General features: G+C 44.6%; 4 protein-coding genes and 1 pseudogene across 4 annotated transcripts; 2 read left to right on the forward strand and 3 right to left on the reverse strand.

The window, feature by feature from the left end:
• The first annotated feature begins 20,927 nt into the window (after positions 1 to 20,927).
• On the forward strand, positions 20,928 to 21,607 carry LOC143957034 (histone H1B-like; annotated as a pseudogene).
• Positions 21,608 to 23,165: 1,558 nt separating this feature from the next.
• Positions 23,166 to 23,598, reverse strand: LOC143957035 (histone H3-like). The gene has a single exon (XM_077467177.1). It carries the CDS (start codon positions 23,596 to 23,598, stop codon positions 23,188 to 23,190), a length of 411 nt encoding a protein of 136 aa, XP_077323303.1. The 3' UTR covers positions 23,166 to 23,187.
• A 7,626-nt stretch (positions 23,599 to 31,224) lies between these two features.
• Positions 31,225 to 31,605, reverse strand: LOC143957189 (histone H2B 1.1-like). Its single transcript, XM_077467337.1, has one exon. The coding sequence runs from the start codon at positions 31,603 to 31,605 to the stop codon at positions 31,225 to 31,227; it is 381 nt and encodes a 126-aa protein (XP_077323463.1).
• Positions 31,606 to 31,923: 318 nt separating this feature from the next.
• LOC143957190 (histone H2A.J-like) lies at positions 31,924 to 32,319 on the forward strand. The gene has a single exon (XM_077467338.1). The coding sequence runs from the start codon at positions 31,924 to 31,926 to the stop codon at positions 32,317 to 32,319; it is 396 nt and encodes a 131-aa protein (XP_077323464.1).
• Positions 32,320 to 33,448: 1,129 nt separating this feature from the next.
• LOC143957073 (histone H4-like) lies at positions 33,449 to 35,044 on the reverse strand. Its single transcript, XM_077467210.1, has one exon. It carries the CDS (start codon positions 35,027 to 35,029, stop codon positions 34,718 to 34,720), a length of 312 nt encoding a protein of 103 aa, XP_077323336.1. The 5' UTR covers positions 35,030 to 35,044; the 3' UTR covers positions 33,449 to 34,717.
• Between the last annotated feature and the right edge of the window lie 37,045 nt (positions 35,045 to 72,089).

The following is a 72,089-nucleotide window of genomic DNA, read 5'->3' on the forward strand; positions in this document are numbered from 1 at the left end:
CTGGAGAGGTTTCAAGAGGGAGATTGTGTAAGTCTTATAGTACTGTGATGTAAAGCCATCAGGGCCAGGGCTCTTTCCTGTTTTTAAATCTGATATTGCGTCTGAGATTTCTGATATAGTTATAGGGTCATCCAGTCTGTGTGCGTCCTCACTTGCCAGGGAGGGTAGATTGCTATTTCCCAAAAAGTCTTTGATTGCTTCTTGTTTTGAGTGAGTTATGTGGGATGGTTTGTGTTGGGCCGGCAGATCATATAGTTTGGCATAATAATTGTGAAACAGGTCTGCCATTTCTTTAGACTTATATTTCAGAGTCCCCCCTTTGTCCCTTATGGCGTGTATATGACTTGATAGTGTTGTTTCTTTCAGGGCCTTAGCTAGTTGTTTCCCACTCTTGTCTCCTTGCTCGTAGAAAATATTTTTTTTGAAAAACAGGGATCTTTTAATTTTGAGATCTAGTATAAGGCGTAGTGCCTTTCTGCATTCGGTCAGTTGCTCTTCTACCCGGAGAGAGTGAGATTGTTTATGTTGCAATTCCAAGTTAGCAATTTGCTGGGATAGTTTTGTGATTTCTCCCTCTCTTTCCCTTTTCTTTTTGGCGCCCCACCTTATCAGTTCACCCCTCACCACTGATTTGTGGGCTTCCCAGTTGTTTAGCGGGTTTGTATCATTGTCAGTGTTGTTGTGGAAGTATGCACTAATCGTGTTGTGGATGTCGTCTTTCACTATTTGGTCAGTGAGGAGTGTAGGGTTGAGTCTCCAATTAAACGCAGGTTTGCTGTGTGCACCCAGTTCTATTGAGATAGCTGTGGGTGCATGGTCAGAGAGGGCAATAATGCCTATCTTGGCTGCAAGTAAATTGCCTAGGTCCCTTTGTGAAACGAAGATCATGTCAATTCTTGAGTACCGTTTGTGAGGTGCGGAAAAAAAGGTAAAGTCCTTCTCTGATGGATGGACGGATCTCCATGCATCAACCAGAGTCAGGGACTGCAATAGTGATTTCATTCGTTTGAGAAGCCTGTAACTGACGTGGGTGTGTCCAGTAGAGGTATCCCTGAGGGGGGAAAGAGGAATGTTAAAGTCCCCTCCCAGAAGAACACACCCCTCTGCAAACCATTTAAGTTCTTCAATTATTTTGCTACAGAATGGCACATGGGATGTATTCGGGAAGTACACGTTAGCAAGTGTTATAGGGGATCCCTCCCATGTGCCCTTCAGAAACAAATATCTTCCCTCAGGGTCAGTAAGTTGGTGCTTCAGGTCAAAGGGCGCATCTTTGTTCAAAAGGATGGACACTCCCTTTGTTTTAGCATGGGGGTTGGTAGAGTGGTAGACTTTTGTGTATACGTTGTCAGTGAGTTTAGGAATACTCTTATCTTTGAAGTGGGTCTCTTGTAGGAATACCACTAAGGGGCGTACTTTTTTAAGTTCTCTAAACAATTTAGACCGTTTTTCAGGAGTATTCAGACCATTTACATTGTGTGAGATAAGGGTCGGTGTTTTCCCTAAGAAATCATATGCCATCCTGTCTTTTAATCTAGGATGGGCAGGTTCTGGAGAAACTGCGTGTGTGAACGGTGTTCACAAGAGATGTTAGTGACACAGAGTGTGTTAGGATACGATGCTTTGGGTTTGAGAAGGAAATTGCGAGCGTGCGTGGGGGTAAGAGAGGGGGGGGGGGGTGGGAGTGGGGAGGAGGGGGCGTTAGGTTAGGGGGTAAGGAGGAAAAAAAAGACGTAAGTGGTTAGGGTATAAGAAGAGGAGTACCCACCAGCCACCAGTTGGTGGTGGGTCAGTTTGGGAAATAACTAACGTGCGTATGTGTTAGTACTTTCCCTTTGGGGGAGAGTGGGAGGTGATCAACAAACAGTCTAGCAACGACTGTTTCTTTGGACTGTGCTATGACAGTGATGAAGGTGACCAGTGGATGGGACCTGTACAGCTTTCGGTTCTAAGCCTCATCGAGAGGTTATCTGTAGGTAAGGTATCTGAGACCATCTATTATCAACTATTATAAGCTACAGTAGACTTGAGTAGTGGGGGGAGAGAGGGGAAGGGGATGTGCGAGTTACCATTAACCAGTTCACAGAAGAGATTAACATTATAAACACAGAATAAACCATTCAAAAGAAACTATGGCCTGGGCGCCAGGCTGTATAACAAATACTAGCTTAACAAAAACTTATAAACTTTTAACCCATATCCTGAGCATTTGACTTTCACCTTTCTGTATTGCATACTGAGTACTAGATGCCTCCGTGTACCCTGTGGGCATTTTTATCCCTATGCAAGGACAGTGAGTTTCCCAGCTCAAGTAGGAGAGCCACAAGATCATTGTTAGGTGTGTCTATTTCCACAGTAAGGCACAGTGTGGTGTCCTTCCCATATAAGGTCCAGCCCGTTCTCACAGTCCCAAAGCAAGGTAAGTCTAAGCAGGTTAGGGAGGAGGAACTTCGCTGATGGTTGCCTGGGTTATGCATGAAGAAGGTGCAGTCAAGATATATTAAAATAGTGCCCGTAGGGTCAACCAGTCGCTGCTCCCTGCCATAAGTCGCTAGGATATGCCTTCCCCCTTGTTATGTTGGGAGGGGGGTACATATAAAGTGGTGACTCGTGCAATGCTACTCACGGTTCTGCAGTCAAAAGAGAGACACCATCTCAGAGGACATGGGGGAAAGTCACACTTGCAAGTGGCGACATGTAAGACGCTTAACTCTTTTGCCGTTTTCAGAACCTAAATGTAAGATAAAAGTTAAAGCATAATAAGATAGAAGTGAACAGCGTTGTCGTAGGGTATTAAAGTCTCTCCGCTGAATGTGTAGATCAAGCAATGGTTAGGGAAGAGAAAAAAAAAAGGGGGGGGGAAAGGGGGCCCCAGATAGGCAGGTCATGTCATTTGCCGGTGTGAATTTCAGAGAGCAGCAGTGGCTTGTGAACTTTGAGCTCTTAGGGTTGTTGGCTCCCCTGTTGCGAAAAAATAGTCACAGCCGCCGGATGGGATAATGGGTGAGTCGCTCAAAAAATGGAACAAAACAAGGTGGGTTGCGCCATGTCAAAGTTCCATACCAGGAAACTGGATAGTAACTTGCTTCAAGCCAAGATGTGTATTGTGGAAATTGTAGCCACTTCAGTAGCCTCTTGGGTCCCTTGCCCTCGGGCTCCTGGCACTTTTAGAGGATGCTGGGGATTCAAAGTTGTGTCTGTCAGTGCTTCTGCGGTGCTTGCCTAGCTGATAAGGCGATTGCACGTGAGGAGGTCCCTCCGTGAATTGTGGATTGTTGATTGCCGGTGGTGTGAGGAATTCAGCATACCAGTCCGGGAGTTCCATCGGTGTAATTTGTAGCTCCTCACAGAATTTTTTGAGGTCATCAGGGACTTTTAGCATATGTTGTTTCCCCAGGAAGTTTGCTTGTAGTGCGAATGGGAATTTCCATCTGTAGTTGATTCCTTTTTGCTTCAGTACTTCTAAAAGTGGACGTAGAGCTCTTCTATTTTTAAGTGTGATGGGTGAAAGGTCTTGGAAAAGTTGAATCGTGGCTTCTTCATGCACTATCCTTTCCTTCATCCGTGCTTTTTGGAGAATGTCTTCTTTCAAGCTGAAGTTAGTTAGACAGCAGATGATGTCCCTTGGGGGGATTCCGTCCTGCGCTCTGGGTCTGAGAGCCCTGTGTGCCCTGTCAAATTCGATGGGGGATTGTTCCGGCCGTTCGATTAGAGTATTGAAGATAGCGGTTAGGGCTGGTCTAATTTGGTCTGGGGATACCGTTTCAGGCACTCCTCTGATCCTGATATTGTTCCGTCTACCACGGTTGTCCAGGTCTTCAATCTGCCTGTTCATATCGATCAAATGTTGGGAGTGCGAACTTGTGATATCGTCCAGTCTGACCAGTGCTCTGTCCCTCCTTTTCCCAGCTCTGTCTGAGATTGCCATTTGCTCAGTTAGTCTCATTAGCTCAGTTTTGATATCTGTGATTGCTGCAGCAAAAGAGCTTTTGATATCAGCGGCGATGTCCGCCATAGCTGCGTAAGTAAGAGGTTGGTCGTTTCTACCGCTCCCTGCGGCTGAGTCTTCAGATGCTGGTAGGGAGACTTCGTCATCTTCCATATCTTCGACAATACTGTTTCTCTGTGACAGTGCCATTTTGGAGCTTTTACTCCCTCCACAATATTTAAACTTGCTGAGGTTTGCTGGCGAGCTCTTTTTTTTCTTCTGGGGCGTTCCCAGAGAACGGAGAGTATGGCTGTGTGTGCTTCGCCTTGATTGCGTGGACATATTCGGCTATCAGGTCTGTTTTCAGTGCACAGGCCCCTCTGGTCACCAGGATTTTTCTACATTACAGGCATGTGTGTTGCTCACCAGGCCACTGCCCCTGTGATAGAGTTTGCCAGTTCTTGGGTAGGAGAACTGTATTACTAGTGGGGTATGCACCAGTGCTGGGGTTATGCTAGGGTAGGGTTAGGTGGTTATAGTCCAAACAGAGTTAGTGTTAGGTGGGGAGACTCAGGGTGTGCTTGGAGTAGCAAGATGGCCGTCGTCTCCAGTGAGTAGGCCGGAGCCTCAGGCTTTCCTTACTCTGGTGGCCATGTAGCTGTGTTCCGCTTGATTCAATTCCTATGCCCCCAGTATCTGTTCTCCCCAGAACAGTATAGATTATATGTGCCCACTAAGTCCGCCTCGAGGGGGGGGGGGGGCCGCGTTTATACTCACTGCGGCCTGGTGATGATGTAGGCCTGTTCCAGGGCCTGGATGGCTGCTCCGGGAGTCCGCTGGACGCTGTGCCCTGTCGTTCCGGCCGCAATGTCTCCGAGTGAGCGGCGGTGCTTGCTTGCCCGCCGAGCGCGCTCCCTCTTTACTATAGTGGCGCTGCGGCAGAGGCTGACGTGGGCCGGTGACCTCGTAGGCCGCAATATGGCGCCGGGTGCTCCGCGATGCGGCCTGTGTGGGTATGCCGTTACGGGTAGATATGTCCCGTCAGATGGCCTCCAGGGGACAGTTCCGTGGTCCCCGGGCTCAACACAAGTCCGGTGTCTTAGTATTCCCGATTTTAAGGGGTGGATGGCGGTGGATTGCGGTGGATTTCACCCGTCCCGTTCGGAGCTCGTTCACCACACGTCCTTCTCGCTCCTCGTCCGGACACGCCCCCCCCTTCAGTCTTTTTTTCATTTTTTTAGCGAAAATTAAAAATAAAATCGTGGGGATTAACCACAGCAATACCGGGCACTTTCGCCCCCTTCCTTCCCAGACCAATTTTCAGCTTTCAGCGTTCTCGCAAATTCAATGATAATTGCGCGTTCATGCTGCGCTGTACCCAAATTAAATTTTTATCATTTTGTTCACACAAATATAGCTTTCTTTTGGTGGTATTTATTCACAACTCTGTTTTTTTTTTTTTTTTTTTTTTTTTTCAATATAAGCGCAAAAAGAGTGGAAATTTGGACCAAAAAAATATATATTTTCTTCTTTCTATTTTAAAAGAAATCCAATAAAATCAAATTTTGTCATAAATTTAAGCCAAAATGTATTCTGCTACATGTCTTTGTTAAAAAAAAATCCCATTAAGTGTATAATAATTGGTATGTGTGATCACGGGCAGATGTTCGCAGATGATCATGGACATTTGTGTGCAGATAATCATTGAGACATGTGATTTTATTGCTACGTATGTGAGGACATGTGTTTTTACTGTGTAGGGACTAGTGATGGCCGAACGGTTCGCCCGGCGGTCGTTTCGCGGCGAATTTCCGACTTTCGCCGTCCGCGGGTTCGAACGCCTTTTTCCGTCGTTCGCCCCGGCGGACTTACGTGTTTAATGTATACAAGAACTTTAACCTTTCGTGACACGTTTATCATGTGTTACAGGACAACCAATTGAGACATGACAGCTCATGGACACTTGGACATTCCCCCTAACCTATAAATACACCCGATCCGGTGGCCATTTTACATTCTTTCTTCTGTCACTGTAGGGAAAGGATCCTGTGTGGAGTAGGGACAGAGAAAACGCTAGCTATTTGGTACACAAAAGTTCTTTTCAGGACTGGTATAGGTGTTAGGTCAGCAGCCTGAGTTTCTTTTGTCAGTTTAGATAAAGGGACAGAGCGCTGTATGCTGCTATTTTAGGGACAGCTCAGCCAGATTAGTCTTTCTTCATCATCATCATCATCATCATCATTAGCTGTTACTATCAGGTCCACAAAAGAGCTGTTCCAGCTAATCGTTCCAGCCTACTCTTTTTTGCCAATTTGTATAGGGACAGGCAGGAAGCAGTGTGTCAGGCAGTGAGGATAATTTTAAAGACTTGCTGTTACTATTAGTTCCACAAAGGTTCTTTTCAGGACTGGTATCAGTGGTACGGTAATAGGCTTGTACACGTATAATATTCTTTCTTCCAAATATAGAAAGAATATTATACTTGACTGCTGCCCTTCTGCTGCAGTCTGCTAATCATTCACAACTCACTTGTTCCACAAAAGTTCTTATAAGGACTGGTAACTTGGTCTGTCTAGGGTGCTACGGTACATAGGCTTGGGTGCGGTACAGTCTGCTGTTCTGTAAGGACCGCTATCGGTCCACAATAGATAGGGTTGCCGTGCACTACTGCTGACCGCTGCCCTATACTGCAGCAGTCCTTCAGCGGTATAGGGACTGACGCACAGTCTGCTAAACACTAATACACAACCTGCTTGGTCCACAAAAGTTCTTATAAGGACTGGTAACTTGGTATAGGGTGCTACGGTACATAGGCCTGAGTGCGTTACAGTCTGCTGTTCTGTAAGGACCGCTATCGGTCCACAATACATAGGGTTGACGTGCACTACTGCTGACCGCTGCCCTATACTGCAGCAGTCCTTCAGCGGTATAGGGACTGACGCACAGTCTGCTAAACACTAACACACAACCTGCTTGGTCCACAAAAGTTCTTATAAGGACTGGTAACTTGGTATAGGGTGCTACGGTACATAGGCCTGAGTGCAGTACAGTCTGCTGTTCTGTAAGGACTGCTATCGGTCCACAATACATAGGGTTGCCGTGCACTACTGCTGACCGCTGCCCTATACTGCAGCAGTCCTTCAGCGGTATAGGGACTGACGCATTGTCTGCTAAACACTAATACACAACCTGCTTGGTCCACAAAAGTTCTTATAAGGACTGGTAACTTGGTATAGGGTGCTACGGTACATAGGCCTGAGTGCGTTACAGTCTGCTGTTCTGTAAGGACCGCTATCGGTCCACAATACATAGGGTTGCCGTGCACTACTGCTGACCGCTGCCCTATACTGCAGCAGTCCTTCATTGGTATAGGGACTGACGTACAGTCTGCTAATCACTAACACACAACCTGCTTGGTCCACAAAAGTTCTTATAAGGACTGGTAACTTGGTATAGGGTGCTACGGTACATAGGCCTGAGTGCGTTACAGTCTGCTGTTCTGTAAGGACCGCTATCGGTCCACAATACATAGGGTTGCCGTGCACTACTGCTGACCGCTGCCCTATACTGCAGCAGTCCTTCATTGGTATAGGGACTGACGTACAGTCTGCTAATCACTAACACACAACCTGCTTGGTCCACAAAAGTTCTTATAAGGACTGGTAACTTGGTATAGGGTGCTACGGTACATAGGCCTGAGTGCGTTACAGTCTGCTGTTCTGTAAGGACCGCTATCGGTCCACAATACATAGGGTTGCCGTGCACTACTGCTGACCGCTGCCCTATACTGCAGCAGTCCTTCAGCGGTATAGGGACTGACGCACAGTCTGCTAAACACTAACACACAACCTGCTTGGTCCACAAAAGTTCTTATAAGGACTGGTAACTTGGTATAGGGTGCTACGGTACATAGGCCTGAGTGCAGTACAGTCTGCTGTTCTGTAAGGACCGCTATCGGTCCACAATACATAGGGTTGCCGTGCACTACTGCTGACCGCTGCCCTATACTGCAGCAGTCCTTCAGCGGTATAGGGACTGACGCACAGTCTGCTAAACACTAACACACAACCTGCTTGGTCCACAAAAGTTCTTATAAGGACTGGTAACTTGGTATAGGGTGCTACGGTACATAGGCCTGAGTGCGTTACAGTCTGCTGTTCTGTAAGGACCGCTATCGGTCCACAATACATAGGGTTGCCGTGCACTACTGCTGACCGCTGCCCTATACTGCAGCAGTCCTTCATTGGTATAGGGACTGACGTACAGTCTGCTAATCACTAACACACAACCTGCTTGGTCCACAAAAGTTCTTATAAGGACTGGTAACTTGGTATAGGGTGCTACGGTACATAGGCCTGAGTGCGTTACAGTCTGCTGTTCTGTAAGGACCGCTATCGGTCCACAATACATAGGGTTGCCGTGCACTACTGCTGACCGCTGCCCTATACTGCAGCAGTCCTTCATTGGTATAGGGACTGACGTACAGTCTGCTAATCACTAACACACAACCTGCTTGGTCCACAAAAGTTCTTATAAGGACTGGTAACTTGGTATAGGGTGCTACGGTACATAGGCCTGAGTGCGTTACAGTCTGCTGTTCTGTAAGGACCGCTATCGGTCCACAATACATAGGGTTGCCGTGCACTACTGCTGACCGCTGCCCTATACTGCAGCAGTCCTTCAGCGGTATAGGGACTGACGCACAGTCTGCTAAACACTAACACACAACCTGCTTGGTCCACAAAAGTTCTTATAAGGACTGGTAACTTGGTATAGGGTGCTACGGTACATAGGCCTGAGTGCAGTACAGTCTGCTGTTCTGTAAGGACCGCTATCGGTCCACAATACATAGGGTTGCCGTGCACTACTGCTGACCGCTGCCCTATACTGCAGCAGTCCTTCATTGGTATAGGGACTGACGTACAGTCTGCTAATCACTAACACACAACCTGCTTGGTCCACAAAAGTTCTTATAAGGACTGGTAACTTGGTATAGGGTGCTACGGTACATAGGCCTGAGTGCGTTACAGTCTGCTGTTCTGTAAGGACCGCTATCGGTCCACAATACATAGGGTTGCCGTGCACTACTGCTGACCGCTGCCCTATACTGCAGCAGTCCTTCATTGGTATAGGGACTGACGTACAGTCTGCTAATCACTAACACACAACCTGCTTGGTCCACAAAAGTTTTTATAAGGACTGGTAACTTGGTATAGGGTGCTACGGTACATAGGCCTGAGTGCAGTACAGTCTGCTGTTCTGTAAGGACCGCTATCGGTCCACAATACATAGGGTTGACGTGCACTACTGCTGACCGCTGCCCTATACTGCAGCAGTCCTTCATTGGTATAGGGACTGACGTACAGTCTGCTAATCACTAACACACAACCTGCTTGGTCCACAAAAGTTCTTATAAGGACTGGTAACTTGGTATAGGGTGCTACGGTACATAGGCCTGAGTGCAGTACAGTCTGCTGTTCTGTAAGGACCGCTATCGGTCCACAATACATAGGGTTGACGTGCACTACTGCTGACCGCTGCCCTATACTGCAGCAGTCCTTCAGCGGTATAGGGACTAAGAGTTTTGTCACAGGGTGATTTAAAAAATGACAGGCAGAGGAAGAGGCAGGCCCTTCCGCAGGGGTGGTAGGGGTAGGGCAGGAGCAACAGCCTTGAGCCAAAGTGGGAAGTTGCAGAAGGTGCGTTCAATTACTTTAAAGGACGCACCAGACTTGGTTGAGTGGCTCACTCAGCCTTATTCTTCTGCACCCTCCTCATCCTCTCGATCTGCACCCTCTTCTTCACTCTCTGCTATGTGCACCCCCAAAGACACTACCACCAACAACACCACCACCACCACATACCTTCCGCTTGAGTGCAAATGGGGGCCTTCATGCTCCAGTGTTTTAATAGGGACCCCCGTATAAAAAGCATGAGGGTCAAGGACCAGTACTGGGTGGCAACGTACTTAGATCCCCGGTACAAACACAAAATGGCGGAAATGTTACCGCCGTCGCAGAGGGCTGTCAGAATGCAGCACTTCCAGGCCTTGCTTCGAGAAATGCTGCATTCTGCTTTTGCGTGCGCTGGCAGAGGAGCAATTCCCACTCCCAGAGAAGGATTTGCGGGTACCAATCCAACAGCGCCTGCAAGAAGAGGCCGGTTTGAAGATGTGTTGGTGACTTCGGATATGAGGTCATTCTTTCAGCCGACCCATCGACAGGTGTCATCCGGATCCAGCATCAGGGAACGCCTAGACCGTCAGGTGTCCGACTACATTGGGTTAACGGCCGATGTGGACGCTCTGAGGAGTGATGAACCCCTAGACTACTGGGTGGGCAGGCTTGACCTCTGGCCAGAGCTTGCCCAATTTGCAATCGAACTGTTGGCTTGCCCCTCATCCAGTGTCCTGTCCGAAAGGACGTTCAGCGCAGCAGGGGGGATTGTGACCGATAAGCGTACTCGCCTAGCTCACGACAGTGTTAACTACCTCACATTTCTAAAAATGAATGAGGCATGGATCTCGGAGGAATTCAACACATGTGATCAGTAGACCATGTATATGTCTATAAACAATTTTTGGAATCAAGCACACAGACCTTCTTAATTCATTTGGCTCACTTCCCTGACCCAAAAAAGCACACCGTACTATATGCCCCTACCCTCCTCTTTGAAGAGGTTGAGCGGTGTCATATTTCTACTGGGGCTGCTTATTATGAGGGGTTCCCACCATCCCTGTGCTGTGCTGACTTCCTCCTGGGTGTTCTTATTATGAGGGGCTCCCACCATCCCTGTGCTGTGCTGACTTCCTCCTGGGGGTTCTTATTATGAGGGGCTCCCACCATCCCTGTGCTGTGCTGACTTCCTCCTGGGGGTTCTTATTATGAGGGGATCACACCATCCCTGTGCTGTGCTGACTTCCTCCTGGGGCTGCTTACGGTGCTGCTGTCAGCGCTGTATGTCACGGAGCTGCTGTCAGCGCTGTATGTCACGGAGCTGCTGTCAGCGCTGTATGTCACGGAGCTGCTGTCAGCGCTGTATGTCACGGAGCTGCTGTCAGCGCTGTATGTCACGGAGCTGCTGTCAGCGCTGTATGTCACGGAGCTGCTGTCAGCGCTGTATGTCACGGAGCTGCTGTCAGCGCTGTATGTCACGGTGCTGCTGTCAGCGCTGTATGTCACGGAGCTGCTGTCAGCGCTGTATGTCACGGAGCTGCTGTCAGTGCTGTATGTCACGGAGCTGCTGTCAGCGCTGTATGTCACGGAGCTGCTGTCAGCGCTGTATGTCACGGAGCTGCTGTCAGCGCTGTATGTCACGGTGCTGCTGTCAGCGCTGTATGTCACGGAGCTGCTGTCAGCGCTGTATGTCACGGAGCTGCTGTCAGTGCTGTATGTCACGGAGCTGCTGTCAGCGCTGTATGTCACGGAGCTGCTGTCAGCGCTGTATGTCACGGAGCTGCTGTCAGCGCTGTATGTCACGGTGCTGCTGTCAGCGCTGTATGTCACGGAGCTGCTGTCAGCGCTGTATGTCACGGAGCTGCTGTCAGTGCTGTATGTCACGGAGCTGCTGTCAGCGCTGTATGTCACGGAGCTGCTGTCAGCGCTGTATGTCACGGAGCTGCTGTCAGCGCTGTATGTCACGGTGCTGCTGTCAGCGCTGTATGTCACGGAGCTGCTGTCAGCGCTGTATGTCACGGAGCTGCTGTCAGCGCTGTATGTCACGGAGCTGCTGTCAGCGCTGTATGTCACGGAGCTGCTGTCAGCGCTGTATGTCACGGAGCTGCTGTCAGCGCTGTATGTCACGGTGCTGATGTCAGTGCTCTGTATTACGGTGCTGCTGTCAGTGCTCTGTATCTCCTGCACCCTCTTGTTTGCCTACCCTGGTCCCTGACCTTCCCTCTCCTCCATTGCCTTCATTAGCTCCATAGTCCTGAATTGTCAGAACAATTTCCCAAATAAAAAAAAAATGCTTGTAGTTATCGATCCCAAATTCACCTCATACATGTATTATGCTATTGTCCAGGTGGTGGGACTACGTGCTACCCCCTAATAATTACCCCGTGGCCGCAAATTCGACCTAAAGGTTTGCGAAATTCGCCTCCCATTGAAGTCAATGGAGCCCGCGGCGAACGGTCGTTTTCGCGAACGTTTGTGCCCGTTCGCGTTTCGCGTTCGCGAAACGTCCCGTCGGAAGTTCGTCCATCACTAGTAGGGACGTGTGTGGGGACACTATGTGTTTGCATTGTGTGGGGACACAAATTTGGGGACATTGTGTGGGCACTAGGGATGAGCAGAATACCCCCCGGTTCGGTTCGCATCAGAACGGACCGCAAATTCGTACAAACTTTAGAACCCCATTGAAGTCTATGGGACTCGAACGTTCGAACTAAAAAGTGCTAATTTTAATGGCTAATATGCAAGATACTGTCCTAAAAAGGGTTTGAGGACCTGGCTCCTGCCCCAGGTGACATGGGTCAATGCCTAAAATGTTTTTAAAATAGCCGTTTTGGCGGGAGCACTGATTTTAATGATGATTAAAGTGAAAAAACAAAAACAAAACCGAAAAATTCCTTTAAATGTCGTGCCTGGGGGTGTCTATAGCATGCCTGTGAAGTGCCACGTGTTTCCCGTGTTTAGAACAGTCCCTGCACAAAATGACATTTTAAGGAAAAAAAGTCATTTAAAACTGCTTGCGTTTTTAATGTAATATCTGGTTCCGGCAATATGGATGAAAATCATTGAGGAAATGGCATGGGTAGCCCCCCTGCCCATTACCACCCCCTTTGGGTCTTGTACGGATATTCAGGGGAACCCCGTACCCATATTAAAGATGTGGGGCCCCCAGGCCCTATATACTCAGAACAGCAGTATACAGGCGGTGCAAACAAGACAGGGACTGTGTAGGTTTGTTGTGTTAAGTGGAATCTGTATGTAATTTTGAACTGGTACATTTTTAAAGTGTAGCTCCAGTCAAAAAATCTATTTTTAAGCATTTTGGAAAACATAGGGAAGGGTTATCACCCCTGTATAATTTGTTTTGCCGTCCGTCTTTTTTCATCTCACTTCCTGTTGTCTCCTTCCGTTTGCAAGTAGGAGACGTTTGTAAGTTGGATGTTTGAAAGTAGGGGCCTGTCCTATATGCTCTGCAGAAATGGCGGAACAAGGTGTTGGTTTTGCCACAACATTGTAAGCCCTCAAAGTGACTCTTGGTGGACGCTGGAGCGCCCTGCTGTGAACGATTATATCAAGAATTGTAATTACATGCCATTGTTGAACAGTGGTAGAAAAATTGGGCCTTTGGTGGTTGTGGTGCTGGTGCCACAACACTACAAGTCCCCACAGTTACTCTCGGTGGGCACAGGAACGGGCCCTGCTGTGAAATATCATATCAAGAATTGTAATTACATGCCCCTGTTATACAGGGGCTGAAAAATTGGGCCTTAGGCACTGTTGCTGGTGCCACAACACTGCAACCTCTCCCATATACTCTAGTTGTAGTGCAGGAATGAGCCCTGCTGCAAAGCATTGCATCAAAAATTGTAAATAAACGCCCCTGTTAAACAGGGGCTGAAAAATTGGGCTGGTGGCATCACCCAGAACCAAAAAATGTTCTTCCAACATATCAGTGGAGGAGGAAGAGGACAATCAACATAAAAGGACAGTCACTCAGCATCATCATAGGCAGTCTTGAAGGGATGTGATATTTAAAAAAAATATATATATATTCGGTTACATCAGCTTCAGGTGCTTGGTAGCTGTGGGTGATCCAAGACTGATTCATCTTTATGAAGGTCAGTCGATCAACCGAGTCAGTGGACAGGCGCACCCTGTGATCGGTAACAAAACCACCAGCAGCACTGAAGGAGCGTTCCGAAAGAACGCTGTATGCAGGACAGGCCAGTAGCTCATTGCATACTGTGCAAGCTCTGGCCAGTGATCCATCCTCAAGACCCAGTAAGCCAGAGGATTTTCGGTGGGAAAGGTGTCCAAGTCTGACCTTGCCCCTAGGTATTCCAGCACCATGTAAATCAGACGCTGGCCATGGTTGCTGGAACCGATCATACCTTGGGGCTGCGGACTAAAAAATTGTCTGAATGCATCAGTCAGACGGCCACCTTCTCCACCGCTCCTTCTGACCGATGCCTCAGCAACACGTTGTCCAGGACCAGGAGTTTGTAACCTCCCAGTCTCTGGGAATGCGTTGCACAGACCTTTCTGCAAGGCCTCCCGGAGATGTCTCATCCTCTGCGACGGCAAGATAAGGTCGGCAACCTTACCCTTGTAGGGTGGATCAAGGAGAGTGGCCAGCCAGTAATGGTCCCTCTCCTTGATCCGAAGAATACGAGGATCCTTCTGCAGGCTTTGCAGGATCAGGGAGGCCATGCAGCGTAGGTTAGCTGAGACATTCAGTCCGGAATCCCCTGGGTCACTAAGGACAACATGATCCGCAGCTATGCCCCACTGGCGTGGTGAGAAAAAACCCAGCTCCCCTGACCCTGTCCTGGTGCCGTAGTAGCACAGGTACTCATCTGATGGCCCTCTGTTGCGTGTGCAGCTGCTACATCATGGCCAACGTTGAGTTCCACCTGGTGGGCATGTCAATATGCACCTTACCGCTGACCGCCCTGTCCAGCGAGGCAAGGACATTGCCTTCCACATGCCGGTAGAGAGCCAGAATCGCCTTCCGTGAGAAAAAGTGGCGCTTGGGGACCTGCCACTGAGGAACCGCACATTGTACAAACTCACGGAAGGGGGCCGAGTCTACCAACCGAAAAGGCAGCAGTTGAAGTGCTAGCAATTTAGCCAAGCTAACATTCAACTGCTGGGCATGTGGATGGCTGGGAGTGAACTTCTTTCGACAGTCCAGCAGCAGGGGCAGGGAAATTTGCCTGCTATAATTGGACGTTGGTGTACTGCTAGCAGAGTGCCTGCAAGCACTTGGCTGTGACACACCTAATTCTACACCTTCATTCCTCTCAGAGCAGGTTTCAGAGAGGAATGAAGGTCTAGTGGGGTTGAAGATCCCAGCTGATGAGGAGCAAGGAGAGGTCCGCTTTGTTTTTTGGTGTGGGTCTTTGAGGTACGCTTGCCAACGAGCTGCATGGCAGGTCAACATATGTCTGGTCAAGCATGTGGTGCCCAAGAGGCTGATGTTTTGGCCACGCGAGATACGCTTGAGACATATGTTGCAAATAGCAGCGGTGCGATCTGATGCACTCGTCTCAAAAAAGGCCCACACCAAAGAACTTTTAGAATAATGCGCAGCTCCCTGAACAGGCGGAGGTCTGCAGTGTGGGTGTGCTGCCCCTAAGCTGGCCCCCGGAGGGCATCCTGCCTCGTTGGACATGTGCCGCCTTCTCCTCCCTCCTACCAGGCACCCACATGGAGTCAGTGCCCTCATAACCCCCTCCCTCTTCATTGCTGGAGAAAACCTGGCAGTATGCTGCAGCTTGTGGAACATGACTGCCAGATTGCTGTCCTTCTTGAGCATCCCCTCTCTACTGCCTTCCTCTAGCTGAGTGTCATCATCAGAGCCTACAAAACACTGGGCATCCTCCTGGAGCATGTACCCAACACTGTGCTCAAAGAGTTCAGGGGACTCCTCAGGAGGACGTGGTGGGTCTAGGGAAGGAGTCACTGATGATGACATTGAGACGAGGGAAGACAATGCGTTGGCAGCTGCTTTGCTAGTACACTGAGCCTGGGTGACAGAGGATGAGGAGGGTGAAGAGGGCTGGGTCATCCACTCTACCAAGTCTTCGACATGATGCGGCTCAACAAGTCCAGCTGCCGAAAAGAAGGACAAGCATGTCCCATGGCCACATGCTGATGATGACGAAGCACCGCGTCCACGACCAGCACTGGTGTCTCTAGACACAGAGCCTGCTTGCCCTCTTTTATCGGCTCGCGCCTGTCTGCCTCTCCTTGTTGGCCTACCAGACATGGTAATGGCCTGAAGGGAGATGGGAAAACCAGCAATTGGGTAGTGTATATTGTGCTAGAGGCACACAACACCCACTAACTCCTGCAGATGGCTCAATTAGAGAAGAGGTATATAGGTGGATATAATGGTGTATACTGTGGTCATGGCACGCAGACAACACGCACAATCTCCTACAACTGACTGCAAGCTCTATTACAGAAGAGCATATTGCTAGCTATATAGGTGGATATAATGGTGTATACTGCGGTCAGGGCACGCAGACAACACCCACAAACTCCTGCAGATTGCTAACAGCTCAATTACACAAGAGCAAGAATGCAAAATTGGCCGATAACGAACGGTGTATACTGTGTTGAAGGCACACAGAGAACACCCACTAACTCCTACAGACGCCAACACACTACACAAGGCTGTCGCGCTGGCGGCCTTATATGGTGTGGGTCGTGAACTACACAGCCTGAGCTATGATTGGCCACTGGCATCCTGCCTGTGGCCAATCATGGCTCTCCTTGCTGCTGGCGCTGTGATTGGCCAAGCATGCGGGGTCATAGTGCATGCTTGCCCAATCATGAGCCAGCAAAGCACTGCGATGGCGCAGTGCATTGTGGGCAGTGAGTGCCACACGAATTTGGCGCGAATGGCCCATAACGTTCGGTATTCGCCGAACATGCAAACAACCGATGTTCGAGTCGAATGTCTGGAACTGGAGAAAGTGCAGAGAAGGGCAACCAAACTGATAAGAGGCATGGAGGAACTCAGCTATGAGGAGAGATTAGAGGAACTAAATTTATACACTCTTGAGAAGAGGAGATTAAGGGGGGATATGATCAACATGTTCAAATACATTAGGGGTCCATATAGTGAACTTGGTGTTGAGTTGTTCTCTGTACGGTCAACCCAGAGGACACGGGGGCACTCTTTACGTCTAGAGGAAAAGAGATTTCATCTTCAAGTACGGAAAGGTTTCTTCACAGTTAGAGCTGTGAAAATGTGGAATAGACTCCCGCCAGAGGTGGTTCTGGCCAGTTCAGTAGATTGCTTTAAGAAAGGCCTGGATACTTTCCTGATGGTACATAATATAACTAGGTAACTAACATAGGTAAAGTTGATCCAGGGAAAATCCAATCGCCTCTAGGGGGATCAGGAAGGAATTTTTTTCCCCTGCTGTAGCAAATTGGAGTATGCTCTGCTGGGTTTTTTTTTCGCCTTCCTCTGGATCAATTGTGGGCATAAAATTGGGTATCTGGATTGTACGATTATTTTTTATTTTATTTATTTGTTTTTAAGGTTGAACTGGATGGACTTGTGTCTTTTTTCAACCTGACTAACTATGTAACTATGTAACTATGAATGTATGTTCGACTCGAACATGAAGGTCATCCCTATCGATCACATCACACAAGGTTCTCATGGCACCGGCTGATGTTTTTGTTCCCGGCTCCTTCTACTCAGCTATAGATGAGCAGAGTTCTGTATTAGAGGGAAATGTTCCCTGATCTTCACTCATCTAATGTGAACACAATTGTAGTGGGAGATGTGAGAAGATTGTTTTCTGATGAGAATGTGTGTAGAAAAGCAGGTAGAAGGAAGAATGGGACACACACTCAGGAGGATGGATGTGTTTGCAGCCTTTGTGTGCAGCCTCCTGAGCAGATCATGAGAGCGGTAAGTGACAGATCGGTAAGTGACAGTCCAGTGAGCAGATCGGGTCCCCGATTAAGATTGGACATCCTTTTATTTCTTATTATAATAATTTTTCTGTCTGCCAGAGAAACACAACAAGCGAGAGAAGATTCCCCAACACTGGAGTGACAGTCAGTGGGCGTGTTTCTAACGTGTAACCAATAGCAGTGCAGAAAGCAAGTTCTATATCAACCAATAGAAGTGCAGAACGTCTCTATATAAGCCAGAGCACCACACATACACTGTGTTGTAGTGATGGGAAGTCCGGATTTTTAAAGAGGAGGGCCGGTTAAAAAAAAAAAAAGTCAGCAGCTGAAAACACTGCAGCTGCTGACTTAATAAACACACTTACCTGTCCAGGGCGCCCGCGATGTCGGCCGCCCGAGGCCGACCCGTCCCTCGGCTCTCGGGTCCCGGCGCCGCCATTCCCTCTAAGGGAAACAGGCAGCGGAGCCTTATGGCTTCACTGCCCGTTTCCTACTGCGCATGCGCGCGTCCCGCAGCGCTTTCTGAATGGGACGCGCTGTGTTCTGGAACACACAGTTCCCAGAATACAGCACGACCCATTACCCAAAAGACGCCGCGACGAAGAGAGAAGACAGAAGATCTCCACGGAGGAGGAAGATTAGGATAAAGTGCCTAGCAACAGGCATTTCTGGTAAGTAAAAAAAAAAAAAATTCATTTTTTTTTTTTTTTTTTGTAATTTTTTACATTTTTTGGTTTTCAGGGTGGCCCTCCACTTTAAAGTGAATCGGTTCATTTCGAACTGCTCACTGAAATGAACCGATTCAATGAATCGATTCTTCGGTTCTTCGGTTCACTTGCTGAGTCTACTGACAAGCAAGTGAACTGAAGCTCTGATTCAACCTTCCTAAATGATTAGAATCAGAAGACTGATTCACACAGAAGGTTGGCAGGTCCTGGGGATGTTTACTTTGATTTTGTTCATCGGCGCAGAGCACAATTGTTGTCAATTGACAATTGTTCTATTGTCAGATTAGCGCAGTGTCATGAATTTTGGTGATGCACAAACAGCTGTGTTAGGGTGGGTTCACACTTGTGCGATGCGGGAACCCTGCAATTCCACTACGGGTTCCTGCATCGCACCCGACTCGCACGACAGTTCACAACGACATATGCGAACTGCTGGGGAGTGTCATACAATGTTAATGACATCCCCATTTCAGCTCGCATGTTGCACTGCAAAGTGTCAGTTTGGACATGAATCGGATCACATGGGTGCTATGCGATCCGATTCTGGTGCGGACCAAAAAAAGGGTCCTGTTGCGAGTTTAGTCCGAATGCGATACGATTTCAGCCATACTATCTGTATGGATGAAATCGCATTGCACGGACATTGCATGCGATTTTGCACTATGCAGCAGTGTGAACTGGCCCTGAGCCTAGGTTTCTGCAAATTTGATGGATAGCAATGTTACCTGTGAAGTTGCCCCAGAATGCAGTTCACATGCACACAAACCCCCCTTTTCATGTAGGCTCTGTTTCCACGTGTGCAACTTGTCCTGCGACTTGGGACTGCATAGTTGCATGACAAGAAGTACCCGATTTCCAATGAGTACCATTCATATCTGTGCGACTTCAAGTCACAGCGACTTCAAAGTAGTCCCTGCACTACTTTGGTCCCATTTTAATGTGACTTGAGGTCCATAAACCTCCAGAATACACAGGCATGGCTTCAAGTCGTGGCAGAATCGTGCAACTTTCAGGCTTTTCAGGCTAACGCAGCCTGAAAGTTGCACAATTCTGCTGCAATTTTGATGCAACTTTAAAGCAATGCCTGTGTATTCCGGAGGTCTATGGATCTCAAATTGCATCAAAGTGGGACCAAAGTAGTGCAGGGACTACTTTTAAGTCGCACAGATACGAATAATACTCATTGGAAATCATAGAGTACAAAGTCGCAGGCCAAGTTGCACAAGTGGAAATGGAGCCTAAATGAAAAGCGGGTTTTTGTGCATGTGAACTGCATTCTGATGGGCCAACTTCACAGGTAACATTGCTAGCCATCATATTTTCCCATAGTCTTTACAGCGCATGCGCAGGAATGATGATCAGATTTTACTACCACTACCATGGGCGAAGTACCCCTGGTAGTAAAATTCAATCGTTATGGCTATTTTCACACTTGTGCGACTTGAAAGTCAAGTGCTTTTGCCATGATTTTTGCCACGACTTGAAGCAATGTCTGTGTAATCTGGAGGTCTCTGCCACAAGTCGCATCAAAGTCGGACAAAAGTAGTACAAAAACTACTTTGAAGTCACACAGATATGAACTGAACTCATTGGAAATCACGGGTTATGACTTGTCATGTGACTTTGCAGTCTCAAGTCGCAGGACAAGTCGCACGAGTGTGAAAGGGACTTAGGCTTTCCGTACCACCTGATCACTGCTGCTACCTCATTGGTTTAGTGTATTGTTTTACTGGTGGTGACTTGTGGTTCTTTCAGTGTACTGGGTTCTAAAAACTGATCTGATTCTTTAACTCGGTAACTTGTACGATTCTTTAACTCGGTAACTTGTACGATTCTTTAAAGCGGAGGTCCACCCTAAAATGGACCTCCGCTCATCTGATCCCTCCCCCCCTCCGGCGCCACAATCGGCACCTTTCAGGGGGGAGGGGGGTGCAGTTACCTGGATAATCCAGGTAACTGCACCCACTTCCGGGCTAGCTGCCTGCGGAACGAGCGTAGGTTACGCCCCCGTTCCGCAAGCGCCCGCCCCCTTCAGGAAGTGCCCCGCTGCCTGCTGGGAAACACACAGCTCCCAGAGGCAGCGGGGACCGTCCGGATTGCGCCGCGCGGCTCGCGCATGCGCAGTAGGGAACCGAGAAATGAAGCCGAAAGGCTCCATTTCCTGATTCCCATACCCAAGATGGCGGCGGGACCCGGCCGCCGAGCGAGCGATCGGCTTCGGGTGCCGACATCGCGGGCGCGCTGGACAGGTAAGTGTCACTATTTAAAAGTCAGCAGCTGCAGTATTTGTAGCTGCTGGCTTTTAAAAAAAAAAAAAAAAAACGCGGAGTCCCGGTGGACTCCCGCTTTAACTCGGTAACTTGTACGATTCTTTAACTCGGTGTACTGTGTACTCCTTGCTCTTGTTTTAAGTTTGTATCCAGTTCCTGAGTGTCACTGTGCTTGGAGTCAGCTGATTGGTTGCAGGGAGGGGCGGATTACCACTGCCAGCTCTGCTATGTACTGAGTGCAGAGTGAACTGTTTCAAACGAATCAGTTCACTGAAAAGAATCGATTCATCCAGTTCACTAAAAAGAACCGATTCATAAGAACGATTCGTTCATGAACTGGACATCACTACTGTGTTGATCTATTTTCAAAACCTCATCATTGAGAATCATGACTGAGACTGAGACTGCCCCAGCCGCCGCTCCTCCAGCGGAGCCCGCCACCAAGAAGAAGGCGACTAAGAAGGCGGCAGCCGGAGGAGCCAAGAAAGGCAGCAAGAAGCCGCCCGGTCCCAGCGTGTCCGACCTCATCGTCACAGCCGTGGCCGCTTCCAAGGAGCGCAGCGGGGTCTCCCTGGCCGCCCTCAAGTAGCTCCTGGCCACCGGAGGATACGATGTGGACAAGAACAACAGCCGCCTGAAGATCGCCATCAGGGCGCTGGTGACTAAGGGGAGCCTCGTCCAGGTCAAAGGACATGGAGCCTCCGGATCCTTCAAGATCAACAAGAAGCAGCAAGAGGGCGACAAGGCCAAGAAAGTCACCATCAAGAAGAAGCCATCGGCTGCGGCCAAGCCCAAGAAACCTGCAGCCGCCAAGAAGCCAGCCAAGTCCCCCAAGAAGAAAGTCCCCAGCAAAGCCGCCAAGAGCCCCAAGAAGGCCACCAAGAAACCGGCAAAGGCTGCAGCTGCTCCCGCCAAGAAGGCGACAAAGAGCCCCAAGAAGCCCAAAGCTGCAGCCAAGCCGAAAAAAGCCGCCAAGAGTCCGGCTAAGAAGGCGGCTAAAGCCAAGACAGCAGCCAAGCCCAAGAAGGCCGCTCCGAAGAAGAAATAAGAATACCTCCCTCATCTCCACCCCCTCAAAGGCTCTTCTCAGAGCCATCCACCTCCTCCTAACAGAGCTATACCTACCTACACCCACCTCCTCCTAACCGAGCCACAGCTACCTACCAACACCCACCTCCTCCTAACAGAGCCACACCTACCTACCAACACCCACCTCCTTCTAACAGAGCCACACCTACCTACCTACACCCACCTCCTCCTAACAGAGCTACACCTACCTACCTACAGCCACCTCCTCCTAACAGAGCCACACCTGACTACCTACAGCCACCTCCTCCTAACAGAGCCACACCTGCCTACCTACAGCCACCAGGGGCCGCATAGCTTTTACACACGTGAGATGTTCCCATCACACATTGTACATTTGTCCCTTGCAGGGAATCCCCGATTACATTTTATGATAAATCCCACAAATGATCACTAGAGATCCTGTAGATCGGAAATCCCTCCTGCTATAAAGGATCGTTTCAGGGGCCCCATCCCACCCACATCTGTCATGTGAAGATAGGAGACCTGGAGGTTTTCCCGCACACTGGCTGTGGGGTCTCCCCGGGGGAGAGACATTCACACTACAATATGTCATCTGATCGGTAGAAGGGAAATCATTGTACTGATCGGGAATGTTAGAATGATCAGCAACAAGAACATTGTGTTATGCGGAGAATGGACTCTCCACTGTCATAGAATTCCATATTTTTTACCCAAATTATGAAGAGGATTAGCAGCCCCGATGTCACATTCAGGTTAGAAATTTTATCTCCCGGCTCCACTTTTAGAAAGTTCCCCGTATGATGATAATAGTCTTATTGGCTGATCGGAATATATGTAATTTGTCGCAACAGATAGTGGAGGGTGTTTCGCACACACTATCTGCTGATTGGCTGACATAAAATAATTTGACGCTTGCAATGAGAAATGTACAAATCTCTGCAGGGTGCCAATAATTGTCTTCTGTAGATAATGAATGAGAATAAAGAAGAGAGTGTAAGATGTGCTGATGGGAAGGTGTAACAATGTGATCGGTGTGTGTGTGGGGGGAAGAGATTGGAGAAAGTTGTAGAATAGCAGAGGAGAGGTTCCTGATAGATCGGGGAGAGGAAATGTCTTCTTCCTACAGAAGAATGAATAGTGAGTGAGATTTCTTACTAGTCATTTGTATGATTTATACACCGGAGCGGAGAAAGAGGTGATCCCGGGATCTGTGTACAGGAGGGAGGAGGTGACTTCTTATTTATCTTGAACACATTTCCTTTCCCCGATCTGGTAATGAGATAAGTATAGAGAATCTTTCTAGGAACTTGTCTTCCTCTCCTATATATTATTACATTGTATTATGGTGGGAAAAGATCGGCAGGAGAAAAGCTCTTCTTCCTAGAGAAGTGAGAATTGTTACTTTGTAATTGTCTTAGAAATGTTAGAGATCAGCGTGCAGAGAAGAGTGAGAAGAATGAAGAGATGTGGTGGGAAGGATTTGTATGATGTAGTGGCGATGAGATAGTATGGAGCTCTCTGAGGAGGATGTGGTGGCTCTGAGAAGAGCCTTTGTTGTGTGGGGTGGGGTGGCGATGAGGAGGTCGGTGGGGGGTGTATTAGGCCCTCTCTCCGCGGATGCGGCGTGCCAGCTGGATGTCTTTGGACATGATGGTGACCCTCTTGGCATGGATGGCGCAGAGGTTGGTGTCCTCGAAGAGTCCTACGAGATAAGCCTCAGAGGCTTCCTGCAGAGCCATGACGGCGGAGCTCTGGAAGCGCAGGTCGGTCTTGAAGTCCTGGGCGATCTCTCGGACGAGGCGCTGGAAGGGCAGCTTGCGGATGAGCAGCTCGGTGGATTTCTGGTAGCGGCGGATCTCTCGGAGAGCCACGGTGCCGGGCCTGTAGTGGTGAGGCTTCTTCACTCCGCCGGTGGCCGGGGCGCTCTTGCGGGCGGCTTTGGTGGCCAGCTGCTTGCGGGGAGCTTTCCCTCCGGTGGACTTACGAGCGGTCTGCTTGGTCCTTGCCATGGCCGATCAATGCTTCCAATTTCCACAAGGAATACATTACAAGTGTGAGAACACAGGCTGTGCGGCGTCTATATACATCACTGCCTTCTGATTGGACAACTAAAACACACCCCTTTTCATGATTGGTTTACTTTTTTTTTTAAAAGCGGCATTTTTAAAATGTCCGCCATGATCTGTCTGTTATCTGTGTTAGTAGAGTTACCTTCTTTGTGTGGGGTGGGGGAGGGGAGTTCCTCCACATCATACAATGTGTAAGAATTAGGAGCTCTGACATTGGACTGCTTGTCTCCATAATAAATGAGATGACAGAAAATTCTCACTGATCAGATTATTCCGTTCTTAGTGAATAACAAGTAGAAAGGTGACTTGTACAGCTTGTTCCGTCCAGCACAATTCTGTACTAACATGAAGGGACAGATCGCTGAGCAGACAATGAATCGTGTCCCCCCAGCACATCTTGGATCGGTTGGTGTTCCCATTGGTTTCCATCAGATCCATGTGGATACAATTCAACTAATCGGCTCCAATGTATCCTCTATGGAAGAGCAACACTGACATCTGCTGGTGACAAGAGAAATGGCTTCTGTGCTGGGATCTAGAAAGCGCTACAATAAGATTTCATTGTTTTCTTTCCGAATCCCACTTATAGGAAAAATAGATGATTACAACGTGATCTTTGGGAACAGAATTAGAACTCATACCGGGAAATTGGAGGGAATGGACACGGGCGACATCTAGATTGCATAATTAATCTGATGAATTTGCATTAAGGTTTTGTCAGAAAATTCACTAAAAACATTATTTGAACCATATTGCTCACCATATCTTCATCATGTTTACTTTACAATGAAATCGCAGCTCTGATATGGTGTATGTGTTCTACAAGAACCTTTTTGTCCTGTTGGGATGATGGGGGGTGTCGGGGAATTACTTGGCGCTGGTGTGTTCGACTTTAATACGAATTATTCTAACATTAATATAATACAGAATATATATATATATATATATAATGCCAACTGTTTACACAACTCTTTACAATAAAAATGGTGATAGTTCAATCACAATAGATTTCAATACACAAGTAATAGGAGGGACCCTGCTCATGGAGTTTACAATCTAAAGAAATGTTTTTATAATGAAAGATTAGAAATCCTTATCAGTGTAAGCTTTAGAAACATTGAGATTGCATTATGTTTGCCCATATCTCAGCAAATTAGATGACAGAGGGAGGGAGTTAAGAGGGTTAAATGTTCCCTGTAACCGTCACTTTCCAATCTGAGTATTGTAATCTGAGGCACCTGATATTTACCAAATACTCCTTTTTTTTTTTTATTAGAGAAAAGACACACACACACACACACACACACACACACACACACACACACACACACACACTTATATACATAGAGAGATACACAACAGGAAAGTCAATGTGTGCCCAGCTGATGATCTAAATCCCCCACCCATCTAAGGTGAGATGATCATGTATAATAGTTGGACTCCCATGAAGAAAATAAATGCTATATGACACATTTGAATCAAACACAATGTGATGTATAAGTAATATTTCTAAGCAGATGATCCCTAAACGATGTCGTAAAAGTAAGCATCCCCTTTTATGTGTCTCTGCAGACATTAGCATGCCTTGTACAGTCTTACATAGTCCATAAAACAAAAAAGTAAACGTGTAGGTGAAAATGATGTATACAAAACGGAAAATTGTATACTCACCTTTCCGTAATTTTCCTTTCCTGTTGCATCTCATGGCAGCATACACCTATGGGTTGTGGCTCCGCCCCCGCAACCTGATAGGACCGTTTAACTATTAAATCTTGAGAGGGCCCCTGCTTCAGCATTCTCAATATATAGATACCTCACCTTAGACGGGTGGGCATCTGTATGCTGCCATGAGATGCAACAGGAAAGGAAAATTACGGAAAGGTGAGTATACAATTTTCCGTTTTCCTGTCGCATCATGGCAGCATACACCTATGGGGAATAACTCGCAAAACTGGGTGGGTCTAAGCAGAAAAAGTTTATTTACAAGGAATGGAGGAATTGGACTGAATAATCGCTCTACCAAAATCCACCGTGGACAACCTAGCGGAGTCCACTTTGTAGTGGGATATAAAAGTACTTTTTGAAGACCATGTGGCTGCCTTGCAGATGGTTTCTGAGGACACTTTGCAGAAGGCTGCCCAGGAGGTTGCCATTGCCCTTGTAGAGTGCGCCTTTAAGCCCTCAGGTATCTGAGCTTGATTAGAAGAGTAGGATTTCTTTATGATTTTCACAAGCCATGCTGCGATGGTGCGGGAAGTAGCTGCCTGTCCTCTTCTGGAGCCATGAGGGATGACTAGGAGGTTTTCCACTTTCCTGAAGTCACTGGTCTTCGAGAGGTAGGCCAGTAAGTTAGATTTTACATCCAGTGGATGAGGGCCGCCCTGCTCTGTAGAAAGAGTGGGAAGGCATATTTCCTGATTAAAATGAAAGGAGGAAGCCACTTTGGGGACGAAGCGGTCTGAAGGTTTCAGAACTACCTTGTCTGGGTAGATGGTAAGGTATGGTTCCTTTGCCATTAGTGCATGCATTTCCGACACCCTCTTGGCTGATGTAATCGCTATCAGAAAGGTGATTTTGAGGGTTAGATTCCAAAGGGAAGCTTTTTCAACTGGAAAGAATGGGTCATGGGATAGGAAGTCCAGTACTATCGAAAGATCCCAAGTTGGAAATGAGGGCTTTCTGGGAGGTCTCAATCTTAGACAAGCCTTCTGGAATTGAGAAATAAGAGGTTCTTGAGCCCATTTCACCCCCGTAATGGCAGATAGAGCTGATACGTGTACTTTCAAGGTGCTTGAACCAAGACCTTTGTCAAGACCTAGCTGAAGGAACTCTAGGACCTGAGCAAATGTAGGGGATGAAGGGTCCCAGGCTTGTTGTTGTGCGACCGAGAGGAACTTATCCCAGATTCTCTTGTAAGTGTTATTAGTGGTAAACCTTCTGGCTTGGAGAAGGGTGTTTATCACTTTGTGGGAACATCCGTGAGCTATGAACCTAGCCCTTTCAGTCTCCATGCTGTTAGGTGTAACTTCTCTGGGCATGGATGGAGGAATTGACCTTGAGAGAGTAGATCCGCTGTCACAGGGAGCGGCAATGGTTCTGCTGTACTCAATTGGAGTAGGGTCGTGAACCACGGCCTCCTCTGCCAAAAGGGCAGGACTGCTAAAACTGTGGCACTTGATTTCCTGAGTCTGAGTAGAAGCCTCGATATGATTGGAGTTGGTGGAAACACGTAACCTAGGTGGAAATTCCAGTTGTGTTGTAAACAATCCGTGCCTTCCGCCGAAGGAAAGGGAACTCTCGCCAGGTACCTCTGACACTTTGCGTTGTTTGGAGTTGCTGCCAGATCGATATCCGGAACCCCCCAAGTCTTTGTTATCAGAGAAAAGGCCTGACTGCTTAGGGCCCATTCGTGGTTGCATACGAACTGTCGACTCAAGGTGTCTGCTATCTAATTCTGGACACCTGGTACGTATGTTGCCCTGAGACTGGTTAAATTCAGTTGCGCCCATTGGAAGACTGGTTGGACTTCTTGCAACATGGAGCGACTCCTGGTGCCTCCTTGCCTGTTGATATAGGCCACAGCCACTCGATTGTCCATCTTTAGCAGGACATCTTTTCCCTCCAGAAATGGGCTGAAGGCTAGTAGTGCCTGGAATGCTGCTTTCATCTCCAATAAGTTGGAAACCACATTGTGTGTCCTGAATGGCCAACAACCTTGGGCTGCGTGGTGACGATAGTGTGCTCCCCATCCTTCCATGCTGGCATCCGAGGTGATTACTTCTTGAGAGAGAAGGACTAAGCGTTTACACCTCTTCAGATTGTGTGGTTTTGTCCACCATGATAGCGATTGCTTCACCTCTTCCCGGATCACTATCGGCTGGGTCATTGACACGCCGTTCCATTGTTTGAGGAATGATATTTGAAGAGGCCTGGCATTCCACTGGGCCCATTGTACCATTGGGATAGTCGCCGAGAATGACCCTAAAATACTGAGACATTCCCTGGCGGGGATGGTAGTGGCCACGAGTAACCTCTTTACTTTCTGGATTAGGATGGGAACTTTCTCCTCCGGGAGTTCTACTGTATTGAGTCGGGTATCCAGCTCTGCCCCCAGAAAAATCATTCGCTGTGTGGGATTTAGACTGCTCTTCCCCCAATTTATCAGCCACCCAAATTTTTGCAGGGTGGAAATTAGGATTGCGCGGTGAAGTAGGAGGGAATCTCGGTTGTCGGCCAGGAGAAGGATATCGTCTAGGTAGTGGTGCACCCTCAGGCCTTGCTCCCTTAATAGGGCAATTACTGGCAGTAACACTTTTGTAAATGTTCTTGGAGCAGTGGATATTCCGAACGGGAAACTTTGGAATTGGAAATGTTGATGACCTACAACAAAACTGAGAAATTTCTGAAATGAGGTGTGAATGGGAACGTGCAGGTAGGCGTCTTGTAAATCGATGGAGAGCATCCAATCTCCTATGTTGATGGCCTGGAGGATTGTCTGCAGACTCTCCATTTTGAATGCCTCCACCAGGATTCGGTGATTGAGTTTCTTTAAGTCCATGACAGGACGTAAGTCTCCTGTCTTCTTTTTTACCAGAAATAGAGGAGAATAGAATCCTCTCCCTCTCTGTGGTAGAGGAACTTCCCTTATAGCTTGCTTCTGGATTAGGTCCTGAACATATCCGTTCAGTAGTACTCTCTTTTGGTGAGATGATGGTATCCTTGTTATTCGGAAATGGTCCCTTGGGTGCTTTCGGAACCTCCATCCGTGTCCGAATTGGACAGTCGCCACTGCCCATGGATCCTTTATTGTCCCCGCCCATACCTGCTTGAACAACCTTAGCCTGGCTCCTACTACAGCTGGTTGGGCGGGCGCACCTTCAAAAAGACTTTTGATCCCCTGAAGTAGGGGTCTTGGCTTTCTGGAGCTTGAGGAAGGATGATTGAGGGTTCTTCCAGTTTCTCCTGTACTCCTTGCCAGGTCTATAGGATCTTGCCTCCCTATATTTGTCTGGGAGGTTACGTCTGGGGGCTGACGGTCTTTGCTGTTTAGATCTTCTATCTGAAGGGATCAGACCCGATTTTCCCCCGGTAACTTTAGAAATCGCAGAATCTAGCTTTTCTCCAAAGAGATTTGCTCCGTCAAAGGGAATCTTGCACCAGTTTGTCTTCGAGGATGGGTCTGCAGACCAGGGTTTCAGCCAAAGTGCCCTTCTGGCCATTACTGAGCTCAGCATTGCTCTAGATGTAGATTTAATTATATCTACAGAGGCTTCTGCGACAAAGTCGCCTGCGAGAGATCCTGTAGGGCTGAGATTACCTTCTCTTGTTCCCCTCCTTCTGACACCAGTCTCTCGGTATTGGCGGACCAGTTGGAAATGGCTCTACCCACAGCTGCTAGGGCCACAGCTGGTCTGCATGTGCCTCCTGCTGATAGGTAAGATCTTTTCAGATCTAGGTCAATTTTCCTATCTAGTACATCTTTAAATGTAACCGCATCTTCGATTGGAAGTGTCACATGTCTGGCAAGACGCATCAGAGAAGAATCCACCACTGGCGGGGTCACTAATGGAGTGACACTAGGCTCCTTCAGGGGATAAAGTTTTGCTAACCTGTTAGTTAGACTGATCTTCTTATCCGGCTTTTGCCATTCCTCTTTAATCAAATCCTCTAGTTCCTCAATAAATGGGAAGGTCTCAGGATCTTTCTTGAGATTTGGAAAATATTTCCTCAGCTTCTGAGGAGTTTGTTTTTCTTCCACCCAATTGATCGCTTCCTTCACTGATTTAATGAAGGGTTCAACTAGTGCAAAGTCGAAGCCGTTAGAGGCGTCCATGTCATCATTATCTGACAAAGGATCTGACATCCTTGAAGTGGAGGGAACAGCAGATGTGGTGCCTTGCAAAGGTCTGCTAGTTTCCGGTCCTGCGATTTGGAGGGGCAATTCAGTAGCTGGAGTACTAGGATCTAATTCCCTGTCTTTTGTTGCTTCATTGAAGCATGAACGACAGGCCAGCTTATCTGGGAGTGCTATTGCGCCACAAACCCAGCATGAGTTTCCAGAGGGATGGAGACTTTGAGCGCGAGAAGAGTGTCTGCTAGTAGGGGATCTTCTGTGGTAGGAGTGTCTATGTCGGGAGTAGGACCTTGATCGCCTCCTCCTGTGATCTCCGCTCTCTCTGCGCCTTGAGCGGCTTCTGCTATGGTCTCGGTCCCGTCTATGACTTGAGCGGCTTCTTCTTGAGCGCCTTGAGTGCGACGATCTGGATGACCTGATAGGGCTGTGCAATTTAGACAGCGTTAGTGACAGGCTCTCTTTTTCCTCTTCGTACTTACCATGTTGACCCCACTTACCTAATAGGCTGGCGATGGTCTGCTGGGGCAGCGGCCTCCAAGAAGAGTGAATCCTAAAAACGAACGGAAATCAGTGTGCAAAGACAGGTAGGGAGATATGCCAGTTGCAGAAAAATAACTTTAGAAACGAAGAGACTGACCTGAGATCCGAAGGAAACGATATGTAAGAAACGATCGGAATGACGAAGACGATCTTGGTCGTGAAGCAGCAGCCACGGTACACAAAGCAAAAATGCAATTTTTAAACCCCGCGCTAATGCCGTCGTAACGCCGACGTCATCCCGCACATGCGCAGAAATGTCCCACGACGTTCGGCTCCATTTTGGAAAGTGGCGAACCGGCAATACAACGAGGCACTGAACGCCAGCGCATGCGTAGAGGAGATCAATCATCGGCGCCCGAGGAGCAAGGTTCTACAGAGCTTGACAGGAAAGGAACAGAAAATACCTAGAAAGCACAGGTTAGAGGCCGCTGCATAATAAATCTGTTTAAGATTTGTAAAGATAAATAACGATACCCCTGAGACCATCAGAGTGGGGATTCCTCCATTAAGCTCATTTAGAGGCTGTACAGGTAGGACTTCCACCCAGGAGAGGCTTGAACCTGGCTGGGGCGATAGCGGTAAGGGGTGATGTCCGGTCTTCTCAGGTGAGGAAAAAAAGGAGAATGCTGAAGCAGGGGCCCTCTCAAGATTTAATAGTTAAACGGTCCTATCAGGTTGCGGGGGCGGAGCCACAACCCATAGGTGTATGCTGCCATGATGCGACAGGAAAATAAGATTATATACGCATCATCCTTATATAAATAGATATCCGCTTTCAATTTACGAAAAAAAAAAAAAGTTCCCATGTGTTCTCTGAGGAGGAGCAACACTGACACCTAGTGGTTATGAAAATGTATGTCTTCTATACGGAGCTATGGAAAGATATGCAATGTGATTGGATGGAAATAAAATGTCAGGAATTTCTGAATAAAGGGAATCTGCAACACCAGTTTGTACTGGGATTATTATTATATATAGTATTTCTTACTATAACACAGCTTCAAATGTCCAAATTCATTAGATTTTACAATCGGTATAATCGGTTGATTTTTCATTTAATGTATTTAGAATTTTTAATTGCGATAAAATGTGATGAGAGCTCATTGATGGAAATGGTGGGCGGCTCTTAGAAGAGCCTTTGTGTCTTGTGTTGGGATGATGATGATGGGGGATTACTTGGCGCTGGTGTACTTGGTGACGGCCTTGGTGCCCTCGGAGACGGCGTGCTTGGCCAGCTCTACGGGCAGGAGGAGGCGGACGGCGGTCTGGATCTCCCGGGAGGTGATGGTGCGGCGCTTGTTGTAATGAGCCAGGCGGGAAGATTCGCCGGCGATGCGCTCGAAAATGTCATTGACAAAGGAGTTCATGATGCCCATGGCCTTGGACGAGATGCCGGTGTCGGGGTGGACCTGCTTGAGCACCTTGTACACGTAGATGGCATAACTCTCCTTCCTGCTCTTCCTCCGCTTCTTGCCGTCCTTCTTCTGGCTCTTGGTCACGGCTTTCTTGGAGCCCTTCTTGGGCGCCGGGGCGGACTTGGCTGGTTCAGGCATGATAAGGGTTAATGTGATCTCCGCTGTGTGGAGGGAATGTGTGCTGGAGCCGCCCTCATGTGCTGCTTTTATAGGCGTCCTATGCAAATGAAGTCTCTTCCCTCCTCACGCTTCTATTGGAGGATTCAGTCATGTGGTGGGGAGGAGTGTTTTGCTTCCCTTGCTCGTTTACTGATTGGTGTAGAAACAAGTCAGAACATAATTGGCTGGCTTGGAAATTAACCAACCACAGTGTATGATGTCAGAGCATTGACTGTATAAACATAAGGAAGCTGCAGAAATGAGCGATCTTTAGCAGAGTAACAGAAGAATCTCACAATGTCTGGCCGTGGAAAACAAGGAGGCAAGGTTCGGGCTAAGGCCAAGACCCGATCATCCCGGGCTGGTCTGCAGTTCCCAGTTGGTCGTGTTCACCGTCTGCTCAGGAAGGGCAACTATGCGGAGCGGGTCGAGGCCGGAGCTCCCGTCTATCTGGCCGCCGTCCTCGAGTATCTCACGGCTGAGATCCTCGAGCTGGCCGGCAACGCCGCCCGCGACAACAAGAAGACCCGCACCATCCCCCGACACCTCCAGCTGGCCGTCCGCAACGACGAGGAGCTCAACAAGCTGCTGGGCGGCGTCACCATCGCCCAGGGAGGAGTCCTGCCCAACATCCAGGCCGTGCTGCTGCCCAAGAAGACCGAGAGCCACAAGGCCGCCGCCAAATCCAAGTAATCCCGACAACTCCTTTCTACTCCCAAATCCATTCATTTCTACAACACAAAGGCTCTTCTCAGAGCCCCCCACATCTCTCTACAAAGAGCCCCCCACACACCCCTCATTGTGTCTACCACATCGCATGCAATCAGCCCTCAATTGTCTGCATAGCTTTACACGGGAAATACATTCTTATTTATTCACACTTCTAGTACAGGAGATCTGTACAGGGAGGACAATTACTACATATAAAGAGCCTGCAATGTATTATTGGAGGACCTGGTTCTCTTATAGGGACTGATCGGCATTGTCCTTCAAACTAGTTCTGCTGAATCTAATACAGATCAGAAAATTGTAGTAAAACAATCATCCTCCGACTGATCGGGAACACAGATCTCAGAATGTTCCTATTATGCCGGGCGGGGTATGGAACGGATTTCACTTCATTTTAAATAGAACCTCACAATCATCTCAGATCGGCTAACCTGACACAGAAATGTAATGAAACAAAATTTAAATTCTTCCGGGGAACATTCCAGACACTTGATAAACGCGCTGACATATTATATTTCCCGGGGTTTACAGAATCCTAGAGAATGTTTTCTATAGAGATCAATGAAAAGTCTACAGAACAAGCATTTTCTGGGCTGAAAACGGAGAAAGATCAGAACACATTTCTTTGGATTCCTCATCAAAAACATCATTGGCTGATGAAGGAAACGCTGACAGTTCTGATTGGCTCATATTTCAAACTGCTACATTCCCCATTTGCCCGCCAGAATTCTTTAGAACGTTACAGACAAATAATCGGTCATTTTATACCGCCAAATCCGACACTGAGACCATCAGATGAGACAATTATCTGAGAAATATCATCAGCGCTTTGTTCCCAAACTGATTCATCGATTAGTCTGGAATAGAAATCGATTCAGAAGATTGTTGAATGATGTAAAATATGTTCTCTGTTACTAGATTTCTAAAAAGTGAAAGGACTGGTAGAAAACATGACACTCCCAGATACATATGTACAATGAATCAATAAAACAAACAGATCGTTATCCACTGTAACGAGAAATCAGCAAAATATTAACAATGTTTCTAAGTAATTATCTTAGAAACATTTCTTTACTAATCTTTTATAAATATTAACAATAGTAACTGTTGATTTGTGTTCTCTCCGAAAAAGAATTGGAAGAATAGGTTTGTCATGAGATCTGTATAGGATCATGGGATTGGCCTCTATCAGATGTAGCAGTAACAGATTTCCCCCATATTACATTTAGAGAATATATATATAATGTGAATGGACTGGTAGAAATCATGACACTGCCAGATATATAACAGTATGTACAATACATAATCAGATCTGCATAGGATTATGTAACTGAAAAAAAGATACAAATATGTACTATGAATCAATACAGACAATATTGCGCTTCTGATGAATTACATCGGTTTCCATTCAGCAAAATATTTAAAAGCTTCTAAAATGAATAGAGCCGCCCTTCTCATCTCCGCTCAGCTTTACACCCAGGAAGGAGAGATGTAGGAATAAAATACATTTCTTTGTTTCCTTTTCAAAATAATCTTTATAAATATGAAATATTGGAACTGGTGTTAGGGAGTGTTAAAGATTCATGTTTTCCATGTAATCTCCAGGTACACGTGAGATCTGCTTTACCAAAGAGTCGTAAGAACACAACAAAATGATCTATCCAATGTTGTATCCAATTGGGTAGAGAGTTGATCTTCAAGACTGTACAATCTGTACTCCGGATGAAATATGAAAACTTCTTCCACCCTAACAAATGAACGAATCCGATGATAATTGTACAGAAATCCTCCATCCGTTTCCTGCTGAGATTTGGCGCTACAATAGATCTGGTTCTCTGGATGGAACGTTCTTAGGAGCCATACACGCTATTCGATTGTTTATCAAAACCATATAATAAGAGATTCAACCTCAAGTTTCAATTTGTAAACAATCAGGCAGGCCCTTACACTGCGTGGTTTAGGTAAATCTGAAGAGAAATATCTGCAGAAAATCGAATCGTGTGTATGGGGCTTTAGACTTAGGGGAGAAATGTCCAGCTAAAGCTGATCCGATCCCAGTTCTGGACGTTTCCCAACAAACCCAAACGGCTGTTTGCGTTGAATCTTTAATAGGCCAATTAAAAGCAATCACCCCTTTCATCTCCTAGTGTGATCACACTTAGATCGCCTATATAGGGCGAATGTCACGTGTCCAACCCCCAGAACAAACCCTCCCGCTACAGAAGTGTGTACGACGCGTCATTTAGATTTCATTTACTTCTCCTGATAACGTAAATAGCGGTATGTAGTTCTTTGTACGAGAAGGTGGGTGGCCCTGAGAAGGGCCTTTGTGTAGATGAAGTAGGTAGGTGTCTATGAGGGTTTAGCCTCCGAATCCATAAAGCGTGCGCCCCTGGCGTTTGAGAGCATAGACGACATCCATGGCGGTGACGGTCTTCCTCTTGGCGTGCTCGGTGTAGGTGACGGCATCGCGGATGACATTCTCCAGGAAAACCTTCAGCACTCCGCGGGTCTCCTCATAGATGAGTCCGGAGATGCGCTTGACACCCCCTCTGCGGGCCAAACGTCGGATGGTGGGTTTGGTGATGCCCTGGATGTTGTCCCGGAGCACCTTCCTGTGCCGCTTGGCGCCTCCTTTCCCCAGACCCTTCCCTCCTTTACCGCGACCAGACATGACGACTATTTCCTGCACAAACAGAAACGGAGCTCAGCCGTCTGCCTGCCCTCCTTATATACAGCCTGAGCGGACCTGATGGAAACCTTCCGGTGATAGAGTCATTCCCATTTATTATTAAAAAACAAAAGAGAGGGAATGTCATTCATTTATAAGGCTCCTATATATTCTATTGCACGGAGAATGCGAATCTTTAACACTTCATAACAGAAAAACAATCAGCAGTTCCAATTGTTCATAGTAATTTTATATTTCTAAAACATAATTTTGAAAACGAAACAAAGAAACACATTGCTTCTGACGTCTCTCCTTCCTAAGGATGAGCGGACCTGATGGGAGACAGGAGGAGAATGGGCGGGTCTAGTCATTTATTACCCAGCATAGAATTTCATTTAATTAGAAGCTTTTCAATAGTTTGCTGAATGGAAACTGATGTGATCCATCAGACGCACAACATTATCTTTATTGATTAATTGTACATATTTGTCTGGCATGTCATGATTATTACCTATTTTTATCAATAATATCATATTTATCGATCTTTGGATAGGAAGTGTAAAATATGTGCAATCTGCTATATGTATAAATTATATATCAGACAGTGAGAGAAGGAAAAAAAAAAAAAAATATATATATATATATATATATATATATATATATATATATATATATATATATATAGATATATTACAGTTCCCCATTTAGTTTTCTGAATTCTGAGGACTTGGAATAAAAGAGCACATATGGAAATGTTTTATATTATTATTCAATAATCTTCGGACTCCATTTTTATTTATTCCGGACTAATGGATGAAAATAAAGCATCAATGATATCTCTTGGATAAATGTCTCATCTGATGATCTCAGTGTCGGATTTGGCGGTATAATAGGGCTGATTATTTGTCTGTAACATTCTAAAGAATTCTGGCGGGCAAGTTTGAATGTAGCAGTTTGAAATATGAGCCAATTAAAGCTGTTGGGCATTTCCTTCATCAGCCATTAATGTCTTTCTGATGAAAATTTCAAAGAAATGTGTTCTGAGATCTTTTTTGGTTTTCAACCCAGAAAATACTTGTTCTATAGACTTTTCATTGATTTCTATAGAAAACATTCTCTAGCAGGGCGGATTCTCTATTGTGAAGTACGAGAAAAAGATTAGAAGAAATGGTAACATTCATATTTCTAATTGATTTATTATTCTTGGTTAGATAAACTGCCCGACAATTCAGAGAAGCGTTGATCGATGTTCCCGAAGGAAGAGATATCAGGTTTTAGTGTCGGATTATTCCATCTGAGATCATTGGAAGGTTCCATGATATTCTGGCGGGACAATTGAATGAATCAGTTTAATAGTTGCATCAATCACAAATCTGGGCAATTTCTTCAGATAATAAAATGCATTTTCCTCCCAAAGAGTGTGAAGGAGGATCTGAGATCTGTGTTCCTTTCAGCTGGGGGATGTTTGTTTGGTATTGAATATTGAATGATCTCTGAGCCCCAGAAGATATTCAGCAGATTTAAAGGACAATAAAAAGCAGTCCCTGTAAGGAGATCACATCGTTCCTTCACATGAAATACGTTCTAATAAATGATACAAATCATAGAAACTCTGAATTACTGTTAGGACGGACGGGTAAGGAGGGGTGGATGGTTTTGGTTGGAGGGTTTAGCGGTGAGTAGACAATCAGCATAGAATGATTGGAATGAAAAGAGATGAGAGAATGATGTACTGTGATCACATTTCCTGTCATTACTCCTCACCTCTATTACAAGCCTGAGTGTGATAAGAAGACAAAGGCTTTGCCTTTACAGGGAACTTTATCTGACAGTATTAATAATATATAACTTAATTGAAGAATAGGAATAGAAACCAGGAATGTCCCGCTCTATATAGAGCATGTTTGTGAGGCAATGCTAAAATAATAATAATATTGATCTTTAGACGCGGAGTAGATCGCTCAGACTGGGGAGGGGGTGAATAAACCTCCCTTCTATTCCCATCCTTATTCTAGATTTATCGCGGAGATCATCTCCACTTTCTGTCTGTATATACATCCCCTATTCACCTCCTTGTACTGCGCACACACACCCCAGTGTTCTATCAGAAATGACCACAAGGTGGCAGAGCTGAATAACACTTATGCCGCACTCACACATTGTTACAATAAAAGATCCTTCACAATATCCCGCCTTATATTGTTACTTTACATGAAGTCACAAAAAGAGAAGATCGTGGAGTTCTAACCCTCAACACAATGGAGGAAACAAGCAAGAACAACAAAACATTGTATCTACTCAATCAGCCCAGACAAATCTTTGTCTATTTGTATCTATTTCAATCAACAGCAGATCAATGTACAGGGGGGGGGGGGTTGAGCTCATTCTGTGTACTTATAGTTCTAATTAACAATAATAATAATAAACATAATTCACATGTACAAAGTATCAGATACATACAAATCTGATCACAATATCACCCCGGGCAGCACACAGTCCTAAAAAAAAAAATGTTTCCTAAATCATTGGACGTGTTTATCACCATAATGAGTTTACACATGATCTCCAATCCAAATCTGCGAACCATTTTATTCCCAATCATTCCAGTGTCTGAATGTCTTAGTATATATATATATATATATATATATATATATATATATATATATATATATATATATATATATATATATATATATATATATTCAATACATTTCTATGTATTACATCCTAAATGACTATATACCAGTGATGGCGAACCTTGGCACCCCAGATGTTTTAAAACTACATTTCCCATGATGCTCCACTACACTGCAGAGTGGATGAGCATCATGGGAAATGTAGTTCCAAAACATCTGGGGTGCCAAGGTTCGCCATCACTGCTATATACCATACAGAAGGGATGAGCCGAACACCCCCGGTTCGGTTCGCACCAGAACTTTCGAACGGAACAAAAATTCGTACGAACTTCAGAACCCCATTGAAGTCTATGGGACTCGAATGTTTGAAATACAAAGTGCTAATTTTAATGGATAATATGTAAGATACAGTCCTAAAAAGGGTTTGTCTCCTGCCCCTGGGGACATGGGTCAATGCTTAAAATGTTTTTAAAAATGGGCGTTTGGCAGGAGCACTGATTTTAATGATGATTAACCACTTGAGATCTGCGCTATAGCCAAATGACGGCTACAGCGCGGATCTCCTTTTCCGGGACTACGTCGTCCCGTGCACGAGTGGCCTGCGCGCCCCCCCGAGGGGCGTGCGCGGCGCGCTCTGTGATCGGCGAGTCCATGAGACTCACCTGATCACCGATCCGTGCAAGGGGTCGATCCCGACCCCTTATCACGTGATCAGCTGTCAGCCAATGACAGCTGATCATGTGATATAACGGAGCCGGTAATCAGCTATTATTCCTCCTCGCGCTGTCAGCGCGAGGAGAAAAAAAAGCCGATCCAGCCCTGCTAGTGCCCATCTGCCCCCTGCCAGTGCCCACCTGCCCCCTGCCAGTGCCACATATATAAAAAGTAAGTGCCCCTTGTCAGTGCCACCCAGCAGTGCCCATAGTGCCACCCATCAGTGCCCACAGTGCCACCCAGCAGTGCCCACAGTGCCACCCAGCAGTGCCCACAGTCTGTCTCAAAGGTGCTGCACCCCAGTGCCACATATCCGTGCCCATCAGTGTCATCTACCAGTGCCCAGCAGTGCCACCCATCAGTGCCCAGCAGTGCCACCTATCAGAGCCACCTATCAGTGCCACCTATCAGTGCCCATCAGTCCCATCTATCAGTGGTACCTATCAGTGCCCATCCATGCCACCCATCCGTGCCACCCATCTGTGCCACTCATCCATGTCATCTTATCTGTGCCCATCTTTGCCCATCAGTGCCGCCTTATCTGTGCCCATCGGTGCCGCCTTATCTGTGCCTATTAGTGCCACCTTAACTATGCCTATCAGTGCCCACCAGTGCAGCCTATCAGTGCCTACCAATGCAGCCCATCAGTGCCCACCCGTGCAGCCTATCAGTGCCGCCTAATCAGCGCACTTCAATGAAGGAGAAAAATGACCCGTTTGCAAAATTTTATAACAAACTATTAAACATGATTTTTTTTTTTTTACATCTTTTTTTGTTTGTTTAGCAAAAAATAAAACTCTGAGCTGTAACTAAATATCACCAAAAGAAAGCTCTATTTGTGGGAAAAAAATGATAATAATTTCATTTGGGTACAGTGTTGTATGCCCGCACAATTGTCATTCAAAGTGCATCAGCGCTGAAAGCTGAAAATTGGTCTGGGACTAAGGGGGGTTTAAGTGCCCAGTAAGCAAGTGGTTAAAGTGAAAATAAAAGTGAAATATTCCTTTAAATATCATGCCTGGGGGGTGTCTATAGTATGCCTGTGAAGTGCCACGTGTTTCCCGTGTTTAGAACAGTCCCTGCACAAAATTACATTACGGAAAAAAAGTCATTTCAAACTGCTTGTGTTTTAAATGTAATATATGGTTCCAGCAATATGGATGAAAATCATTGAGAAAAATGGCATGGGTAATTCCTTGATCCAAAGAATACGAGGATCCTTCCGCAGGCTTTGCAGGACCAGGGAGGCCATGCAGCCTAGGTTAGCTGAGGCATTCATTCCGAAGTCCTCTGGGTCACTAAGGACAAGATGATCCGCAGCTACCTCCTCCCAGCCACGTACAAGTCCATGGTTTCTTGGGACTGTAAATCATCCCTACAAGACTGCTGCTGCTGCTGCTGATGCTGAGTGCCAGCCTCCACCTCCATGCTGACACAATCCTCCTCCTCCTCCTCCTCCTCCTCTTCCTGTGTGATGGGTGGGACAGCAGGAACACTGTCTGGATAAAGGGGGCCTTGAGAGGCAAGGAAGTCCTCCTCTTCCTGCCTCTGTTCTGTCTCAAGTGCCCTGTCCATTATTCCACGCAGCGTATGCTCCAACAGGTGAACCTCTTGTTCAGTGTCACTGATGCATGCACTGTCACTGCTCACCATCCTTGTGGCCTCCTCAAATGGTGACAGGACAGTGCATGCATCCCTGATCATGCCCCACTGGCATGGTGAGAAAAAAAAAACAAGCTCCTGGTGCCGTAGTCGCACAGGTACTCATTGACGGCCCTCTGCTGTGTGTGCAGCTGCTGCAGCATGGCCAACGTTGAGTTCCACCTGGTGGGCATGTCACATATAAGGCGGTTCTTGGGCAGGTTCAACTCCTTTTGGAGTTCAGCCAGCCAAGCACAGGCATTAAATGATCGGCGGAAAGATGGATTTAATATAGGAAAAGCTTGGCTTCTTATTCAGAATTTCCCACTGAAATGCATGGGTGACAGGCTGACCAGTTTGGTGTCATATTTTATTATTTCCAGCACTTGGCTCAGGCCAAATTGAACTATCTTATATAGTAGGATGCCAAATGAGTTTAAAACAAATGGAATTTGGGTGAGACAGGATCTATTTCATATAGGAATAGCTTGGTTTCTTATTCAGAATTTCCCTTTGAAATGCATGGCTGTCATGGTGCCATGTTTAGTGACATATTTTATGATTACCAGCACTTGGCTAAGGACAAATTGAACTATACTATATAGTAGGATGTCTAATGAGTATAAAACACGTGGAATTTGATTGAGCCAAGATCTATTTCATTTAGGAATAGCTTGGTTTCTTATTCAGAATTCCCCTCTGAAATGCATGGGTGAAAGGCTGACCAGTTTGGTGCCATACTGTATTATTTGCATAACCTGCCTGGGGCCAAATTGAACTATTCTATATAGTAGGATGCCCAATGAGTGTAAAACAAGTTGAATCTGGGTGAGCCAAGATGTATTTAATATAGGAATAACTTGGCATCTTAATCAGAATTTTCCATTGAAATGAATGGGTGACAGGATGATCAGTTTGGTGCCATGATATTTGATTTTCAGCACTTGGCTCAGGCCAAATTGAACTATCCTATATAGTAGGGTGCCCAATGAGTATAAAACAACTGGAACTTTGCTGAGCCAAGATGGATTTCATATAGGAAAATATTGGCTTCTAATTCAAAATTTCTCCTTTGAAATGCATGGGTAACAGGCTGACAAGTTTGGTGACATATTTTCATTTCCAGCACTTGGCTCATGCCAAATTGAATTATCTTATATATTAGGATTCCCAATGAGTTTACAACAAGTGGAATTTGGGTGAGCCAAGATCTATTTCATATAGGAATAACTTATTTTTTTTTTTCTTATTCAGAATTCCCCATGAAAAGCATGGCTGTCATGGTGCCATGTTTGGTGCCATATTTTCTGATTTCTAGCGCTTGGCTCAGGGCAAATTGAACTATCCTATATAGTAGGATGCCCAATGAGTATAAAAATAAGTGGAATTTGGGTGAGCCAAGATCAATTTCATATAGGAATAGTTTGGTATCTTATTCAGAATTCCCCATGAAATGCATGGCTGTCATGGTGCCATGTTTGGTGCCATATTTTCTGATTTCCAGCACTTGGCTCGGGCCAAATTGAACTATCCTATATAGTAGGATGCCCAGTGAGTATAAAACAACTGGAACTTAGATGAGCCAAGATGAATTTCATATAGGAAAAAGATTGGCTTCTTATTCAAAATTTCCCTTTAAAATGCATGGGTGACAGGGTGACAAGTTTGGTGCCATAATTTCATTTGCAGCACTTGGCTCATGCCAAATTGAATTATCCTATATAGTAGGATTCCCAATGAGTTTACAAGTGGAATTTGGGTGAGCCAAGATCTATTTCATATAGGAATAGCTTGGTTTCTTATTCAGAATTTCTCTTTGAAATGCATGGCTGTCATGGTGCCATGTTTGGTAACATATTTTATGATTTCCAGCACTTGGCTCGGGCCAAATTGAAGTATTCTATATAGTAGGATGTCCAATGAGTATAAAACAAGTGGAATTTGGCTGAGCCAAGATCTATTTAATTTAGGAATAGCTTGGCTTCTTATTCAGAATTCCCCTTTGAAATGCATGGGTGAAAGGCTGACCAGATTGGTGCCATACTTTACAATGTGCATAACCTGGCTGGGGCCAAATTGAACTATGCTATATAGTAGGATGCCCAAAGAGTGTAGAACAAGTGGAATTTGGGTGAGCCAAGATGGATTTTATATAGGAATAGCTTGTCTTCTTAATCAGAATTTCCCATTGAAATGCATGGGTGACAGGATGACCAGTTTGGTGCCATGATTTTTGATTTACAGCACTTGACTCAGGCCAAATTGAACTATTCTATATAGTAGGATGAGCAATGAGTTTAAAACAATTGAAATTCTGGTGAGCCAAGATGGATTTCATATAGGAATAGCTTTCCTTCTTTTTCAAAATTCCTCTTGAAATGCATAGGTGGAAGGCTGACCAGCTTGGTGCCATATTATATTATTTCCAGCACTAGACTCAGGTCAAATTTAACTATCATATATAGTAGGATGCCCATTTAGTATAAAACAACTGGAACTTAGATGAGCCAAGATATATTTCATATAGGAAAAAAGCCAATTGGCTTCTTATTCAAAATTTCCCTTTGAAATGCATGGGTGACAGGGTGACAAGTTTAGTGCCATATTTTCATTTCCAGCAATTGGCTCATGCCAAATTGAATTATTTTATATATTAGGATTCCCAATGAGTTTACAACAAGTGGAATTTGGGTGAGCCAAGATCTATTTCATATAGGAATAACTTTTTTTTTTCTTATTCAGAATTCCCATTGAAATGCATGGCTGTCATGGTGCCAGGTTTGGCAACATATTTTATGATTTCCAGCACTTGACTCAGGCCATATTGAAGTATACTATATAGTATGATGTCCAATGAGTATAAAACAAGTGGAATTTGGCTGAGCCAAGATCTATTTCATTTAGGAATAGCTTGGCTTCTTATTCAGAATTCCCTTTGAAATGCATGGGTGAAATGCTGACCAGATTGGTGCCATACTTTACAATGTGCATAACCTGACTGGGGCCAAATTGAACTATGCTATATAGTAGGAAGCCCATTGAGTATAAAACAAGTGAAATTTGGCTGAGCAAAGACGGATTTCATATAGGAAAAGATTGGCTTTTTATTCAAAATTTCCCATTGAAATGCATGGGTGACAGGATGACAAGTTTGGTGCCATCATTTCATTTCCAGCACTTGGCTCATGCCAAATTGAATTATCTTATATATTAGGATTCCCAATGAGTTTACAACAAGTGGAATTTGGGTGAGCCAAGATCTATTTCATATAGGAATAACTTTTTTTTTTTCTTATTCAGAATTCCCCATGAAATGCATGGCTGTCATGGTGCCATGTTTGGTGTCATATTTTCTGATTTCCAGCACTTGGCTCAGGCAAAATTGAACTATCCTATATAGTAGGATGCCCAGTGAGTATAAAACAAGTGGAATTTGGGTGAGCCAAGATCAATTTCTTATAGGATTAGTTTGGTTTCTTTTTCAAAATTTCCCATTGAAATGCATGGCTGTCATGGTGCCATGTTTGGTAACACATTTTATGATTTCCAGCACTTGGCTCAGGCCAAATTGAAGTATTCTATATAGTAGGATGTCCAATGAGTATAAAACAAGTGGAATTTGGCTGAGCCAAATTCTATTTCATTTAGGAATAGATTAGCTTCTTATTCAGAATTCCCCTTTGAAATGCATGGGTGAAAGGCTGACCAGATTGGTGCCATACTTTACAATGTGCATAACCTGGCTGGGGCCAAATTGAACTATGCTATATAGTAGGATGCCCAAGGAGTGTAGAACAAGTGGAATTTGGGTGAGCCAAGATGGATTTTATATAGGAATAGCTTGTCTTCTTAATCAGAATTTCCCATTGAAATGCATGGGTGACAGGATGACCAGTTTGGTGCCATGATTTTTGATTTACAGTACTTGGCTCAGGCCAAATTGAACTATTCTATATAGTATGATGTGCAATGAGTTTAAAACAAGTGGAATTTGGGTGAGCCAAGATGGATTTCATATAGGAATAGCTTTCCTTCTTCTTCAAAATTCCTCATTGAAATGCATAGGTGGAAGGCTGACCAGCTTGGTGCCATATTATATTATTTCCAGCACTTCACTAAGGTCAAATTGAACTATCATATATAGTAGGATGTCCATTGAGTATAAAACAACTGGAACTTAGATGAGCCAAGATGGAATTCATATAGGAAAAAGATTGGCTTCTTATTCAAAATTTCCCTTTGAAATGCATGGGTGACGGGGCGCATGCGCGAAGTCTAGCATGGCGGTCGCATCCTGCTAAGGCTCCGCACTCTCCACCACTGTTTCGGGACCTAACTACGGAACCGGACCCACAACATTCGTCTTATTGGACTGTATCTCCACCTCGCAAACCCTGGCATCTAACGGTATGGTGCTCACGGGTCACAGAGGTAAGAACAAACCCAAACCCATCAAGGAGGCCCTCGCCCGTGCCTCGTCTAAAATGGCGGCTAAGGCCCTTGCTATCCAGCGGGCTTCCTCCGCCCCCAGCCGCGAAACTTCGGACAGCGATAATGACCATGAGGACAGCATACATGATCCCACGGATGCTTCCTCGTTACCATCAAGTATGATTCCCAGTGACTTTCTTAAACACATGGAAGCCATGCTACAGAAAGCCCTGAAAGTTACCTCGGAGCAGATCACTGACAGACTCTCGCGGGAGATACGTGACATTGGTCAGCGTACTGCTGCCTTGGAGTCCAGAATGGATGACATTGAACTCACCTTACAGGAGCAAGCCCAAGAACAAATTGCCCTCCGAGAGGAGAATGTCACCCTCCTCTCAAGATGGGAAGATGCAGAGAATCGCTCTCGTAGAGCCAACCTAAGAATAAGAGGTATCCCTGAGACAGTTGACGATGTTCAGTCCTTCGTAACGGCTATGTTTCAGGAATTAGCCCCGGGCATACCAATCGAACGCCTAGAATTCGACAGAATCCACAGGGCATTGACTCGCAGACAGGCGGACGGACCTCCCAGGGATATCATTGTTAAGCTGCATTTTTTTCGCACGAAAGAGCAACTACTCACTGCAGCACGCAATAAAGAATCGTTGCAGTTTCAGGGCCACACTTATCAGCTTTTTTCGGATTTGGCTCCCCTTACCATCACCAAGCGCCGGGCCATGAAGCCACAGCTACAGATCTTACTTCATCACCGAATGAAGTACACCTGGAGGTTCCCATTTGCTATACAGTTTTCCTATCAGGGACAGCAACACACTTGCTCGTCCCCGGAATCGTTGCAACGCCTGCTGGAAAGCCTTCATCTAGTTCGTCCTGACTCACACTCGGAGACCAGCCTGCCCCGCACTCCAGCACGTTCGGCAGCGCATCCCTACTCGGCTACGCCGCACCGTAACCAGCCTGGCCCGTTTTCTGTCCGCAAAGGAACCCCCGCCAGATTGCCGGATGACATAGCTTCTACTCCCAAATCTCGTCCGCCGTGCTGAACTAACTGCTCGGAAATTTTCACCCCCTTCTTTTTCAGTTTTCTCTCGCTAAATTTTTATATTTCCTTGTGAGGTTTCTAGGATTCGGACATCCGAGCGGAAGATGAATGATGTCCCCTACTCCGGAGGACTTCTTCCACCGAATCCTTTCGACCCGCTGTTCCGTACGTACTTGATCTTGTTTGTTCTTCTTTTTATTTTTATTTTTCCAAGTTTTTCAGCTCTGATGACCCCTAAATTGAAACCTTTTGACTTTTTAACCGTTTTTTCTTTTGATCTAGGGCTCTGTGCCTTCATGGAGTCTAACTCTCATACCGGTCCTTTGTATTGTGATTATCTTTTTATTACTGTGCCAAAGGAGCCTTACACCTGCACTATATAGGTCCAGTGATGTAAGGTTATACCCACAATTATTATGTATACATGATTTAACAATTACATTTGTAGATGATGTTAGCTCCTTTTAGTTATCTACTATATACCTACCAGCCCCCCATTATCCCTCCCCCCTCAGCTCTCACCTTTTCTGGCTCCTATCCCTTCCCAATTTTCCTGATGCCCTCCGTCCCTCCCCTTTCCCTCTCCCCTCTTCCCTAGCCTATCCTTCCCTATCCTGACTAACCCTCCCCCTTTCCCCCTCTTCCCCACCCTCATACACCTGCACCTCCACAGACCCCTGTATTCCTGTCCTGGTGAAGTGCTATATACCATTCTAATATTATGTCCGGCACCTCTGGGTGTCATGTCCATTGAGATGAGTCCTAATGTTCATTTTTTATATTATTTCCTTTTTCGTTTTGGTTTTTTACTGGTTCTGTAAATTGCAGTGTTTATGTACAATTGCTGTCCCGACGGTGGTGGAGAACAGCCACTGCTCCCCTCTCTCTTAATGCGCTCTCTCCTGGGCCGCCTGTGTTGGACCCCGGGGACTGAGCATTGTTTGGCCGAGCAACCCGTTTTGGTATCAGACTGTTTCTGTCATCTCATGGTTTGCCCTGCAGACAGATTTCCTCTCTTCTCCTCTCTCTTCTTTCTCTGTTCTTTCTTTCCTCCCTCCATTCCACTTCTTTTATCTCTTTTTGGTCGGTCGGTTCCTACTCCTTACATATTACTCTATAATATTTCTCACCCTGTTTCTTGATGGCCCCTCTGAATATCTTATCTCTTAATGTCAAAGGCCTTAATTCCCCCGGTAAGAGGGTTAAGGCCTTCCGAAATTTTCATTCTCTGAAAGCTGGGATAGTTGCCTTACAGGAAACGCACTTTTCAGGTTCCCAAACACCCAAGTTTTTCAGTTCCCGCTATCCTCAGGTCTTTACGACCTCTGCAGACACTAAACAAAGGGGTGTATTGATAGCTTTCCATCATTCTCTGCCTTTTACGCCCACAGTAGAAATTAAAGACCCAGAGGGGCGGTATATCATATTGGTAGGCCTACTCCAGGATACTGAAACCACTTTGGTTTCTTATTATGCCCCGAATGGTAACCCTAACCCTTTTTTTTCGCACCTTTTACAGGTTATTAAGACCCACAGTAGGGGTACACTTTTTATTTGTGGGGACTCCAATCTAACCCTACAACCACATATAGATAAATCGCCGTATACGCCTGAGGGTCATTCCCTTTCGGCTCAGCTTCGGAAACAGTTCCTTTCGGCTTCCCTCCTAGATACCTGGAGGGAATGTAATCCTTTGAAAAAAAATTACACGTTTTATTCATATCCTCACAATTCATTTTCTAGGATTGATCATATTCTGACACCAGTGGCCTCCTTCCCAGTTGTACTCCAGTCTAACATATGTCTGATTCCCTGGACTGACCACTGTGGTGTAGTCACTTCTATTGCCTCACTGATCCCTAGATCCAAGGAAAGGTCGTGGAGCATGAACGAAGCACACCTTACTGATCAATCATACTGCTTTGATATTCGTTATGCTCTTACAGACTATTTGCAACATAATTCCAACGCAGATATCTCCCCGGTGCTACTCTGGGAGGCTCATAAGCCGGTAATTCGAGGCAGTTGCATCTCCCTAGCCACACATATTAAGAAAGACCGACAGGCCAGACAGCAAAAATTAGAAGAAGAATATCACTCACATTTTCTCCAGTTCCAAAATTCACCGACAGAGTCCCATAAGCTTATCCTTGAAAAAACTAAATTGGAGCTGGATCTTTTGTTAGCTGAATCAGCAGACAAGATTCTTCGTAAGTCTAGTCACATGATATACACCAAAGCTAATAAACCGGATACCTTTATGGCCCTACGCCTCAGACAACCAGATAAAACCCGTAAGCCGATTAGACTTAAAATCGCTAAGAATTCCCATCACAAGCAACCCCATCAAAGTTCTAGCCGAATTCCACGAGAAGTTGGCTGACCTTTACTCAGACAAAACCCAGTTCTCCCCTCAGCATGCTGAATCCCTACTTCAGAACTTGTCTTTACTTGAACTATCCCACACAGCCAGAGATTCCATTGATGCTTTAATCACTACAGAAGAAGTACTTGTAGCTATAAAATCGCTCAAGCCACACAAACGCCCAGGCCCGGACGGTTTACCTAGCAATTATTATAAGAAATTCTCAGATATCCTAGCTCCCTTATTAGCAAATTCGTTTAACGCCCTATTGAGGCAGCAACCTCTTGGTAGAGACTCTCTAATGGCTAAGATAGTTATGATTCCTAAACCCAACTCAGATGACACCCAATGGTCCAACTATCGACCCATTTCCCTACTAAATGTAGATATAAAAATTGTATCTAAAATCTTGGCATTACGTCTCAATCTGATCATAGGAAATCTGGTTCACAAAGACCAGGTAGGTTTTATCCCCCGTAGGCAAGCTAGCGATAACATTCGCCGAGTAGTCTTGTTACAACACCTTGCGAGGACGCGCTCCATCCCCATGCACCTCCTATCCTTAGACATCAGAAAGGCGTTTGATACAGTCTCGTGGTCCTATCTCCACTTCATCTTGAAACGCTGGGGTTTTGGCCCCCACTTCCTACAGTGGATCATGTCTTTGTATGCCGACCCGCGAGCATCAGTGACATACTCTGGGTTTAACTCCCAAAGTTTTCCAATACGAAGAGGGACATGGCAGGGGTGCCCCCTGTTGCCACAACTCTTTGCTTTAGCAATAGAGCCCCTGGCCGCTTTGATTAGAGCACACCCGGATATTAGGGGACTAGAGGTTGCTTCTACCACCCATAAACTATGCCTGTTTGCTGACGACGCTCTATTGTTTATCACCTCTCCACACATTTCCATCCCTAATTTAATAAATCTCCTTGATAAATTCTCTAAAATCTCTGGCCTAGAAGTTAATCAGACAAAATCCAAAGCCCTTAATGTATCACTGTCAGATGACACCTTGGCGCTTCTTAAGACTAATTTTCCATTTCAATGGTCTGGTTCGTCTATCCCATATTTGGGCATTAAACTTACCAGTGATCCTGCAGACCTCTTCCAAGCAAATTACCTCCCAATGTTGAGGCATCTCTCCTCTTTACTCCAGGATTGGCGCCCCCTCTCCATCTCTTGGATGGGACGCATTGCCACGGTCAAAATGTCCCTACTCCCTAAGCTTCTTTACTTATATAGAGTCCTTCCCATCTCGGTTCCCCCTTATTTTCATCGCATAATCCAAGGCCGAGTATTTAATTATATATGGGGCCCTGTGAAACCTCGAATCTCTAGACCCACCTTACTTCGCCATCATAGGGCCGGTGGTTTGGGCATACCCAATTTTCAACATTACTACCACGCGGCCCAACTTGCCCAAGCCACGCTTTATCATGCTAAAGTGGAAATCCCCATCTGGGTGAGCCTTGAAGCGGTAGATCTTCACCCTATACCCCTAACTAATCTTCTCTGGCTCCCCCCTGCGGCCCGAGGCCCAATATCCAACCCCATAACCTCTACCTTTGTCAGACTCTGGGATAAACTTTGTAAACCGTTTCATTTGATCTCCCCGCACTTCCCTTTGTTGTCCTATATCGGTCACCCAAAGTTCTATCCTGCCTACACCTCCCCTTCCTCATTTCGAGCTTGGGAACATGCAAACCTAACTCGTATATGCGACCTGGTGGCCAGTGATACAGTCGAATCGTTCTCTTCCCTGCAAGCTCAATCACAGTTACCGAATAATGAATATTTTCGCTATCTCCAAATATCGCACTTTGTACAGCAGACTATTAGCTTGACTAGGGATACGAACACATACACGTTATTTGAAAAATTATGCAATACTGATCCACATGCCCCGGGACAAATATCACAGTTATACTCACACCTTACCTCCCAGCCGTCAACACTCCCGACATATGCGCAGTGTTGGTCCAGGGATCTGAACTTAAATCTGGATGAAAGCGACTGGTCTGATGTATGGCTACACACTAAACTCTCCTCATTAAATATTGTGGCTCTAGAGGTGAGCTACAAAGTTCTCATGCGTTGGTACTTAGTGCCAGATAGAATTGCAAAGTTTTTACCTTCATATTCTCCAAACTGTTTCCGTGGCTGTGACGAGAGGGGCACGCACTTGCATATTTGGTGGACCTGTCCAGTGGCCCAGTGCTTCTGGACTGAAATATTTTTGGTTCTGTCCACTCTGTTCGCCAGCTCACTGGATCCTGATCCAGCATTGGCCCTTCTCAATTTTTACCCCGATTCTTTCACCAGGGCCCAGATACGCCTTGCTCTGCAGATCACCACTGCAGCTAAACAAACAATAGCTAAAGCGTGGAAGACCTCCACCTTGCGTCTGACTGAAGTTAAGAATAGAGTTACGCAGGCAATGATACATAGTAAAATTGAAGCTATTGTTCAAGATACTGTCCCTAGACATACTAAAATCTGGCAACCATGGGTCGATCACTACTTACCCCCACATTTTGACCATCGGCTACTAGTACCATAAGTCCCAGCCCCCCCCCCCCCGATTAACAACCAATTCCCGACCTTTGGTAGTTGTATAGGAACCGGCCGGTCGACCCACCCACCCTTCTGATCTCTCTCTCTTCATTCCCTCTACAATCCCATCCTGCCATCTCTCCCCCCCTCTTTCACTTTTCTTCTCTCATTTCTTCCCCCTTTGTTTCTTTCTTTTTCCTCTTTCTTTTTTTCTTCATCTACTCTTTTTGCCTTGTACTTTGATTTCTGTCTTAATGATGTACCCAATTGTGATAAAAGCTCACCCTAGTGGTGACCTTGGGTATAACCAGTTATGGTTTGAATGTTTTGTATTTGTTTGCAAACACGGAAATAGATGTTTTGCTCTCCTTTTTAATGTTAACATCCTGGCCTGTGCACAAGATGTTCATGTTTTCTATACCCTCTAAAGGCCTGACCGTGTGAATATTTGCTCTCAATAATCTGTATATTATATTACATTGCTTTTATGTCACTACTATCACAACTTGATGCGGACTTAGGTACTATCTGTTATTATTTTTTCTTAATGTTGTACAAGACGAATTGCAGATTTCTATGCGTTGTATGTATCTTGCGTTAATAAAATTTTTTGAAAGAAATGCATGGGTGACAGGGTGACAAGTGTGGTGCCATATTTTCATTTCCAGCACTTGGCTCATGCCAAATTGAATGATCCTATATAGTAGCATTCCCAATGAGTATAAAACAAGTGGGATTTGGGTGAGCCAAAATCAATGTCATATAGGAATAGCTTGGCTTCTTATTCAGAATTTTCCATTGAAATGCATGGGTGACAGGGTGACAAGTTCTGTGCCATAATTTCATTTCCAGCACTTGGCTCATGCCAAATTGAATTATCTTATATATTAGGATTCCCAATGAGTTTACAACAAGTGGAATTTGGGTGAGCCAAGATCTATTTCATATAGGAATAACTTTTTTTTTTCTTATTCAGAATTCCCATTGAAATGCATGGCTGTGATGGTGCCATGTTTGGTGCCATATTTTCTGATTTCCAGCACTTGGCTCAGGCCAAATTGAACTATCCTATATAGTAGGATGCCCAATGAGTATAAAACAAGTGGAATTTGGGTGAGCCAAGATTAATTTCTTATAGGAATAGTTTGGTTTCTTATTCAAAATTTACCATTGAAATGCATGTGTGACAGGGTGACAAAATTAGTGCCATATTTTCCTTTCCATCACTTGGCTCGTGCCAAATTGAATTATCCTATATAGTAGGATTCCAAATGAGTTTACAAGTGGAATTTGGGAGAGCCAAGATCTATTTCATATAGGAATAGCTTGGTTTCTTATTCAGAATTTCTCTTTGAAATGCATGGCTGTCATGGTGCCATGTTTGGTAACATATTTTATGATTTCCAGCACTTGGCTCAGGCCAAATTGAAGTATACTATATAGTAGGATGTCCAATGAGTATAAAACAAGTGGAATTTGGCTGAGCCAAGATCTATTTCATTTAGGAATAGCTTGGCTTCTTATTCAGAATTCCCCTTTGAAATGCATGGGTGAAAGGCTGACCAGATTGGTGCCATACTTTACAATGTGCATAACCTGACTGGGGCCAAATTGAACTATGCTATATAGTAGGATGCCCATTGAGTAGAAAACAAGTGAAATTTGGCTGAGCAAAGACGGATTTCATATAGGAAAAGATGGGCTTTTTATTCAAAATTTCCCATTGAAATGCATGGGTGACAGGGTGACAAGTTTGGTGCCATCATTTCATTTCCAGCACTTGGCTCATGCCAAATTGAATTATCTTATATATTAGGATTCCCAAAGAGTTTACAACAAGTGGAATTTGGGTGAGCCAAGATCTATTTCATATAGGTATAACTTTTTTTTTTCTTATTCAGAATTCCCCATGAAAAGCATGGCTGTCATGGTGCCATGTTTGGTGCCATATTTTCTGATTTCCAGCGCTTGGCTTGGGTCAAATTGAACTATCCTATATAGTAGGATGCCCAATGAGTAAAAAAACAAGTGGAATTTGGGTGAGCCAAGATCAATTTCATATAGGAATAGTTTGGTATCTTATTCAGAATTCCCCATGAAATGCATGGCTGTCATGGTGCCATGTTTGGTGCCATATTTTCTGATTTCCCGCGCTTGGCTCAGGCCAAATTGAACTATCCTATATAGTAGGATGCCCAGTGAGTATAAAAAAAGTGGAATTTGGGTGAGCCAAGATCAATTTCTTATAGGATTAGTTTGGTTTCTTATTCAAAATTTCCCATTGAAATGCATGGGTGACAGGGTGACAAAATTAGTGCCATATTTTCATTTCCATCACTTGGCTCGTGCCAAATTGAATTATCCTATATAGTAGAATTCCAAATGAGTTTACAAGTGGAATTTGGGAGAGCCAAGATCTATTTCATATAGGAATAGCTTGGTTTCTTATTCAGAATTTCTCTTTGAAATGCATGGCTGTCATGGTGCCATGTTTGGTAACATATTTTATGATTTCCAGCACTTGGCTCAGGCCAAATTGAAGTATATTATATAGTAGGATGTCCAATGAGTATAAAACAAGTGGAATTTGGCTGAGCCAAGATCTATTTCATTTATGAATAGCTTGGCTTCTTATGCAGAATTCCCCTTTGAAATGCATGGGTGAAAGGCTGATAAGATTGGTGCCATACTTTACAATGTGCATAACCTGGCTGGGGCCAAATTGAACTATGCTATATTGTAGGATGCCCAAGGAGTGTAGAACAAGTGGAATTTGGGTGAGCCAAGATGAATTTCATATAGGAATAGCTTTCCTTCGTCTTCATAATTCCTCATTGAAATGCATAGGTGGAAGGCTGACCAGCTTGGTGCCATATTATATTATTTCCAGCACTTGACTAAGGTCAAATTGAACTATCATATATAGTAGGATGTCCATTGAGTATAAAACAACTGGAACTTAGATGAGCCAAGATGGATTTCATATAAGAAAAAAAGATTGGCTTCTTATTCAAAATTTCCCTTTGAAATGCATGGGTGACAGTGTGACAAGTTTGGTGCCATATTTTCATTTCCAGCACTTGGCTCATGCCAAATTGAATGATCCTATATAGTAGCATTCCCAATGAGTTTACAACAAGTGGTATTTGTGTGAGCCAAGATCTATTTCATATAGGAATAACTTTTTTTTTTCTTATTCAGAATTTCCATGGCTGTCATGGTGCCATGTTTGGTGACATATTTTCTGATTTCCAGCACTTGGCTCAGGCCAAATTGAACTATCCTATATAGTAGGATGCCCAATGAGTATAAAACAAGTGGAATTTGGGTGAGCCAAGATTAATTTCTTATAGGAATAGTTTGGTTTCTTATTCAAAATTTCCCATTGAAATGCATTGGTGACAGGGTGACAAGTTTAGTGCCATATTTTCATTTCCAGCACTTGGCTCGTGCCAAATTGAAGTATTCTATATAGTAGGATTCCAAATGAGTTTACAACAAGTGGAATTTGGGTGAGCCAAGATCTATTTCATATAGGAATAGCTTGGTATCTTATTCAGAATTTCTCTTTGAAATGCATGGCTGTCATGGTGCCATGTTTGGTAACACATTTTATGATTTCCAGCACTTGGCTCAGGCCAAATTGAAGTATTCTATATAGTAGGATGTCCAATGAGTATAAAACAAGTGGAATTTGGCTGAGCCAAATTCTATTTCATTTAGGAATAGCTTGGCTTCTTATTCAGAATTCCCCTTTGAAATGCATGGGTGAAAGGCTGACCAGATTGATGCCATACTTTACAATGTGCATAACCTGGCTGGGGCCAACTATGCTATATAGTAGGATGCCCAAAGAGTGTAGAACAAGTGGAATTTGGGTGAGCCAAGATGGATTTTATATAGGAATAGCTTGTCTTCTTAATCAGAATTTCCCATTGAAATGCATGGGTGACAGGATGACCAGTTTGGTGCCATGATTTTTGATTTACAGTACTTGGCTCAGGCCAAATTGAACTATTCTATATAGTATGATGCGCAATGAGTTTAAAACAAGTGGAATTTGAGTGAGCCAAGATGGATTTCATATAGGAATAGCTTTCCTTCTTCAAAATTCCTCATTGAAATGCATAGGTAGAAGGCTGACCAGCTTGGTGCCATATTGTATTATTTCCAGCACTTGACTAAGGTCAAATTGAACTATCATATATAGTAGGATGTCCATTTAGTATAAAACAACTGGAACTTAGATGAGCCAAGATGGAATTTATATAGGAAAAAGATTGGCTTCTTATTCAAAATTTCCCTTTGAAATGCATGGGTGACAGGGTGACAAGTGTGGTGCCATATTTTCATTTCCAGCACTTGGCTCATGCCAAATTGAATGATCCTATATAGTAGTATTCCCAATGAGTATAAAACAAGTGGGATTTGGGTGAGCCAAGATCAATTTCATATAGGAATAGCTTGGCTTCTTATTCAGAATTCCCATTGAAATGCATGGCTGTCATGGTGCCATGTTTGGTGCCATATTTTCTGATTTCCAGCACTTGGCTCAGGCCAAATTGAACTATCCTATATATTAGGATGCCCAATGAGTATAAAACAAGTGGAATTTGGGTGAGCCAAGATTAATTTCTTATAGGAATAGTTTGGTTTCTTATTCAAAATTTCCCATTGAAATGCATGGGTGACAGGGTGACAAAATTAGTGCCATATTTTCTGATTTCCAGCACTTGGCTCAGGCCAAATTGAACTATCCTATATAGTAGGATTCCAAATGAGTTTACAACAAGTGGAATTTGGCTGAGCCAAGATCTATTTCATATAGGAATAGCTTGGTTTCTTATTCAGAATTTCTCTTTGAAATGCATGGCTGTCATGGTGCCAGGTTTGGTAACATATTTTATGATTTCCAGCACTTGGCTCAGGCCAAATTGAAGTATACTATATAGTAGGATGTCCAATGAGTATAAAACAAGTGGAATTTGGCTGAGCCAAGATCTATTTCATGCCCCTTTGAAATGCATGGGTGAATGGCTGACCAGATTGGCGCCATACTTTACAATGTGCATAAATTGACTGGGGCCAAATTGAACTGTGCTATATAGTATGATGCCCATTGAGTATAAAACAAGTGAAATTTGGCTGAGCAAAGACGGATTTCATATAGGATAAGATTGGTTTTTTATTCAAAATTTCCCATTGAAATGCATGGGTGAAAGGGTGACAAGTTTGGTGCCATCATTTCATTTCCAGCACTTGGCTCATGCCAAATTGAATTATCTTATATATCAGGATTCCCAATGAGTTTACAACAAGTGGAATTTGGGTGAGCCAAGATCTATTTCATATAGGAATAACTTACTTTTTTTCTTATTCAGAATTCCCCATGAAAAGCATGGCTGTCATGGTGCCATGTTTGGTGCCATATTTTCTGATTTCCAGCGCTTGGCTCAGGTCAAATTGAACTATCCTATATAGTAGGATGCCCAATGAGTATAAAAACAAGTGGAATTTGGGTGAGCCAAGATCAATTTCATATAGGAATAGTTTGGTATCTTATTCAGAATTCCCCATGAAATGCATGGCTGTCATGGTGCCATGTTTGGTGCCATATTTTCTGATTTCCAGCACTTGGCTCAGGCCAAATTGAACTATCCTATATAGTAGGATGCCAAGTGAGTATAAAACAAGTGGAATTTGGGTGAGCCAAGATCAATTTCTTATAGGATTAGTTTGGTTTCTTATTCAAAATTTCCCATTGAAATGCATGGGTGACAGGGTGACAAGTTTAGTGCCATATTTTAATTTCCAGAACTTGGCTCATGCCAAATTAAATTATCCTATATAGTAGGATTCCCAATGAGTTTACAACAAGTGGAAGGTGAGGCGGGCTTGGGGTGGGGGTAGAGAAGGCCCGCTGGGCAAAATTTTGAGCCCCTAGGATTAATGGCTCAGGAGATATTGAATCTGCCAAATGTCAATATCAGGCAGAATTTAACTTTGTCGCCTATGGGAATGTTTTGTTCAGTTGGTGTAATTTTAAAATTAATTGCTGCCGAAGCATATGGAGCGGCGACACAAAACTTGGGAAACATGTAGAGTGGCTATAGAAGACCGACTGTACCAAATTTGGAGTCTCTGTGATTAATGGTTCAGGAGGTATTGAACCGGGAAAAGCCAATATCGGGCACATTTTTTCCATTGCTGGCTATGGGGATATTTTGTTCAGTTGGTGTAGTTTATAAATTAACTGCTGCCGAACCATATGGAGCGGCGACACAAAACTTGGGAGACATGTAGAGTGGCTATAGAAGACCGACTGTACCAAATTTGGAGTCTCTGTGATTAATGGTTCAGGAGGTATTGAACCGGGAAAAGCCAATATCGGGCACATTTTTCCATTGCTGTCTATGGGGATATTTTGTTCAGTTGGTGTAGTTTAAAAATTAATTGCTGCCGAAGCATATGGAGCGGCGACACAAAACTTGGGAGACATGTAGAGTGGCTATAGAAGACCGACTGTACCAAATTTGGAGTCTCTGTGGTTAATGGTTCAGGAGGTATTGAACCGGGAAAAGCCAATATCGGGCACATTTTTCCATTGCTGGCTATGGGGATATTTTGTTCAGTTGATGTAGTTTAAAAATGAACTGCTGCTGAACCATATGGAGCGGCGACACAAAACCTGGGAGACATGTAGAGTGGGTAGAGAAGACTCTTTGTACCAAATTTGGTGTCTCTGTGATTAATGGTTCAGGAGATATTGAACCGGGAAAAGCCAATATCGGGCACATTTTTTCCATTGCTGGCTATGGGGATATTTTGTTCAGTTGGTGTAGTTTATAAATTAACTGCTGCCGAACCATATGGAGCGGCGACACAAAACTTGGGAGACATGTAGAGTGGCTATAGAAGACCGACTGTACCAAATTTGAAGTCTCTGTGATTAATGGTTCAGGAGGTATTGAACCGGGAAAAGCCAATATCGGGCACATTTTTTCCATTGCTGGCTATGGGGATATTTTGTTCAGTTGGTGTAGTTTATAAATTAACTGCTGCCGAACCATATGGAGCGGCGACACAAAACTTGGGAGACATGTAGAGTGGCTATAGAAGACCGACTGTACCAAATTTGGAGTCTCTGTGATTAATGGTTCAGGAGATATTGAACCGGGAAAAGCCAATATCGGGCACATTTTTCCATTGCTGGCTATGGGGATATTTTGTTCAGTTGATGTAGTTTAAAAATGAACTGCTGCTGAACCATATGGAGCGACGACACAAAACCTGGGAGACATGTAGAGTGGGTAGAGAAGACTCATTGTACCAAATTTGGTGTCTCTGTGATTAATGGTTCAGGAGATATTGAACCGGGAAAAGCCAATATCGGGCACATTTTTTCCATTGCTGGCTATGGGGATATTTTGTTCAGTTGGTGTAGTTTATAAATTAACTGCTGCCGAACCATATGGAGCGGCGACACAAAACTTGGGAGACATGTAGAGTGGCTATAGAAGACCGACTGTACCAAATTTGGAGTCTCTGTGATTAATGGTTCAGGAGGTATTGAACCGGGAATAGCCAATATCGGGCACATTTTTCCATTGCTGGCTATGGGGATATTTTGTTCAGTTGGTGTAGTTTAAAAATTAATTGCTGCCGAAGCATATGGAGCGGCGACACAAAACTTGGGAAACGTGTAGAGTGGCTATAGAAGACCGACTGTACCAAATTTGGAGTCTCTGTGATTAATGGTTCAGGAGGTATTGAACCGGGAAAAGCCAATATCGGGCACATTTTTCCATTGCTGTCTATGGGGATATTTTGTTCAGTTGGTGTAGTTTAAAAATTAATTGCTGCCGAAGCATATGGAGCGGCGACACAAAACTTGGGAGACATGTAGAGTGGCTATAGAAGACCGACTGTACCAAATTTGGAGTCTCTGTGATTAATGGTTCAGGAGATATTGAACCGGGAAAAGCCAATATCGGGCACATTTTTCCATTGCTGTCTATGGGGATATTTTGTTCAGTTGGTGTAGTTTAAAAATTAATTGCTGCCGAAGCATATAGAGCGGCGACACAAAACTTGGGAGACATGTAGAGTGGCTATAGAAGACCGACTGTACCAAATTTGGAGTCTCTGTGATTAATGGTTCAGGAGATATTGAACCGGGAAAAGCCAATATCGGGCACATTTTTTCCATTGCTGGCTATGGGGATATTTTGTTCAGTTGGTGTAGTTTAAAAATTAATTGCTGCCGAAGCATATGGAGCGGCGACACAAAACTTGGGAAACGTGTAGAGTGGCTATAGAAGACCGACTGTACCAAATTTGGAGTCTCTGTGATTAATGGTTCAGGAGGTATTGAACCGGGAAAAGCCAATATCGGGCACATTTTTCCATTGCTGTCTATGGGGATATTTTGTTCAGTTGGTGTAGTTTAAAAATTAATTGCTGCCGAAGCATATGGAGCGGCGACACAAAACTTGGGAGACATGTAGAGTGGCTATAGAAGACCGACTGTACCAAATTTGGAGTCTCTGTGATTAATGGTTCAGGAGATATTGAACCGGGAAAAGCCAATATCGGGCACATTTTTCCATTGCTGTCTATGGGGATATTTTGTTCAGTTGGTGTAGTTTAAAAATTAATTGCTGCCGAAGCATATGGAGCGGCGACACAAAACCTGGGAGACATGTAGAGTGGGTAGAGAAGACTCTTTGTACAAAATTTGGTGTCTCTGTGATTAATGGTTCAGGAGATATTGAACCGGGAAAAGCCAATATCGGGCACATTTTTTCCATTGCTGGCTATGGGGATATTTTGTTCAGTTGGTGTAGTTTATAAATTAACTGCTGCCGAACCATATGGAGCGGCGACACAAAACTTGGGAGACATGTAGAGTGGCTATAGAAGACCGACTGTACCAAATTTGGAGTCTCTGTGATTAATGGTTCAGGAGATATTGAACCGGGAAAAGCCAATATCGGGCACATTTTTTCCATTGCTGGCTATGGGGATATTTTGTTCAGTTGGTGTAGTTTAAAAATTAATTGCTGCCGAACCATATGGAGCGGCGACACAAAACTTGGGAGACATGTAGAGTGGCTATAGAAGACCGACTGTACCAAATTTGAAGTCTCTGTGATTAATGGTTCAGGAGGTATTGAACCGGGAAAAGCCAATATCGGGCACATTTTTTCCATTGCTGGCTATGGGGATATTTTGTTCAGTTGGTGTAGTTTATAAATTAACTGCTGCCGAACCATATGGAGCGGCGACACAAAACTTGGGAGACATGTAGAGTGGCTATAGAAGACCGACTGTACCAAATTTGGAGTCTCTGTGATTAATGGTTCAGGAGGTATTGAACCGGGAATAGCCAATATCGGGCACATTTTTCCATTGCTGGCTATGGGGATATTTTGTTCAGTTGGTGTAGTTTAAAAATTAATTGCTGCCGAAGCATATGGAGCGGCGACACAAAACTTGGGAAACGTGTAGAGTGGCTATAGAAGACCGACTGTACCAAATTTGGAGTCTCTGTGATTAATGGTTCAGGAGGTATTGAACCGGGAAAAGCCAATATCGGGCACATTTTTCCATTGCTGTCTATGGGGATATTTTGTTCAGTTGGTGTAGTTTAAAAATTAATTGCTGCCGAAGCATATGGAGCGGCGACACAAAACTTGGGAGACATGTAGAGTGGCTATAGAAGACCGACTGTACCAAATTTGGAGTCTCTGTGATTAATGGTTCAGGAGATATTGAACCGGGAAAAGCCAATATCGGGCACATTTTTCCATTGCTGTCTATGGGGATATTTTGTTCAGTTGGTGTAGTTTATAAATTAACTGCTGCCGAACCATATGGAGCGGCGACACAAAACTTGGGAGACATGTAGAGTGGCTATAGAAGACCGACTGTACCAAATTTGGAGTCTCTGTGATTAATGGTTCAGGAGGTATTGAACCGGGAAAAGCCAATATCGGGCACATTTTTCCATTGCTGGCTATGGGGATATTTTGTTCAGTTGATGTAGTTTAAAAATGAACTGCTGCTGAACCATATGGAGCGGCGACACAAAACCTGGGAGACATGTAGAGTGGGTAGAGAAGACTCTTTGTACCAAATTTGGTGTCTCTGTGATTAATGGTTCAGGAGATATTGAACCGGGAAAAGCCAATATCGGGCACATTTTTCCATTGCTGGCTATGGGGATATTTTGTTCAGTTGGTGTAGTTTAAAAATGAATTGCTGCCGAACCATATGCAGCGGCGACACAAAACTTGGGAGACATGTAGTGTGGCTATAGAAGACCGACTGTTCCAAATTTGGAGTCTCTGTGATTAATGGTTCAGGAGATATTGAACCGGGAAAAGCCAATATCGGGCACATTTTTTCCATTGCTGGCTATGGGGATATTTTGTTCAGTTGGTGTAGTTTAAAAATTAATTGCTGCCAAAGCATATGGAGCGGCGACACAAAACTTGGGAGACATGTAGAGTGGCTATAGAAGACCGACTGTACCAAATTTGGAGTCTCTGTGATTAATGGTTCAGGAGGTATTGAACCGGGAAAAGCCAATATCGGGCACATTTTTCCATTGCTGGCTATGGGGATATTTTGTTCAGTTGATGTAGTTTAAAAATGAACTGCTGCTGAACCATATGGAGCGGCGACACAAAACCTGGGAGACATGTAGAGTGGGTAGAGAAGACTCTTTGTACCAAATTTGGTGTCTCTGTGATTAATGGTTCAGGAGATATTGAACCGGGAAAAGCCAATATCGGGCACATTTTTCCATTGCTGGCTATGGGGATATTTTGTTCAGTTGGTGTAGTTTAAAAATTAATTGCTGCCGAAGCATATGGAGCGGCGACACAAAACTTGGGAGACGTGTAGAGTGGCTATAGAAGACCGACTGTACCAAATTTGGAGTCTCTGTGATTAATGGTTCAGGAGATATTGAACCGGGAAAAGCCAATATCGGGCACATTTTTCCATTGCTGGCTATGGGGATATTTTGTTGAGTTGATGTAGTTTAAAAATGAACTGCTGCTGAACCATATGGAGCGGCGACACAAAACCTGGGAGACATGTAGAGTGGGTAGAGAAGACTCTTTGTACCAAATTTGGTGTCTCTGTGATTAATGGTTCAGGAGATATTGAACCGGGAAAAGCCAATATCGGGCACATTTTTCCATTGCTGTCTATGGGGATATTTTGTTCAGTTGGTGTAGTTTAAAAATTAATTGCTGCCGAAGCATATAGAGCGGCGACACAAAACTTGGGAGACGTGTAGAGTGGCTATAGAAGACCGACTGTACCAAATTTGGAGTCTCTGTGATTAATGGTTCAGGAGATATTGAACCGGGAAAAGCCAATATCGGGCACATTTTTCCATTGCTGGCTATGGGGATATTTTGTTCAGTTGATGTAGTTTAAAAATGAACTGCTGCTGAACCATATGGAGCGGCGACACAAAACCTGGGAGACATGTAGAGTGGGTAGAGAAGACTCTTTGTACCAAATTTGGTGTCTCTGTGATTAATGGTTCAGGAGATATTGAACCGGGAAAAGCCAATATCGGGCACATTTTTCCATTGCTGGCTATGGGGATATTTTGTTCAGTTGATGTAGTTTAAAAATGAACTGCTGCTGAACCATATGGAGCGACGACACAAAACCTGGGAGACATGTAGAGTGGGTAGAGAAGACTCTTTGTACCAAATTTGGTGTCTCTGTGATTAATGGTTCAGGAGATATTGAACCGGGAAAAGCCAATATCGGGCACATTTTTCCATTGCTGGCTATGGGGATATTTTGTTCAGTTGGTGTAGTTTAAAAATGAATTGCTGCCGAACCATATGCAGCGGCGACACAAAACTTGGGAGACATGTAGAGTGGCTATAGAAGACCGACTGTTCCAAATTTGGAGTCTCTGTGATTAATGGTTCAGGAGATATTGAACCGGGAAAAGCCAATATCGGGCACATTTTTTCCATTGCTGGCTATGGGGATATTTTGTTCAGTTGGTGTAGTTTATAAATTAACTGCTGCCGAACCATATGGAGCGGCGACACAAAACTTTGGGAGACATGTAGAGTGGGTAGAGAAGACTCTTTGTACCAAATTTGGTGTCTCTGGGATTAATGGTTCAGGAGATATTGAACCGGGAAAAGCCAATATCGGGCACATTTTTTCCATTGCTGGCTATGGGGATATTTTGTTCAGTTGGTGTAGTTTAAAAATTAATTGCTGCCAAAGCATATGGAGCGGCGACACAAAACTTGGGAGACATGTAGAGTGGCTATAGAAGACCGACTGTACCAAATTTGGAGTCTCTGTGATTAATGGTTCAGGAGGTATTGAACCGGGAAAAGCCAATATCGGGCACATTTTTCCATTGCTGGCTATGGGGATATTTTGTTCAGTTGATGTAGTTTAAAAATGAACTGCTGCTGAACCATATGGAGCGACGACACAAAACCTGGGAGACATGTAGAGTGGGTAGAGAAGACTCATTGTACCAAATTTGGTGTCTCTGTGATTAATGGTTCAGGAGATATTGAACCGGGAAAAGCCAATATCGGGCACATTTTTTCCATTGCTGGCTATGGGGATATTTTGTTCAGTTGGTGTAGTTTATAAATTAACTGCTGCCGAACCATATGGAGCGGCGACACAAAACTTGGGAGACATGTAGAGTGGGTAGAGAAGACTCTTTGTACCAAATTTGGTGTCTCTGTGATTAATGGTTCAGGAGATATTGAACCGGGAAAAGCCAATATCGGGCACATTTTTCCATTGCTGTCTATGGGGATATTTTGTTCAGTTGGTGTAGTTTAAAAATTAATTGCTGCCGAAGCATATGGAGCGGCGACACAAAACTTGGGAGACGTGTAGAGTGGCTATAGAAGACCGACTGTACCAAATTTGGAGTCTCTGTGATTAATGGTTCAGGAGATATTGAACCGGGAAAAGCCAATATCGGGCACATTTTTCCATTGCTGTCTATGGGGATATTTTGTTCAGTTGGTGTAGTTTAAAAATTAATTGCTGCCGAAGCATATGGAGCGGCGACACAAAACTTGGGAGACATGTAGAGTGGCTATAGAAGACCGACTGTTCCAAATTTGGAGTCTCTGTGATTAATGGTTCAGGAGATATTGAACCGGGAAAAGCCAATATCGGGCACATTTTTTCCATTGCTGGCTATGGGGATATTTTGTTCAGTTGGTGTAGTTTATAAATTAACTGCTGCCGAACCATATGGAGCGGCGACACAAAACTTTGGGAGACATGTAGAGTGGGTAGAGAAGACTCTTTGTACCAAATTTGGTGTCTCTGGGATTAATGGTTCAGGAGATATTGAACCGGGAAAAGCCAATATCGGGCACATTTTTTCCATTGCTGGCTATGGGGATATTTTGTTCAGTTGGTGTAGTTTAAAAATTAATTGCTGCCAAAGCATATGGAGCGGCGACACAAAACTTGGGAGACATGTAGAGTGGCTATAGAAGACCGACTGTACCAAATTTGGAGTCTCTGTGATTAATGGTTCAGGAGGTATTGAACCGGGAAAAGCCAATATCGGGCACATTTTTCCATTGCTGGCTATGGGGATATTTTGTTCAGTTGATGTAGTTTAAAAATGAACTGCTGCTGAACCATATGGAGCGACGACACAAAACCTGGGAGACATGTAGAGTGGGTAGAGAAGACTCATTGTACCAAATTTGGTGTCTCTGTGATTAATGGTTCAGGAGATATTGAACCGGGAAAAGCCAATATCGGGCACTTTTTTTCCATTGCTGGCTATGGGGATATTTTGTTCAGTTGGTGTAGTTTAAAAATTAATTGCTGCCGAAGCATATGGAGCGGCGACACAAAACTTGGGAAACGTGTAGAGTGGCTATAGAAGACCGACTGTACCAAATTTGGAGTCTCTGTGATTAATGGTTCAGGAGGTATTGAACCGGGAAAAGCCAATATCGGGCACATTTTTCCATTGCTGTCTATGGGGATATTTTGTTCAGTTGGTGTAGTTTAAAAATTAATTGCTGCCGAAGCATATGGAGCGGCGACACAAAACTTGGGAGACATGTAGAGTGGCTATAGAAGACCGACTGTACCAAATTTGGAGTCTCTGTGATTAATGGTTCAGGAGATATTGAACCGGGAAAAGCCAATATCGGGCACATTTTTTCCATTGCTGGCTATGGGGATATTTTGTTCAGTTGGTGTAGTTTAAAAATTAATTGCTGCCGAAGCATATGGAGCGGCGACACAAAACTTGGGAGACATGTAGAGTGGCTATAGAAGACCGACTGTTCCAAATTTGGAGTCTCTGTGATTAATGGTTCAGGAGATATTGAACCGGGAAAAGCCAATATCGGGCACATTTTTTCCATTGCTGGCTATGGGGATATTTTGTTCAGTTGGTGTAGTTTATAAATTAACTGCTGCCGAACCATATGGAGCGGCGACACAAAACTTTGGGAGACATGTAGAGTGGGTAGAGAAGACTCTTTGTACCAAATTTGGTGTCTCTGGGATTAATGGTTCAGGAGATATTGAACCGGGAAAAGCCAATATCGGGCACATTTTTTCCATTGCTGGCTATGGGGATATTTTGTTCAGTTGGTGTAGTTTAAAAATTAATTGCTGCCAAAGCATATGGAGCGGCGACACAAAACTTGGGAGACATGTAGAGTGGCTATAGAAGACCGACTGTACCAAATTTGGAGTCTCTGTGATTAATGGTTCAGGAGGTATTGAACCGGGAAAAGCCAATATCGGGCACATTTTTCCATTGCTGGCTATGGGGATATTTTGTTCAGTTGATGTAGTTTAAAAATGAACTGCTGCTGAACCATATGGAGCGACGACACAAAACCTGGGAGACATGTAGAGTGGGTAGAGAAGACTCATTGTACCAAATTTGGTGTCTCTGTGATTAATGGTTCAGGAGATATTGAACCGGGAAAAGCCAATATCGGGCACTTTTTTTCCATTGCTGGCTATGGGGATATTTTGTTCAGTTGGTGTAGTTTAAAAATTAATTGCTGCCGAAGCATATGGAGCGGCGACACAAAACTTGGGAAACGTGTAGAGTGGCTATAGAAGACCGACTGTACCAAATTTGGAGTCTCTGTGATTAATGGTTCAGGAGGTATTGAACCGGGAAAAGCCAATATCGGGCACATTTTTCCATTGCTGTCTATGGGGATATTTTGTTCAGTTGGTGTAGTTTAAAAATTAATTGCTGCCGAAGCATATGGAGCGGCGACACAAAACTTGGGAGACATGTAGAGTGGCTATAGAAGACCGACTGTACCAAATTTGGAGTCTCTGTGATTAATGGTTCAGGAGATATTGAACCGGGAAAAGCCAATATCGGGCACATTTTTTCCATTGCTGGCTATGGGGATATTTTGTTCAGTTGGTGTAGTTTAAAAATTAATTGCTGCCGAAGCATATGGAGCGGCGACACAAAACTTGGGAGACATGTAGAGTGGCTATAGAAGACCGACTGTACCAAATTTGGAGTCTCTGTGATTAATGGTTCAGGAGATATTGAACCGGGAAAAGCCAATATCGGGCACATTTTTCCATTGCTGGCTATGGGGATATTTTGTTCAGTTGATGTAGTTTAAAAATGAACTGCTGCTGAACCATATGGAGCGACGACACAAAACCTGGGAGACATGTAGAGTGGGTAGAGAAGACTCATTGTACCAAATTTGGTGTCTCTGTGATTAATGGTTCAGGAGATATTGAACCGGGAAAAGCCAATATCGGGCACATTTTTTCCATTGCTGGCTATGGGGATATTTTGTTCAGTTGGTGTAGTTTATAAATTAACTGCTGCCGAACCATATGGAGCGGCGACACAAAACTTGGGAGACATGTAGAGTGGCTATAGAAGACCGACTGTACCAAATTTGGAGTCTCTGTGATTAATGGTTCAGGAGGTATTGAACCGGGAATAGCCAATATCGGGCACATTTTTCCATTGCTGGCTATGGGGATATTTTGTTCAGTTGATGTAGTTTAAAAATGAACTGCTGCTGAACCATATGGAGCGGCGACACAAAACCTGGGAGACATGTAGAGTGGGTAGAGAAGACTCCTTGTACCAAATTTGGTGTCTCTGTGATTAATGGTTCAGGAGATATTGAACCGGGAAAAGCCAATATCGGGCACATTTTTTCCATTGCTGGCTATGGGGATATTTTGTTCAGTTGGTGTAGTTTATAAATTAACTGCTGCCGAACCATATGGAGCGGCGACACAAAACTTGGGAGACATGTAGAGTGGCTATAGAAGACCGACTGTACCAAATTTGAAGTCTCTGTGATTAATGGTTCAGGAGGTATTGAACCGGGAAAAGCCAATATCGGGCACATTTTTTCCATTGCTGGCTATGGGGATATTTTGTTCAGTTGGTGTAGTTTATAAATTAACTGCTGCCGAACCATATGGAGCGGCGACACAAAACTTGGGAGACATGTAGAGTGGCTATAGAAGACCGACTGTACCAAATTTGGAGTCTCTGTGATTAATGGTTCAGGAGATATTGAACCGGGAAAAGCCAATATCGGGCACATTTTTCCATTGCTGGCTATGGGGATATTTTGTTCAGTTGATGTAGTTTAAAAATGAACTGCTGCTGAACCATATGGAGCGACGACACAAAACCTGGGAGACATGTAGAGAGGGTAGAGAAGACTCATTGTACCAAATTTGGTGTCTCTGTGATTAATGGTTCAGGAGATATTGAACCGGGAAAAGCCAATATCGGGCACATTTTTTCCATTGCTGGCTATGGGGATATTTTGTTCAGTTGGTGTAGTTTATAAATTAACTGCTGCCGAACCATATGGAGCGGCGACACAAAACTTGGGAGACATGTAGAGTGGCTATAGAAGACCGACTGTACCAAATTTGGAGTCTCTGTGATTAATGGTTCAGGAGGTATTGAACCGGGAATAGCCAATATCGGGCACATTTTTCCATTGCTGGCTATGGGGATATTTTGTTCAGTTGATGTAGTTTAAAAATGAACTGCTGCTGAACCATATGGAGCGGCGACACAAAACCTGGGAGACATGTAGAGTGGGTAGAGAAGACTCTTTGTACCAAATTTGGTGTCTCTGTGATTAATGGTTCAGGAGATATTGAACCGGGAAAAGCCAATATCGGGCACATTTTTCCATTGCTGTCTATGGGGATATTTTGTTCAGTTGGTGTAGTTTAAAAATTAATTGCTGCCGAAGCATATGGAGCGGCGACACAAAACTTGGGAGACGTGTAGAGTGGCTATAGAAGACCGACTGTACCAAATTTGGAGTCTCTGTGATTAATGGTTCAGGAGATATTGAACCGGGAAAAGCCAATATCGGGCACATTTTTTCCATTGCTGGCTATGGGGATATTTTGTTCAGTTGGTGTAGTTTAAAAATTAATTGCTGCCGAAGCATATGGAGCGGCGACACAAAACTTGGGAAACGTGTAGAGTGGCTATAGAAGACCGACTGTACCAAATTTGGAGTCTCTGTGATTAATGGTTCAGGAGGTATTGAACCGGGAAAAGCCAATATCGGGCACATTTTTCCATTGCTGTCTATGGGGATATTTTGTTCAGTTGGTGTAGTTTAAAAATTAATTGCTGCCGAAGCATATGGAGCGGCGACACAAAACTTGGGAGACATGTAGAGTGGCTATAGAAGACCGACTGTACCAAATTTGGAGTCTCTGTGATTAATGGTTCAGGAGGTATTGAACCGGGAAAAGCCAATATCGGGCACATTTTTCCATTGCTGGCTATGGGGATATTTTGTTCAGTTGATGTAGTTTAAAAATGAACTGCTGCTGAACCATATGGAGCGGCGACACAAAACCTGGGAGACATGTAGAGTGGGTAGAGAAGACTCCTTGTACCAAATTTGGTGTCTCTGTGATTAATGGTTCAGGAGATATTGAACCGGGAAAAGCCAATATCGGGCACATTTTTTCCATTGCTGGCTATGGGGATATTTTGTTCAGTTGGTGTAGTTTATAAATTAACTGCTGCCGAACCATATGGAGCGGCGACACAAAACTTGGGAGACATGTAGAGTGGCTATAGAAGACCGACTGTACCAAATTTGGAGTCTCTGTGATTAATGGTTCAGGAGGTATTGAACCGGGAATAGCCAATATCGGGCACATTTTTCCATTGCTGGCTATGGGGATATTTTGTTCAGTTGATGTAGTTTAAAAATGAACTGCTGCTGAACCATATGGAGCGGCGACACAAAACCTGGGAGACATGTAGAGTGGGTAGAGAAGACTCTTTGTACCAAATTTGGTGTCTCTGTGATTAATGGTTCAGGAGATATTGAACCGGGAAAAGCCAATATCGGGCACTTTTTTTCCATTGCTGGCTATGGGGATATTTTGTTCAGTTGGTGTAGTTTAAAAATTAATTGCTGCCGAAGCATATGGAGCGGCGACACAAAACTTGGGAGACGTGTAGAGTGGCTATAGAAGACCGACTGTACCAAATTTGGAGTCTCTGTGATTAATGGTTCAGGAGATATTGAACCGGGAAAAGCCAATATCGGGCACATTTTTCCATTGCTGGCTATGGGGATATTTTGTTCAGTTGGTGTAGTTTAAAAATGAATTGCTGCCGAACCATATGCAGCGGCGACACAAAACTTGGGAGACATGTAGAGTGGCTATAGAAGACCGACTGTTCCAAATTTGGAGTCTCTGTGATTAATGGTTCAGGAGATATTGAACCGGGAAAAGCCAATATCGGGCACATTTTTCCATTGCTGTCTATGGGGATATTTTGTTCAGTTGGTGTAGTTTAAAAATTAATTGCTGCCGAAGCATATGGAGCGGCGACACAAAACTTGGGAGACGTGTAGAGTGGCTATAGAAGACCGACTGTACCAAATTTGGAGTCTCTGTGATTAATGGTTCAGGAGATATTGAACCGGGAAAAGCCAATATCGGGCACATTTTTCCATTGCTGGCTATGGGGATATTTTGTTCAGTTGGTGTAGTTTAAAAATGAATTGCTGCCGAACCATATGCAGCGGCGACACAAAACTTGGGAGACATGTAGAGTGGCTATAGAAGACCGACTGTTCCAAATTTGGAGTCTCTGTGATTAATGGTTCAGGAGATATTGAACCGGGAAAAGCCAATATCGGGCACATTTTTTCCATTGCTGGCTATGGGGATATTTTGTTCAGTTGGTGTAGTTTATAAATTAACTGCTGCCGAACCATATGGAGCGGCGACACAAAACTTTGGGAGACATGTAGAGTGGGTAGAGAAGACTCTTTGTACCAAATTTGGTGTCTCTGGGATTAATGGTTCAGGAGATATTGAACCGGGAAAAGCCAATATCGGGCACATTTTTTCCATTGCTGGCTATGGGGATATTTTGTTCAGTTGGTGTAGTTTAAAAATTAATTGCTGCCAAAGCATATGGAGCGGCGACACAAAACTTGGGAGACATGTAGAGTGGCTATAGAAGACCGACTGTACCAAATTTGGAGTCTCTGTGATTAATGGTTCAGGAGGTATTGAACCGGGAAAAGCCAATATCGGGCACATTTTTCCATTGCTGGCTATGGGGATATTTTGTTCAGTTGATGTAGTTTAAAAATGAACTGCTGCTGAACCATATGGAGCGACGACACAAAACCTGGGAGACATGTAGAGTGGGTAGAGAAGACTCATTGTACCAAATTTGGTGTCTCTGTGATTAATGGTTCAGGAGATATTGAACCGGGAAAAGCCAATATCGGGCACTTTTTTTCCATTGCTGGCTATGGGGATATTTTGTTCAGTTGGTGTAGTTTAAAAATTAATTGCTGCCGAAGCATATGGAGCGGCGACACAAAACTTGGGAAACGTGTAGAGTGGCTATAGAAGACCGACTGTACCAAATTTGGAGTCTCTGTGATTAATGGTTCAGGAGGTATTGAACCGGGAAAAGCCAATATCGGGCACATTTTTCCATTGCTGGCTATGGGGATATTTTGTTCAGTTGATGTAGTTTAAAAATGAACTGCTGCTGAACCATATGGAGCGACGACACAAAACCTGGGAGACATGTAGAGTGGGTAGAGAAGACTCATTGTACCAAATTTGGTGTCTCTGTGATTAATGGTTCAGGAGATATTGAACCGGGAAAAGCCAATATCGGGCACTTTTTTTCCATTGCTGGCTATGGGGATATTTTGTTCAGTTGGTGTAGTTTAAAAATTAATTGCTGCCGAAGCATATGGAGCGGCGACACAAAACTTGGGAAACGTGTAGAGTGGCTATAGAAGACCGACTGTACCAAATTTGGAGTCTCTGTGATTAATGGTTCAGGAGGTATTGAACCGGGAAAAGCCAATATCGGGCACATTTTTCCATTGCTGTCTATGGGGATATTTTGTTCAGTTGGTGTAGTTTAAAAATTAATTGCTGCCGAAGCATATGGAGCGGCGACACAAAACTTGGGAGACATGTAGAGTGGCTATAGAAGACCGACTGTACCAAATTTGGAGTCTCTGTGATTAATGGTTCAGGAGATATTGAACCGGGAAAAGCCAATATCGGGCACATTTTTTCCATTGCTGGCTATGGGGATATTTTGTTCAGTTGGTGTAGTTTAAAAATTAATTGCTGCCGAAGCATATGGAGCGGCGACACAAAACTTGGGAGACATGTAGAGTGGCTATAGAAGACCGACTGTACCAAATTTGGAGTCTCTGTGATTAATGGTTCAGGAGATATTGAACCGGGAAAAGCCAATATCGGGCACATTTTTCCATTGCTGGCTATGGGGATATTTTGTTCAGTTGATGTAGTTTAAAAATGAACTGCTGCTGAACCATATGGAGCGACGACACAAAACCTGGGAGACATGTAGAGTGGGTAGAGAAGACTCATTGTACCAAATTTGGTGTCTCTGTGATTAATGGTTCAGGAGATATTGAACCGGGAAAAGCCAATATCGGGCACATTTTTTCCATTGCTGGCTATGGGGATATTTTGTTCAGTTGGTGTAGTTTATAAATTAACTGCTGCCGAACCATATGGAGCGGCGACACAAAACTTGGGAGACATGTAGAGTGGCTATAGAAGACCGACTGTACCAAATTTGGAGTCTCTGTGATTAATGGTTCAGGAGGTATTGAACCGGGAATAGCCAATATCGGGCACATTTTTCCATTGCTGGCTATGGGGATATTTTGTTCAGTTGATGTAGTTTAAAAATGAACTGCTGCTGAACCATATGGAGCGGCGACACAAAACCTGGGAGACATGTAGAGTGGGTAGAGAAGACTCCTTGTACCAAATTTGGTGTCTCTGTGATTAATGGTTCAGGAGATATTGAACCGGGAAAAGCCAATATCGGGCACATTTTTTCCATTGCTGGCTATGGGGATATTTTGTTCAGTTGGTGTAGTTTATAAATTAACTGCTGCCGAACCATATGGAGCGGCGACACAAAACTTGGGAGACATGTAGAGTGGCTATAGAAGACCGACTGTACCAAATTTGAAGTCTCTGTGATTAATGGTTCAGGAGGTATTGAACCGGGAAAAGCCAATATCGGGCACATTTTTTCCATTGCTGGCTATGGGG

The sequence above is a fragment of the Lithobates pipiens genome, unplaced genomic scaffold (genome assembly GCF_037356315.1).
Source record: "Lithobates pipiens isolate NorthernLeopardFrog02 unplaced genomic scaffold, aLitPip1_a1.2 Scaffold_51, whole genome shotgun sequence".
NCBI lineage: Eukaryota > Metazoa > Chordata > Amphibia > Anura > Ranidae > Lithobates > Lithobates pipiens.

What these genes read in the sequence shown, in the direction of transcription:
- LOC143957189 (XM_077467337.1), bottom strand. Translation starts at nt 31,605, where the DNA reads ATGCCTGAACCAGCCAAGTCCGCCCCGGCGCCCAAGAAGGGCTCCAAG.
- LOC143957073 (XM_077467210.1), bottom strand. Translation starts at nt 35,029, where the DNA reads ATGTCTGGTCGCGGTAAAGGAGGGAAGGGTCTGGGGAAAGGAGGCGCC.
- LOC143957190 (XM_077467338.1), top strand. Translation starts at nt 31,924, where the DNA reads ATGTCTGGCCGTGGAAAACAAGGAGGCAAGGTTCGGGCTAAGGCCAAG.
- LOC143957035 (XM_077467177.1), bottom strand. Translation starts at nt 23,598, where the DNA reads ATGGCAAGGACCAAGCAGACCGCTCGTAAGTCCACCGGAGGGAAAGCT.